Source organism: Cucurbita pepo, chromosome LG01 (assembly GCF_002806865.2).
Source record: "Cucurbita pepo subsp. pepo cultivar mu-cu-16 chromosome LG01, ASM280686v2, whole genome shotgun sequence".
Lineage (NCBI taxonomy): Eukaryota > Viridiplantae > Streptophyta > Magnoliopsida > Cucurbitales > Cucurbitaceae > Cucurbita > Cucurbita pepo.
The window spans coordinates 20,223,732-20,284,679 of record NC_036638.1 but is presented as its reverse complement, the minus strand read 5'-3'; the positions used below and the strand labels follow the sequence as shown (position 1 = coordinate 20,284,679).

Sequence of the window (60,948 nt, the reverse complement as noted above, 5' to 3'; positions counted from 1 at the left end):
AAATTTAAATTAAACTATGTTTTAATAATATAATTTCTCTTGTGGCATTTTCTTTAATTGGATAAGCACGAAGGCAGATAAAAACACACCGAGTCGATCAAATATAAACCACGTGGCATATTTTGATTCGGCGGGGATCCAATCTCACGAACTCATTACCGTACCTGAATAGGGGATTTGAACCTCCAATTTATATTATATTTCTTATTTATTTTAAATCATTCGCCAGAAATATTCGCGGAGAAAACCGAAGAAAGAGCGGGCGAGTGCTTGCTTGAGAAAAATGGAAGGAGAATGGAAAGAATCAGGGTTCTCTTTAACGTCAGGTCCTTCTATTAATTTGGATGCCGGATTTCTAATCTTCGAGCTCTAAGGAAGGTTTTTGTTCATGGCGGAGCCTGGTAGAAGCCTCATCTCTGCCGACAAAGGTTCTGTTCGGCGTTGTCAGGTTTCATTTGGGCTTAAATGTTTTCGTTTTTTGATTTGGGTCAGTGACTGATTCTCTTGTCTAAGGATCTGATAGAATGAAGTTTGGGTTCGTTTTCGTTTTGTTATTCTGTTCAATTTGAAATGGAACGATTGTTCTGGTTGATTGTTCTGTGCACTTGGTAGAGATTTTGGGAGATAGGTTTTGACATCCGAAGTTGAAAGGTGCTGTTTCGCCTGGAATTTTTGGATCTTTTGGAGTGAAGATATTGAATTCTGTTCTGCATTTAGAGTGCATAAGGGAGTTTTGTTGTGTACTTTGTGAATTAGACCATCGCCATGGATGGGATTGGGGAATCTTCTCAATCTGGGTCTGGAATTGTTGATTCTAAATCTTTGGGAAGTGGGGTTGTTCGTGAAGACAATAGGGTTGCTGAACAAGTGTCGCCCCTGGGAGGTGGGGGGAGGAATACTAGTCCATTGGGTAGGGCAGGATCCAGAAATACTAGTCCTTCGAGGCAGAAGGTTATAAAGACCAAACCTCGTGGTCTAGATGAAGAAACAGTTACAACATTTAGTAAAGCATCCCATCCAGATGTTCAAATGGAAGATGGTATATGGGCGATGCTGCCTGAAGATTTGTTAAACGAGATCTTAGCTAGAGTTCCTCCATTTTTAATCTTTAGGCTTCTTTCTGTTTGTAAAAAGTGGAATTCTATACTTCAAGACACTAGTTTTCTTAAATTTCATGCACAAGTGCCTTCACATGGGCCTTGTCTTCTCACATTTTGGAAGAATTCTCAAACCCCCCAATGCTCAGTCTTCAGCTTGCCATTAAAAACATGGTATAAGATTCCATTCACATTTTTGCCTCCTTGGGCATTCTGGTTGGTTGGTTCATCTGGCGGTCTTGTTTGCTTTTCTGGGCTTGATGGACTAACTTTCAAAACCTTGGTATGCAATCCCCTCACACAAAAGTGGAGGGCCTTGCCAAGTATGCACCATAATCAGCAGAGGCAGCTGATTTTGGTTGTTGATCGGACTGATCGGTCATTTAAAGTCGTAGCGACTAGTGATATTTATGGTGACAAGTCCCTGCCCACTGAAGTTTATGACTCAAAGCTGAACCGTTGGTCACTTCATCAAACTATGCCTGCTGTAAATCTCTGCTCCTCGAAGATGGCATATTGTGATTCCAAATTATACTTGGAAGCTCTTTCTCCGCTTGGTTTAATGATGTATCGGCTGGATACAGGCTATTGGGAACATATTCCTGCTAGGTTCCCTCGTTCTTTATTGGATGGGTATTTGGTTGCTGGTACACAGAAGCGCCTATTTCTTGTTGGAAGGATTGGTCTTTATAGCACTCTTCAAAGCATGAGAATTTGGGAACTAGATCATGCAAAAATTATGTGGGTGGAGATTAGTAGAATGCCACCTAAATATTTTCGTATTTTGTTGAGGTTATCGGCAGAGAGATTTGAGTGCTTTGGACAGGATAATCTGATCTGCTTTACATCTTGGAACCAAGGAAAGAGTCTTCTTTATGACGTCGATAAGAAAGTATGGTCTTGGATTGCTGGCTGTGCTTTGCAGTCATGTAACAGCCAGGTCTGCTTTTATGAACCAAGATTTGATGCTTCTGTATTCTGAGCTGACTTCTTTTTTTTTCCTTGATGATTCTTTATTACATCCATTCTTATCTGAGGCACAATTTTTCATGACTTCTTCATGTACACATCCTTGTATATGGTTTCCTCACTTTGTGATTACTGGCCGATCATCTAAGTTTCTTCTGCTGTTTGCTGGATTAATTCCATTCCATGGTCATAATTCTAGGAGGCCAATTTTGTTTGCAAGGTTTAGCAGTAGTAAGAATAGTTTCAACCAAGACTTTCCTTGCATGGGTTTAATGACGTGCTAGCTTGAGCATGGGATGAACTGCATTCAAGAAAATTATATGTGGTTGGTATTTGGGAAGAATGGAAGCCAAGCTTGTATTTTCAGATGTGTTGGTTTAGGTTCAGTTCGAGTTATCTCTATGGAAATTAGCTCCATTGCTCTTGCAGTTCAATCTGAGATATTATTGTGAGCTGCTGACTTCAAAGTTCAACTATGACGATCAAGAATGTCAATGCCAAATTTCAGGAACTTGCAGTGCTGGGTTTGGTTCTTGGTCACTAGCTGCTCAAGTTAAACGTAGTGCTTCAAGAGGTTCTTAACAATCTGAGCTTTCAGGCGAACTTCTATGGTTGGAGTTGAAAACCGAAATTGTTGTTTTGATCATTGCATATATATAGGCTTCAGAAATTTTCTCAAATGTAAAATGATTGATTTGTACGATCTGTTCAGGACGTTATAAAAAGGACAATTTCTTCAAGTCGAACGGGAACTCTTATACCAAACCAGATATTGTCCCTTGCTATGTTTTTAAATCTAATGTTAATTGGCTTCAAAAGTCTTAAGTCTTGATTCCCCCCCTCATCGTAATTACTAATTACTGTTAGGACTAATATTGTCAACAGATTGAAGCTTGCCTTCTGAGATGAAATCCAGTATTTCACCAGTGTGAACTACCCTGTGGTTCAAAAAGTTGAATAATTTCAGATTTCATCTCATCTTAATACACCCCATCCCTTAGGCACAGGTTCTGATGGGGTTATTTTAGAAGTTGAGCTAAAGAATAGGGTGTCGTTCACTTAATAAGGTGCCAAATGGCCTGCAAGATCAAGCTTATGTTGCCATCAAGGATACTGTTTTTTCACATTGATTCATAGTATGCTGTTACCTCAAAGTTGAAAGGAAAGCAAATGTAATTGTAGCACGGAGATAGATCAAGAAGGCAAAGTTCTCTCCAGTTTGAGTTATTATCTTGGAACCCGCAGGCCTCTTTGGAATACTCCAAACCATCTTGGGTGAAAAACTCTCGACTTTGCCGAGGATTTGGGATCGTTCAGCTTATTTTGCATCAATCCCGTTACATCATCAGACTTAGGAAGCCATTGAATTGTGAATCATTGAAGGTAAACACTGGTCCCCATCTGTACCTTTTTCTTTGCTTGCATGAAAAGAAAACAATCCATAGGGCTAGGTAATGGAAAAAAGTCTTCAAATCCTCTATATTTTACTTATTTCTAACGAGCATTTCAAGTTCTGCACGCATCAAGAATGTATATGATACAAGAGATGGGCTTCGAAATCCTAGCTTTAACTTGATTTTGAGTCTATTTATTTGAAGCTCTCATTCCCTTTTTCCAATGTGAAACGCTTATACAGGAGAATTAAGTAACTAGTGAACAGTTCTATGGGTTTTCTTTATCATCTTCGTAGTTGGGAAGTCTCTTGCACTCACTATTCGAGGCATATTTTGCAGTTTTTATGAATCTGTATGTTGCTGTTTCTTAATGTGTTCTTAAATTCTTATATAAGGTGTAAAAGCTGGCTTACAGGAACTAAAGAAAATGCTTGATTGTTACGAAGGGTATGCTTCATTTCATTATTAGCTTAAAAAATAAACTCTTTTTCGCTTCTGCTTTTCTACATATTATACTGGGGGTTTCTGATTAGGCAACAGGATCACAATTTCAGCAGAAAATTCCCCATGATATTGGTAGAATTGTTTAGGAAGAAGATCATTTGAGTACTTACTAACGAAAAGGGTGGATAGAGATTAGAGAAGAGATGCCGAATGGTGTTAAAAAGGATTCAAATAACATAGCTGAAGGAAGAGACCTTTAGATTGACTACGAGACCCTCAACGCCAACCTCCTAGACATAACTTCATGAATGCAAAGCATTGAGTTCATACCCTTTTTTCTACCTGGTGTGGTCTGTTTAGTTCATTCCATCTTTGTACTTTGAAGATTCATATATATCAATTATTAATCATCTGCTTTCAGGTAGCAACTGGCTAGAGAAGATGAAGAAAAACAAGGGAGGGAAGACTATGCGATTGGCTAAGCTTGAGAAGAAGAAGAGACGACTCGGTACTAGTTTCAAAAATATTCATAAACTTTAAAAAGTAATATTAAATAGTTTGAAAAACAATTTATGAGGTGTTGATAGATGATTTTTGTTCTTATATTGATGAATTTTTTAAAAGTTTAAAAGTGTTAATGCCGCTCTTAAGATTTCATGCATATTTAAAATATTGTACTAATTGTAGGTATTTTTGAACTTTTTTAAAAAAATTGAAAAGTATTAATAAAACTTTTTAAAAGTTGAATGGTTGCGGTCCGAAACTGGAATTAATAGTAAATGTATTATTGAAACATTTCAAGTTTAAAGTTTTTTTTTAGATAAAATATAAAATTTAAAAGTAAATTTATTCATTTAGCGTTGATTTCAATAATAAAAATAAAAAATTTAAAATTTAATTGATATCTACGATCTTAAACTTTCATTATCCCTATCCGTACCAACCTAATCAAATCGGTTGTCCAAATCAACCAAACAGCTGAAATATCAAAATTAATTTAATTAAAAACTTTAGATTAAATCATGAACCTCTATAATTTAAATTTTTTAAATTTTGATCTCAATTGTTTAATTAAATATTAATAAAAACTCTGAAGGTTGATAATTCAGAATTGATGTTGGTATGAAAGAAGATTATGAAATTCAAAATTTGAACTCAATTAATCTTAGTTTACCGATTAACATTGTTGTTTGTTATTCATTGGGAATTAAACTTCCAGTAATTAATATATTAAAAGAAATTAGAAAGAAGGATAATAATATTAATAAAAAATTCTTTCATTTGTTTTCTCCGGCGCTTCAACGTTCATATCGTCGACGGTTTTCCAAGGTCAAAGTCAAAACGGTCTTCAGAGCCGTTACCCGCCATTCTCGGATGCCAGCTGTCACGGACCCTGCGTGCGCGGTTATATATATCTCCCGCACGCACACTCTCTTCTTCAGCACATTCTCATACTACAATCAGAGCGCTCCATCAACGGCCTCTTCCCTTTTCAGTGTTCGTTGGATAGTTACAAGGCTCCATCAACGCCCTCTTCTCTTTTGAGTGTTCGCTGCCCAAACCAAACGCTACATTGTTACCAGGCAATCGGAGGAACAGAGAGCAGAATTGAAAGAAGTTTCTCGCCTCGTTTCGGTGATGAAAAATAGAGGTGAAGTACCGTGATGATGACTCTGCTCTCTCTTCCTCTGATTGCCTTCAAATTTCGTTTCAGCCTTTTAGTTTATGCGTACTTCGATCGCTGTTTTGAGTTTGAAATTTTAAGGGTACAGTAATGATTCTGCTCTCCCTTCCTCCGATTGCCTTAAAATTTCGTTCTCAGCCTTTTAGTTTTACGGGTAGTTTGGTCGCCGGTCTGAGTTTGAAATTTTAAGGGTACAGTGACAATTCTGCTCTCTTCCTCCGATTGTCTTAAAATTCTGCTCTCTTCCTCCGATTGCTTTAAAAATTTCGTTCTCAGCCTTTTTGTTTATGCGTAGGTTGGTCGCTGTTTTGGGTTTGAAATTTTAAGGGTACTGTGACTATTCTGCTCTCTCTTCCTCCGATTGCCTGAAAATTTCGTTTTCAGCCTTTTAGTTTATGCGTAGTTTGGTCGCTGTTTTGGGGTTGAAATTTTAAGGGTACTGTGATGATTCTGCTCTCTCTTCCTCCGACTGCCATAAAATTTCGTTTTCAGCCTTTTAGTTTTACGGGAAGTTTGGTCGCCGGTCTGAGTTTGAAATTTCAAGGGTATAGTGATAATTCTGCTCTCTTCCTCCGATTGCCTTAAAATTTCATTACAGCCTTTTAATTTTATGCGTAGTTTGGTCGCTGTTCTGTGTTTGAAATTCATATTTAGGAATTCACTGGAGAACTTCAGAGGTTATTCTTATTTAGGGGTACAAAAATTAATTCAAGTGAACAAAATAAAATGATCCAGGGGTCAAAAGAAGCTACAAAGGATATAAGAAGGCGTTCCAGTTAATGCAAATATCCTGTAACGAATATCGAACAAATGACTTTGAGAGAGAACACCAAGTTTAGACGAGCTTATTCGATTCTTTGATTTCTTAAAATCTATAATTTTAATCAAATAGCTTTCACTGCATTAATCCATAGTTCAATTAGGAAACACGCTGAATATTGAAAACAAAGAACCACTCTTCTAGTCTTCTATCTTAATCTCAAAGATGAAAAAGAGCTCTTTCAGTCTTCTAGCTCGTCCAACAATAAGTATAAAATTTTTTAGCTTGTTTTTGGTAGAACTTGAATTATATATTTACTATTTTATCAATGCCAAGGGAGCTTTGAGAGCTCCCACCTCTCCTCAATGCTCAACCAAGCTACAATTCAGCAAAGCGGCCTTAATATTACCCTCTAAAAAACTCATCATGTATACATTTTGGTGATTTGGGGTCTAGTTTTCTGGCACTAATATTCTTTAGGCTGTTATATGGCATGATAACATACTTTCTATGGTTTCTTTAGAAGTTTTTGTCTTGCTAGCTTGCTTCATTGGAAACTATTATATGGGTCGCCAGTCACCTGACAAGGTGCAAAAATGTTGTAAATGGGATTTGACAATTGAATAACACTATAAAATTATTCGTGTTGGATTATTTTATGCACAAGCAATAAAATAAGTTAATTCTTGATGCAAAATTTTGAAAATTGATATTTGTATCTACATTCACCAGATCACCCATTTACGCCCTCTTTCTGTGAGGAGACACTGCGTTCAGAGGTAGTAGTGCAGTTTCTTGATGCTAACTTCATCTGTTGGGGAGCACTTGCAAACAGAGGAGATGGTCTGCAGATGGCTACAACATTGGGAGCTACCAATTTTCTCTTCTGTGCTGTAATTGCTCCAGCTCCAGGTGAAAACATAACAGTCCTGCAACAGGTTGGTTTGGCTTGAGTTCCAAATTCTCTGTTTTAATTAAACTCTTTTGCAGATCCCCCTCTCATATTTCTGAGGATGTCTATAGGGCGTCAGTTGATTGGCTTAATAAACGTTCTCTCGAGGCACTCAACTCTTTCGCTTTATGGTCTTTAGATAGCATTCTTGCTGACTTTGCGACTCAACAAGCTAGTGCCAAATGCTCTAAAAAGGGAGCACAACATGCTTCCTCAAAATCTCAGGTATCAGTGGTTTGTTTATTTGAAGTTTATTAACTAGTTTTCAACCTTGTTTGTTTTCTGGAAGTTTATAAAGCAAAAATGTACTGCAGGGACTTCAAGGATGATCTAAAAGAGGCTGAAAAGCCTAGGAAATCTATTTCTTTGACGAAATTAGAGTGTTAAAGCCATCTTCGGCAAGAAATGGAATCCCACATAGATTGATACTACAATACCTAATAATGGTAATAATAATACTACAATTTTCTGTATGATTCAAGAATTAATATATTACTGCATAACAGGTTGCCCTATTTGTAGTCGTCCTAGCAATGGTATTACGAAGAAAACCTGAGATTGATATTAATAAGGGAAAACTCGGACAAGCTTCCAGTACTTGTCTGGATGATAGTTCAGGTGAATTGATATTAATGTGTTTTATAATTCATTGATGTTTAGTTTCTTTTTTTATGCTTCTTATACTGGATTTCCTTATTCCCATGTCAGGCTTGTCAAGCAGATCTTGCAATAGGGCTTTATGCATGGGCACATTACCTTTTGCCCATAGTTAGTAGTAGAAGTTGTAATCCCCAGTCTAGAGTGAAGGTCGGTATAGTCAAGGGAACTGTTGCTGTTATCTAATATGCTGAAAACAATATGCAATTTTTTTTATTTTTTTTTTTTCTTGACATTGTACTATTTGCAGGCTACTGAAAGGTTTGAGGCTATCTATCCAACCTTGAAGGAGGTTGCACTTGTTGGCTCTCCTGGTAGTAAAGCATTGAAACAAGTTTCACAGAAGATATTTAGTTTTGCTGCCAAAGCAGCAGGAGAAAGTATGATACTTTGATTTTTTTTTTTTTTTTTTTTTTTTTTTTTTTTTTTTTTTTTTTTTTTTTTTTTTNTTTTTTTTTTTTTTTTTTTTTTGTACCTTTTTGCATATCAACAGTGACTGAGAGAATATCCATTAATAGGTGTTTCAGAGCTATCTGGAGAAGCAACTAACGTTTTCATTTGGTGTTTGACGCAAAATGTTGATTGCTACAAGCAATGGGTGAGTTATTCTAGTTCTCTTCCTATACATTTAATCATTTTCATTCCAATTTTCAACTGATCTGGAATATTTTCAAATTCATCCTTTAAAATATGCAATTGTATTTTGCAGGACAAGATTTATGAGGATAACCTAACCTAGAAGCTAGTGTTTCTGTTTTGAAAAAGCTTTCTGATGACGCCGAACTAGGCACCTCTTTCGAGTATGGGAAGCCGAAAATCCCCTGGTAACGAAACTACACCAACTAGTTAGTCCTTTTAAATCCTTCTTGTAATCCTCTTGAGGATACAAAAGTAGTGGCTTTAGTAAGTTTTTAAGTTAATGCTGCTCAACAAGGCTCAATACTCATTTTAGCATCTTTTGATAAGCCTTTGTGACTTGTTATTTAATGGTGTTAACTTTAAAATTTTGTATGTTAATCATGTATGACATATATAGCATGATAACATCCTCTGATTAAGTTACATTACTTTTTTCTTAAAGGTAGAAGGAGTTTGGTCAGCTGAAGAGGAAAAGGCAGAGTCTAAGAAAGAATTTGGTGCAGAGTCTAAAAAGAGGTAAGCTTCTGAGGGGAGTGAATTTGAGAAAGTATGTTTTCTATGGTTTCTTTAGAAGTTTTTGTCTTACTAGCTTGCTTCATTGGACATTATTATATTGGTTGCCAGTCACCCGACAAGTTGAAAAAATGTTGTGAATGAGATTTGGAAATTGAATAACACTAAAAAATTATTCACGATAAACCATGTTAGATTATTTTATGCATATACAATAAAATAAGTTAATTCTTGATTCAAAATTTTCAAAGTTGATATTTGGTGCTTATTTAACTCCGTGCACTAGAGTTATAGATTGGCCTATCAAATATGGATCATGTAAATATTATTTTAGATTATTCTATTCACAAACAAGCTAGAATTAGGGTCAAACTTTAACAAAATATAATAAATGTCCACTTTTAATGGTTTTAAATTATCCATATCTCATTGGTTTGTCATTATTGCTCATATTTCCTTTGCTAATGTAGAAGATTTACTTTAGTAACTGTGTTGTAAAATTTTCAGATGGAAATGGTGGACATAGATGGATAATAAGTTGAGGTCATGTACAAGGAATCCAACTTCAATTGCTACTTTAAACACTTCACGTAAGAAATTTTCTATTTGACATCATGAACTACCATATGTCTGATTTGGTTCTCATAGGAATTACATTTTTGGCAATGTTGTGTTTCTAATAAGGTTAGATTCCTATGTTTAACTTTTATTATGTCTTTGTTTTTCTTTTTTGATGTTCTTTGTGCTTCTGATATCATGTTTTTATTTCAAGAGTAAATGATTAAACTACAATAGAGGATTGTAATGAATGTTAAAGTTGAAAGAGGTTCATGAGTAAGGAATTAAATTACATCTTTTGTTTCATGAGCTTTTTAGGTAGTTATGAATGGATCTTTTTTCATTAAAAAAATGAAAGTGAAGCTTTCATGAAGATCAAATAAAAGAATACAAGAGGAACACTAGAAAACCATCCCTAGAGGAACCCAATTGACCTATAGAGGTGCTCAAATCAGGCAAAATAAGACCTAAAGAATTGTTTAAAAGAAACGGGTGTCATATCCCCAAGAGGAGCCCAATTGACCCAAAAAGATAATCCAATCAAACAAAAAAAGATTTAATGGTAATTACAAAAAATTGTACATAGAGGTGTGATCTAATAAGGCTACACTGCACCCAAGGTCTTCCAATCATTTTGGGTACAAGGTTGATGATGTCACAACTTGTTGGTACTAGAAAGGAAATATGCTCCAACATATAAGGAAAAACATAAGGATGGCCAAGAAAGACTTTAAGTACATGGCCTTAAGGCAGGACAAAAGGCCACAAGGGCAAATTAGAAAAACATGTCTAGAAGGACAAATCGATGCAAGGACCCTCAAGGAACTTGGAAGGACATAACTAAGACCAATTACTCCCCCAATGCATGGTAAGAAAAGTGAACTTCCGAAAGTTTTTAAGAGGGGGAGAATTTGTAAGAGCCCAAGTAAGATTAAGATACTCGAGTAAGTTTAAGGTGCTCAAAAAAGGTTTGAGGGATCCGAAAAATGGATTAAGAGACCCAAGGAAGGTTAATGGACCAAACAAAGAGATTTTCAATGCCCTGGCAAGGAATTATAAAGATTCAAACCTTTGAAAAAAGTTTAAAAAGAAATACTATTACTCCAAGGAAAGACCGACTTAAGACTCGAAAACCCACCAATAAGCCTTGTATAAGAAGGAAAAAGAGAAGTCTCTAAAATACAACCTCGAAGGAACAAGGTTGATTATGTCAAAACTTGTTGGGTACAAGGAAGGAAATATGCTCCAAGATAGAAGGAAAAACACAAGGATGGCCAAGAAAGACTTAAGGACATGGCCTTAAGGCCGGACAAAAGTCCACAAGGGAAAATTAGAAAAATATGTCGGAGAAGGAAAAATCGATGCAAGGACACTCAAGGAACTTGGAAGGACATAACTAGGACCAAGTACTCCCCCAATGCATGGTAAGAAAAGTGAACTTTCGAGGACAACAATTTTTAAGAGGGGGATTATTTGTAAGAGTCCAAGTAAGATACTCGGGTAAGTTTGTGGTGCTGAAGAAATTTGTAAGGGATCCAAAAAAAGGATTAAGAGACCGAAGGAAGGTTCGAGGACAACAATGCATGGTAAGAAAAGTGAACTTTCGAGGACAACAATTTTTAAGAAGGGGATTATTTGTAAGAGTCCAAGTAAGATTAAGATAGTCGGGTAAGTTTGTGGTGCCGAAGAAATTTGTAAGGGATCCAAAAAGGAAGGTTAATGGGCCAAAGGAAGACATTTTCAATGCCCTAGCAAGGAATTATAAGGATTCAAGCCTTTGAAAAAGAAATAGTATTTACTCCAAGGAAAAACTGACGCAAGACCCGAAAACCCATCAATAAGTCTCTAAAATACAACCTTAAAGGAACAAGGTTGATTATGTCAAAACTTGTTGGGTACCCGGAAGGAAATATGCTCCAAAATATAAGGAAAAACACAAGGATGACCAAGAAAGATTAAGATACTCGGTAATTTTAAGGTGCCCAAGAAATTTATAAGGGATCCATAAAAAGAATTAAGAGACCCAAGGAAGGTTAATGGGCCGAACGAAGAGATTTTCAATGCCCTAGCAAGGACTTATAAGGATTCAAGCCTTTGAAAAAGGTTTGAAAAAGAAATAGTGTTTACTCCAATGAAAGACGGATGTAAGACCCGAAAACCCACGAATAAGCCTTGTACAAGAAGGAATGAGAGAAGTCTCTAAAATACAACATGGAAGGAACAAGGTTGATTATGTCAAAACTTGTTGGGTACAAGGAAGGAAATATGCTCCAAGATATAAGGAAAAACACAAGGATGGCTAAGAAAGACTCAAGTTCATGGCCTTAAGGTAGGACAAAAGGCCCTGCTAAGAAAGACTCAAGTTCATGGCCTTAAGGTAGGACAAAAGGCCACAAAGGGCAAAATAGAAAAATATGTCGGAGAAGGACAAATCGATGCAAGGACCCTCAAGGAACTTAGAAGGACATAACTAAGACCAAGTACTCCCCCAATGCATAGTATGAAATTCGAGGACAAAAGTTTTTAAGAGAGGGAGAATTTGTAAGAGCTCAAGTAAGATTAAGATACTAGGGTAAGTTTAAGGTGCCCAAGAAAGTTTTAAGAGATCCAAAAAAAGGATTAAGAGACCGAAGGAAGGTTAATGGGCCAAAGGAAGAGATTTTCAATGTTGGGCAAGAAATTTTAAGGATTGAAGCCTTTGAAAAAGGTTTGAAAAAGAAATAGTATTTACTCCAAGGAGACTTTGAAACCCTAAAACCCACCATTGTACAAGAAGGAACAAGAGAGGTCTCTAAAATACAACCGTGAAGGAACAAGGTTGATTATGAAGTCAAAAGTTGTTGGATACGAGGAAGGAACTATGCTCCAAGATATATGGAAAAACACAAGGATGACCAAGAAAGACTTGTGATCTCAAGAAAGGATCTGAAGAAGACTGTCAAGAATAACAAATACCGGAAGAATAAATGCATGACCTTAAGGCATGACAAAAGGCCACAAGGGAAAATTAGAAAAACATGTCGGAGAAGGAAAAACTCATGCAAGGATCCTCAAGGAACTTGGAAGGACATAACTAAGACCAAGTACTCCCCCAATGCATGGTAAGAAAAGTGAACTTTCGAGGACGCAAGTTTTTAAGAGGGGGAGAATTTGTAAGAGCCCAAGTAAGATTAAGATACTCGGGTAAGTTTAAGGTGCCCAAAAAAAGTTTGAGGGATCCGAAAAATGGATTAAGAGACCCAAGGAAGGTTAATGGATCAAAGGAAGAGATTTTCAATGCGCTAGTATGGTAAATGTAGGACTATATTTTTTAATAGACTATTAAAAAATGAAGAAAGGTTGGAATCTAAGTTCTAAGATGTCATATGACATAAGAAGTATGAAAGAATTTGAATCAAAGACAATTGAAAAGCGAAGAATTGTTGGAATCGAGTTACAAAGGATCACAAAAAGAGGTCCGGGAAGTTTTAAGGAAGGAAGCATTAGAAAAAAAGAATTTGCTTAATTTGTGATAAAGAAAAGTTGATTTGTATTTTGTCTTTTAAGTTAGGTAATGAACAATCTTTTGAATCTTTCGAGTCTCATAGTTATGTATGTAAGGAAGGAAAATAAGTTTGGATAAGAGAATTGTGGGTTAAAGTACGAAATTAGACTCAACTTTTTGATAATCGACGATCTTCTAAACTTTTTTAGTTTAATGGTTTATTATAAAAGGACGGAAGATGGATAAGTTTGGATACAAGAATTTTCTTTTTTTTTTTGGTAAAGTATGAGATTGGAATTCAATTTTTGATTGATGATTTCTTGCCATTCTTTAGATCTAAAATAATATTTGATGTAGTATTTGTCTAATGAGGTTTAATTTGTGACATGTAAATGAAGTATTGTGATGATGAAATTGGGTACTTAATTGGAATGATCTATGTGGCAAGTGAATAAAGTATTATGATGACGAAATGAGGTACTTTCTCGAAATTGATAGCTTCCTTCTCGAGTCCCCCTTAGATTATCACTAAGAAGAAGAGGAAGAGAATAGAGTAGAGTTAAAGGTTCCGGTCAGGGAATAGAGTCTTTGGTTCAAAAACACACCAACATCATTGTAATCGAAGCCTAGTTTACGAGATTCAGGTTACTAAATAAGGTAAATAGGTAAAGCTGTCTCACATCTTCAAAGTGAAGGAGCGAAACCGAGTTACATAAAAGCATAATAGAGTCTTTGGTTCAAAAACACACCAACATCATTGTAATCGAAGCCCAGTTTACGAGATTCAGATTACTAAATAAGATAAATAGGTAAAGTTGTCTCACATATTCAAAGTGGAAGAGTGAAACCGAGTTACATAAAAGCATAATAGATACATCTTGTGTGGTCGATGGAGGATATGTGTTGGACGGCAGAAATTAAGACCTAAGAATAGAGAATTCTTGGAGAAGTTTGGTATAAGATTTCTTATGCCATAAGAATCTTCGTAATTTTTGGCCTATAGATTGAATAGACTAGACCCTCAAGGGGGGATTATCCAAAAGAAAAAGGAAAAAAAAATATATAACAAGTGTTTTCAACACCATTAGACCTAGCAAGAATAACAAAACCATTGTTATGAATTATTAGATTACACTAGCAAGATGACACAATGCCTCCCTCATATGAACCAGTGAATCAATCATGCTGTATAAATTTCAAGGAAAATAGACGGGCAACATTAAAGAAGAATTAAGTTTCATTTATGGTTGGGATGATATTTTAGAGTTATGGTGTTTCTCTAATTTATTTTAAGACTTATTTACATTGGCTAATTATGGTCATAAAATATTTCCATAGTGGCTAATTATGGTCATACAATATGAAAGTTGCAACTCTTGTAATACCTCAGAGAAGGTCAAGGATTTTAATTTTGAGGCTATATAACGCCATGTATCTTATTTTTGTACAAGAGGCTTGGAAAATGCAGTAAAAATAAGCATTTGTGCTTTTTTTTTTTTTTTTTTTTTTTTTTTTTNTATTTGCAATTCTAGTTTAGTTTGCATGTTTAGAATCACTCAAGTTTGACTGCTTGCTTGTGAAGTGATTTGAATCTCAAATAAATGTTCTTTCCTTGAGATCTTACTTGTTTGAGATTCGAATCACTCCACAAGCAAATCAAGCTTGAATGATTTTAAATATACAACCTAAACTATGTATATAATTGCAACGAAATTTAGTAGTGGGTTAAAAAAAAACACAAATGCTCATTTTTACTACTCCCTTCTATAAAAATAACATAATACATGGCTTTATATAGCCTCATAATTTGTAGCTGTATATGTATATAATTAGGCACAATGTAAATAAGCCTTAAAATACATTAAAAAAACACCATAGCTCTAAATTATCATCCACCCAAAATTTGTAACCATCTAACAATAAATAAAGTTTGATTCTTCTTTAATGTGGCTTGAATGGCACCATCTTGTGATAATTTGAACAACATTTTCTTCACATTTTTCTTTAAATTTATATAGCATGATTGATGGGTTAAACATGATTTTGGGATTTTTGCCAATGGTCATACAGTCTCATATCTTTTATAGGCAGATTTAAACTCACACTGGAATGGAATCTCAACGGCTCAGGCTCAGGATCTTACCTAACCGCACTCACTTTCACCAGCGACGATTCTCATCCTTTTGCCGATTCCATGGCCATTCTCAAACGCAGGAATCGCCGTGTCGGTACTACTCCACTGTTCTGGTTCTTCAAACCTCTTTCCATCTCTCTTCCTTATCTCTGTTTACACTAGACTAGAATGTGCGCGCTATCTCGGAGAGATGCATTTGGAGTTCTGTGGTTGGAATTGAGAGATTTGAGGTTTGATCTTAATTCCGTTTCGCAGAAGGCATTGTTGGAAGTTATATAGTTTCTGATGACTTTTAGTTGCTTCTCTTTATCAACGTAGCTTAATCTCCATTTGAAATGAGCTTGTGTTTTGAGAAATCAAAATATGTGAATACAGGACTTGGTTGGACAAGAGACAAAAGAGTTTAATCTCGGGGGAAAATTTTTGCCTCCTGGGTGGCTATCTTCGTATGAATCAGATGAAGCAAGTGAAGCTTGATGGTGGAAATCATGAAGACGAGTTTGTGATAGGTATTTGGAATCCAGTGAAAAATGTTGTATCAATAAAATGTGTTCTAGTGTTGTTTCTGTTTCTGTAATATTTAGATGTTCTATGTTTCTACATAGGCTGAAGGATCGGGGCGACATATACTGGTGGTATACAGGCCTATCCTTGAAGGTGCGTGCTTGCTTATTTGCTAGAATGAAGATTCATAGCTATTAAACAACACTTGGAATCCCTCCTGAACTCCACTCACCTACTCCAGCTCTCTCGTTTTTATGTAGGTGATGGTTTCTTCTATCTACTAAATTAAAAGGGCTATCTGCCATTGGCAAGGATATCATGTGTGGCAAAGAGGTACCTCTCACTTTAGCTCTAACACAAATTTGTGCATACATTATTCTGGAATTTCTTTGACATGAACACTGTTTGGTGGTCAATAATGAATGTGAATATAGGAAGGCATATATGGCTACGCTCATAATACTTCAAGCTACTATTTTCTAGTTTCCAGCAGTACCTACTTTCTTTATTTATTTTTCATATACCCTTGAAATTTCAAATTTTTTTAAAAATATAGTTAATGGTGGTATATGAGCAATTATGATTAAATACATGCTCTGTGTTTGATACTATTTTAGTTCATATAGTCTCAAATGTCCAAAATTTAGCTTATACATTTTTAATAAATCTTGAAATTGTTTGGTACTCATCCAATCTTGGAAAAGATTATTTGAAATGAACTTAAGTTAGTTTTGTCTGTTCTGAAATAAGGCGGGATCATTGCCTACTTTGTTTGAAGGTTCAATCTTTAGAAGAAACAAGCATGGTGGTGGGTTAAAAAAAAAAAGATATGTTTTTGGAGAACATTTGGATGAATCTAGGTTTGCCCATAATACACTTTCGAACAACTCTTTTTCTTCTTAATTACATTTTATTTTTCTATTTTTTTATTTTTTTAAAAAAAATAAAATTTATGTTTTAACTCAATTATTATTTAATTAAGTAATTTTTAATATTTGTATAAGTTCTTAACTAGTTACTTCCTTTCAAATATTTTTCTAAATTATATTTTTTTTTAAAATTAAACAATATTATTTTAGTTCATATGGGAAGTAAAATAGTAAATATAAAATTTTGAAATTAGTAAAATCTTTTTTAAGATTTGATTTTGCCATATTCATATATGTATTTATATACTCTTTCTTTTACCTCAAAATCATTTTTCGTAACTTTTTCAAACAATAAATTCAAAAGAAAATTAAAGTAACTTAACAATAAGCCAAATAAATAATGATTAATTAAATAAGTCTTGATTTGATTTGACTATATTTCTTATTAATTAAATAAACATTAAATAGTGACAAATAATAAAATAATTAAAATTACTCTCTTAACCTTTAAATTTATATTTATTTAGTTTCTTAATTTTTATTAGTGTTCATTAAGTCTATATTCAATTTATGAATTTTCTATTAAAAATAAAATTAAACGAGCGCCGACGCCTTCTTCTCTTCACCAACATACCCAAATCAGTTCTTCTGATCATCACCCATCTCTTCCTCTGCCGTCCTCCGCCGCTCTTGGCGTCAGATGCCGTCCTCCCCCAAGTCTCCAGCCGCCGCCTAATCAGATGGCTGATGAAGTTGGCGATCGTAGTCGGAGTTTGGAGAATCTAAAGAGAACCCATATTATTAATCGAATATATGAATTTATATTGGAAGTTGCAAACTGTAATGAATATGTTGAATTTAAATATTACTGAATAAAGTATTATGAAAAAATTCAAACTCAAAAGGAAAAGTCAGAAGTAGTTTGCATACGATAGGAGGGTGCATACGAAGGAACAGTGATAGAAGAAGACGAGAGTAATGACGGCTGATATGTGTTGTGATTGTGACATAAATTATTGGACCAATGGGATTTGGGTTCCCACCAAATACGAATTCTCTAATATCCCATTCGCCTCCGCTTCCCTTTTCTTTTTGCAAATTGCATTCTCTAGACTGGGTCCTCTTTGCTCCTATTTAATCTTTGACCCAACTGGAAATTACCATCACAACCGAGGAAATTCATTCCGGGATCGCTGTTCTTCAGCCGACGAGGTCTAAGGAGTTCGTGTCTGTTCAGGGTTTTGCTTAATTTCATCAATTTCGTTTGTTTTCGCCCCTCTTTCGGAGTTCTGTAAGTTCTGGCTAATGGGATTTGGCTTTATCGTTGTTTCTGTACTTTTGCCTGCTTGCTATGATCGGCGATTGAGCGACTTCGCCGGAACTGTGCTGTATTGCTATTTGATTCACTAGTCTAGGTTTAGATGCTTCTTGTGTCAATATAACAGTTTTTGTGTAGTTCATTTGGAGTTTATAGGAATACCCATTTGTTCGAATAAATGGATTAGTGAGTAGCAACTTCCTCTGGCAAAGTCGTTGACATTTGATGAAAGAAACAGAGATTATTGTGATTTACATAACCTATGGAATATGAAATGAAATGATTGATCGTAAACGGATTATATGAGTCACAGAATGCGGCTAAAGATTAGGACAATGTGTGGGATGAAAAGAATGATTCTTGTCCTTCCATGTGTGATATAGCAAACTGTTGTTTATTGTTTGAGAATTTCATCATCATTCTTGAATATTGGATTTGGACGTTCCATTTTTCATTTGCCTTTTACATAAACATTTTGCAGGCTGCTGATCAGTAAACTTAACCTTCAGTTATCATTGTGCAAGATGTTTTCTCTGACTGAATATAATGAGGCTAAAGAATGAGTCATCAAGCTGATCTAGTTATCATTGGCATATCTGTTGGTTTGGCACTTGGTATTTTAATTGCTATCCTGGTATTTTATATCATCAGATGGTACCGAAAGAATGCGTATCTTCGGCGAAGTACAGATGAACGGAGTTTAGAAAATATTCAGATTCGAACGAATGGCTCGAATGCAAGTACTGAATTTAGTGCATCTCTTTCTGGTTCCATTGCTTTTCGGGGATCTGAAACGCTTCATAACGGTTCCTGGTCGCCTTGGAGGAGTCATCACCACAAAGACATAGTTGCTTCAGCATCCGGTGTTCTGAAGTACCCTTACAAGTATACACAATATTTAATATGGGCGTTGTTTTATGGTGAAATTATTTGTTCATGTGTTTATTTTTAAATACTTGACGTGAGACAAGCTGTGAAGTTATCTAATGCACTTGTTTCCCGTACTTTTCAGGGATATTCAGAAGGCTACAGAGAACTTCACTACGCTTTTGGGACAAGGGTCATATGGTCCAGTTTATAAAGCGAAGATGGCCAATGGAGCAGTTCTAGCTGTTAAGGTGCTTGCATCAGACTCCAAGCAGGGTGAAAAAGAGTTTCAAACGGAGGTTAGGGTACTAGCCATGTTTCCATTTCCGCCGTCTCGTGTAGTTATTCTATGTTCTTTTCCTACCAATCTCATGTATCAATATAGGATGGGTAATGTCTGTTGATATCACTTGTTTGTAACTAAGTTATGAGAGTTTCTGAACTTGAATGTTTTAGAGTTGGATAGTTATCCCGTGAAATTAGTCGAGGTGCATAGAAAGATATTAAGAACATAAATATCTCTAGGATGGTTTCTCATTAAAGGGAGGAGAAATTCAAGATAAAGTTAACTATTTATTACTTTAATTTTGTCCACTAATTATGTCATTAAATTACTCTTGTGGACTCTTTATATTGACTTTTATGTAGATACAGTGAACACTTTATACTAATATCCATAGTTTGGTTTGCTGTAGGTAAGTCTACTAGGAAGATTGCATCATCGTAATCTTGTGAATTTGATGGGGTACTGCATTGATAAAGGAAGCCATATGCTAATTTATGAGTTCATGAGTAATGGAAGTTTGGACGATCTTCTTTACAGTAAGTTTGAAGCTCATCAATCATTTAAAGATATCTTATGTTTTCTGAAAGTACAATCTTATGTTTTCTGGTAAATGTGGAAACCATGTTAGCATTTATAGCATGAAACTTGAAGATTTTTACTTTTTGTATATGATTTTCATGGTATACATGCATTCAGATTCAGAAAATCGTGTCTTGAGTTGGGACGAGAGGCTACAGATTGCTCTTGATATCTGTCACGGAGTCGAGTACCTTCATGAAGGGGTATTCTAAGTTTCTCATTTGTTCCTACTTTATTGGAGTAAGTGTTTGTTGGATAATTCATCTAGATTTTCTTGGATCAGGCTGTTCCGCCAGTCATACATCGTGATTTGAAGTCTGCCAATATACTGTTGGATCATACAATGAGAGCTAAGGTATGTTCTTGAGAGTATTTCTTATGGTTTGATATCTCACTCAAGGAATGCGAAGAATTTAAAGAACACTGGAGATCACCATAGATTTTAAGGGCTGGGATTTTATTTGAGAGTGAGAAATTCCATTTTTTTGTATTTACCATTCATCATTTTCATGCACATGTTATAGGTTGCTGATTTTGGGCTATCAAAGGAAGAAGTTTTTGATGGCCGGAATTCTGGTCTGAAGGGTACATACGGCTACATAGACCCAGCATACATGGCTACAAACAAGTTCACGATGAAGAGCGACGTCTATAGTTTCGGCATAATCATTTTTGAATTAATCACAGCCATTCATCCACACCAAAATTTAGTGGATTATATCAATCTCGTGAGTTTTTCCTCCATAGTACATAACTTTTTACCTTGAAGTACACATTTTCATGATTTTCAGACCAACATTTTCAGGCTGGAATGAGCCCTGATGGGATTGATGAGATAATTGATAAGCAACTAGGTGGAGAATACAACCTTGAAGAAGCAAGAAAGCTAGCTGAAATTGGTCATAGATGCTTGCATAATGTTCCGAGAAAACGACCTTTAATTAGCGAAGTTTCGCAGGCGATATTGAAGATAAAGCAGAGGCGACTTGGAAAAGTTAATAACATGTCTTTTGCTAGCATGGATCTTACAAGAGCAGTGAGCAGAATTGAGGAACAACAGGTGGAATTGGGTAGGATTGCTGGCATAGCGTGAATCATTTCTAATGATTTTAGATGTTTTTTCTTTTGGCTTTCCTCAATCTTTGTTATACGTTCTTCCATTTCCCCCTCTTAAAGAAAAAGAAATCATTGTTGTGTTGAACCTGTGGCTTTCATTTTACCCCTTTGCTTAATAACTTAGGTGGGTGATACTGGTTTTTGTATAACAAAAACCATGCAGTAATATTCACTACAATTTATGTGATATTNAGATTTTTGTTATACAAAAACCATGCAGTAATATTCACTACAATTTATGTGATATTACAATTGATGTCAGTCAAGTCAATTTGAGCATGACTTAGCAAATTGGAACTAATTACCATTCTAGAGCATAACTTAGCAAATTGGAACTAATTACCATTCTAGAAATTTGAGGATTCAATATCCACTGGAAAATTGGAACTAATTACCATTCTAGAAATTTGAGGATTCAATATCCACTAGGGAAAATTGGAACTAATTACCATTCTAGAAATTTGAAGATTCAATATCCACTGGAAAATTGTTAGGATTCGAAATAATAATAACCGACAGATAAACTAACTTGCTCAATCCCTCTCTTGAAGTGACATGGCTTAAATCTCCGATCAATAATTTAAGAAGTGACACATATACTTGCCTATTCAAATCAATAATTAAAGAAACTACTCGTCTACTCTCTACTCTATATGTCTACTCGACTCTACTCTATATGATCGTGTTTACGATCCTGATGTCTCTCGAATAATCAAAATTGGGTCACAGCAACATACCAAAAATATTGGGGAGTAAAAATGTAATATTTGATTACCAGGGGGCTGAATGTGTATGAAAATTCATAATTCAAAGAGTCCATAATGTCCACAACGTCGAACTTCCATTTCCATATATTAGTGTTGCCATGTAACAAAGCTCAGCTCCACAGCAACCCCTGGAACCCCTGGTTGGTCGGTATCACTAGCCTCTTCCGGTATTGATTGCAGCATGTACAAAGTCTTCACAGCGGCTTATTCCGCCGGACAAGACATCAGCCAAAACTCCGATTACATCAAATGCCTCCTGCAGATCGCTGGCCAAGTTCATTTCATCGAGCCATGTTAGTAACTCCTTGGAGAACCCCATCATTTCCCTTACGTTATCAAGTCGCTCTTTCATCACCACCTCCCAACCCTCAAGGTTTCGGGTTTCGCTTTCCTCTTCCGTTGTGGTGGCAGATGTTCCTTCTGTTGCAGAAGATGCAATACTTGCCGATTTTTTGACCTTGAAGAAATGTTGCAGTTGCTGAATCAGGCCAGTGTAGACGAGCATTGGCCTAATAGTAGTTAACAAATCGTTGGCTTCTTCTGCTTCCGTGTTTGGGTTACTACTACTCACCGATGAGCGACTGGTGGATTGGCTATGAGTATGCTGCATGTATGCATGGAATATTCCACGCTGTAGGAATGCACGTCGATGCAGCAACCAGGATTCATAAGACTCAGAAAGAAGTGAGTTCACCATCATAAACTGAACAGTTTCTTCAGTTGCTGCTGAAGGTTGTGGTCCTGGAGATAATGGTCGCGAATCTACAGTGGACGAGGATAAATAGGTTGAAACAGATTTAGCCATCGAAGAACGTTGAGATGGGCTCCCTTGATCCAGTAGGTGACGAGCCATTTGAATCATAAAAGGAAGGAACCGGGAATTGCTTTCTCTTCCCCCACCCCTGCTTTCAGCACTAAATGATGCTCCGGTAGCAAATCGAGCCAACATCTACATGACAAAAAACATAAATACAGATAACTCATTAGAAGGTAGAAAAGCTAATCCAGGAAAGGAAAAGTTTCTAAGTGAACTTAAAACAATTCACAAACTGACAACAGGCAATAAACATACCAGAACAATATCATATGTCAAGAGCCGAAGTCGGTTTCCATCAGCACGACCAAGAGCATTTAGGTTGTCCCAATGCTGGTCAACATATCGGATATACTGTGCCAATGGGACAGACGGACCTCTCACGGGGAACAAGGAATTGCAGAGGGATTCGTTGTTCCTGAGTGTTGCTCCTTCCCATTCTTTCTTTGGGATTTTCAAACCAGCGTCTGTTCTTTTGGCCTCTTGATGGCACTGATAATGAATTATATTGAAATAACTCACAGTCGTATAAACGCACTCCCCACGATTACTTCCAGAGGTCCCAACACCAAGGTTAACCCTCTTGCTGAAAGAATAAACCCCCAGCAAGTCAGAAGGCCTCAAACTATAGCCCTCTCTGCACACCATGCAAGCCAACCCATCTTCCTCTTCCTTTACATCTTCCAAACCTTCAAGAGCTGACTGAGAAACAATGATCCGTTCAACACCATCTGAAGCAACTTGTCGCATCCCAAGTTTCTGCATTATCGAAACCACGGAATATATAAAAGCATGAAAAACATACACTGGGAACAGGCCAAAAATAATATCCAAGCACACTTCAGACAATGCAAAGCCAGAAAAATTCATGTTGCATCAACTTCCCACTCCCAAACATGTTACCAATTCATTTTCAATGTTCAAGACATTTTGACGAGAAAAGAGTTTTAAATCTTTTGCATGCTGTGTCATTCCAATGAAAATTCTATTGGAGAAGGAAATTCGATTTGAAATTGATTTCTAAAAGTATAAAACTCTACAACAACGTGTAATCAACACAGAAACAGAAAAAATAGTGAAGCTAAACATAATGTACGTAAATGCAAGTATAAGGAAACACATTAAAAAAATACTAGGTCAACAGTTCTTAAATCATGAACTATGAGACAGTACCTCTAGTATATCTTCTCTGTTCTTCAAAGCAAGCCGCCTCATTTCATCCCTTCTGGCATGCCTTAACATCCGCACTTTATCCTCCAAGAATCCATCTCCATTTCCCTCCTTGTTAGAGAGGGTATCTAACAAGTTTTCAGCCCTTGCCCCAATCTCATTCTCACCCGGAACTCTTTCCAGTGCATGAAGCACAGGTAAGATCCTTCCTTCATCAATACACCTCTGTGTAGCCAAATGCCCCATTGACAAACCCCTTAGCATAGACAGTATAAGCGGAATGGATGGACGTTTCAAGGCGAATGCCCATTCCATACTAGATCTGAAGCCAGCCTGCCCTGCAACAGCAAAACTATCTCTCAGATGCTTAACTGCAAGGCCAGTGATGCCCTGTTCCAAAATAATATCCTTCAGTCTCTCCCCACAGGAACTTGTCTTCAGTGACTCCGAGACTCTAACGAAATTTTCCACAGTAAATCTCTGCTTGGCAGCTTGCTCAGAGATGCTTTTATCCTGAGGATTGTCTTCATACTGTTTCTGTAATCGATCAAATTCTTCCCAATCATTCAGGTATGGAGTAAAATGTTGGATAAGTGCATCCATAGCAGCAGATTCACCATAGGTCAAGTAAGGCAAGATTCTAGCAACCATTTCAGTGTTCCTCTGCTGTTTGTTTGATTTCTTGGAACCAAAAGGATGAGATAATCTCTCCAGGAACATGAGAACAATTTTTTTGGCCTGTTCACCAGTTCCGGTTTGTTCGCTGGAGACGGTAAGAGAACTCTGTCCAATGCTAATACTTTCACTTTCATTTGCTTCAATTGTTAGACTCTCCACAATCAAAAGAATGCCTTCAGCTGACTCCATGGCGTCCACAGCGAAGGCACGCCTTGCTGTTTCTAGAAGTAATCCAAGAGCTCCAAGCCTCAATAAAGCACGCCTGTTCTCTCTTATTTTGCAACAAAGCATAAGAAGATTAAGAACTGCCACCAATTGCTCTTGGTTTGACTTGAAATTATCCCATATACGCTGGTTCAAATAAAGAAGTTACAGTAAGACCAGGAAAAAAGGTTTAATCGACTTTAAATTGAAAAAGAACCGACAGCTCAACTCCAATTATCCCACATCAGAATAGCATAGAAAGACCATACAACTGAATATAGTAGACACACAATCGAACAAAGTAAGGAGCTGAACCTTGAATATACCACTAGAGTTCAGCGTCCAAATAAAAAATGGGATTTAGTAAATAGAGTTTGAAACTGAATTCTACATGAAACAAATAATTTTTCTTGCACAATTAATATGCTAATTAGCAGCATATTTTAATTACCCGTAAACATTGAAATATAAAATTCTTCCCCAACTAATATTGAAAACCATTCATTGGGTCAGTGCAAATTTCCAAGCTCACATGAAGAGGGGACGTTAGAGCTTCATAAAATATTAAATTCAATATAACCAAACTCAACAACTTCAGTCGATGGGTTAAAATTAATTTAATTATTAATTTATATTCTCAAACACTTTCCTCCACTTATGGACTTGAAAATTAATATAAAGCTGAACAAGTGGTTATTAATGATGACTGAGATGATATTATAAGAATTTAAACACAAAACTACTTGCTCTAAGACTATGTTAAATCACCACTTGGCCTAAAAGCTTCAACTCATGAGTTGCAGTAAAATTTAATTATAAAAATCATATTTTTAACATTTTTCAAAAACCTTCTTCACAAAAAAGCAAAAACAAAAAGCTTTTTTTTTCTTTTTTTTCTTGTCTCTATAAGCTTTCAAATACTATACCATTAGTTTTTCAGAAGGCACTAAAACATTCCACCAAACCAATACACTTAAGGTATTGTTATCAATAGCAGGCCACATTCATTACAGCTGCCAAGGCAAACTAAAAAGTTCCTTTAAAGAAAGCGAAGTTTGACCACCTAATACTACGATACAGCAGATCCATCATCAAATGTGTGTTCAGAAGTCATTTCCATTTTTAAATATCGTTCACTCATTTAGCACCTAGGGGATATCCTCTTTAGGGTCAGGTAAGGGAAAGGCATGAAATCTTTTTTCATTATCTTAATTTAACACATTTTCTTTAGAAATGGTTTTTCTACTAGAAAACTGAAGCATTCATCAAGTGTAAATTTCAAAGGAAATTATAGAACGGCATTCTAACTAGAAAAGGAATGATTTATACTAAAAAGAAAATTTAAAAGAAAGAGAACTCCACGAAGAAATGAGATTTTTTTGTAACAAAGATTCATGACTCTGTGTGGTTGGTGAACGAAAAGTGAACTTTACCATGCATGTACAGATAACTGAGAATTTTTCTAGTGAAACTTCAAAAAAGGATATTAAAGAAAAAAAAAATGAAAATTGCGGGTTTATTATGCCCTAGCAGTCATAAAAGAGTGAAACACAAAAAATTCTGTGATACTGTATTAGGTGGATCACCAATTGGAAGGGGAATAGAAAAGGAAAAAAGTAGATTGGGGTAAAAATCGAAGCAACATTACAATTTTAAAACCCAAATTTTAAGCCATAAGTTTAGGTTCAATGGGTTGAAATAGCAGTTATTAAATCAATAAGAACACTTATCAGGAAATTAGTACATTTAAATCTTATTTAGACACTTCAACTTTGACACTTACTCCATTGACGTTTTATTTTAATACTTTTATCTTTCAAAGATTTTATTTTAATATTCCGGAGTGAAAAACTATTTTAGCCCTTGTAGTTAACTTTATGGTAAATATTTGATCAAGACTTCGAGCTGTCTTGAAACTTGCTGTGACCCACTATTATTTTATATGTGATTAAGGACTAAAATAGAATATTGAAAACTTCAAAAGACCAAAACAGACCCTTAAAGTACATTACTACGATAGAATTTTTGGTAAAACTAGAAGACTTAATAAACAAGGTATGAAAACAAAATAAAGAGCGGATTAAGGGTCTGCTCCACACACCTGGATCATGCGCAACACTATTTCCAGTCCTCCATACTCACGCACTGCCCCTGCTATAGCAAATTCCAACTCTGGATCTTGCGATTCCTCTCTGTCCTCCTCCAATTCCTTAATCATAGGTTCCGTTGCTTCACCATCTAGCCCCTGCATATTTTATCCAATCCCCAAGAAAGTTAGTGGTATTAAAAGGGAGTTCACCTACAAACTTATCTAATCCATATTTTATGAATTCTTCAACATATAACATTAACATAAGGATTCCCATAGAGGCAATAAGAAACATGAGGTAAACATAATCCTAAAAAAGCATATTCCAACCATCTACACATCGATTATTGAAACAAACCTGAAGCCGGTAAGTCACTGTCATAGGAGGAGGGTCTCTTGCAGAGATGGTAGATATTAATGCACTATTAGATATGGCACTTGAAGATTGGTTAGACTTCTTCCACACTTGCTCATAGACTAGTGCAATGCTCAAATCAAGAGAAATTATATTTCCAGCAACTAGCAACTCCATGCCGTAATCATCTTCAAGAAAACTAAGTAGCTCCAATTGATGACAAATTTTATTTTTGACATCACGCATTAATGGACCAATCTCAGCGCTGGAATAAGGATTCTTTGTCATGGATCCCCTCATGAATTCTTCTTGCGTGTGTGCCTTGTTTAGAACCATGAGATACACTGGCTCCGGTTTTTTGGGGGAGATCAGATTGCAGAGCTGCTCTTGAATAAACTGCACATAATATTTTAAACTAAGCTGCCAATCTACATACCACTTCAAGCAAAAAAATAGATGAACTGGAAAGGGTAAGGGTATAACTTTTTTTAAAATATATAAAGATATATATCTATATATATATATATATATATATATATAAAAGGAAGTGATCTCTTCACTTTACTCCGGTAAAATTAAAATTTCCGAAGGAACAGAGCAATCTATGAGGGACTGGGACTTTATTGACTGACTAGTACTCAGAGCAAATTTATCATACCAAACAAGTCCGCCCTTTTCTTTCCTCCCCATGGATTTGCAAACCAGAAATGCAGGCTCGAATAAATTGCCTCTTGTTATCATTGCTTTCCAGCAGAAGGCTGTCCAAGAGATCTTTCAGAAGCCGGTTACAATCACTAATCAATTTTGTCTTCTGTACTACCAAGCCACGAATCACAATGAGAGCCTCAAGAACTTCAGAGAGTAGATTATCCCACATGAATCTAGCAACAAGATCAAACTAAATAAGCTTAAACAGAAGTAGCCTGAAAACAGATGCTTAAGGAAGAAGTTATACCTTGATCTAATATTAGGGATCTCTAGAAATTTCCCAAGGAGCTCTATGAGCTTGTGAAGAATAAATCCCTGGGAAATATCGATACGAAGGCTTCTCTCCAGAGACTCCACATTGCCCACTTCTTGGGAAATTAATTGACAAATTGTACGTAAACACCCTCGTACAGTCAAAAACAAGCGTGCATCTTCTGATTCTACCATCTTGAAAAGTAATTCAAAATATTCAGCAGCACTCTCGCCAGCAGAAAGAGTTGCCGGCAAAAGAGACACCAGTAAATCCAATAGTCGAAATTGTCTTGATGAACTTTGAGCACAAAGCAAACTTATCAGCATACACATTTCTGATCTTATAGATTGGGAACAGGCACATAGCACAAGTTCTGTTACCCATGACCCTAGCTCAAAAGCTGACAAGTCACTCTTAGCATTTCTACATACAACCCGCTTCCACTTAAGTGCATACTTCAGGGATAAATAGTCACTTTTTTGTGTCCGAGATCTTTGAACTGTACCTTTGAACACCTGAGACACTTTGTATTGCCTTCTAACAAAGTCAAGATATGATGCTCCCTTTTCCCATTCTGCATAACTCAGCAATTGAATATCCTGAGCCCTATGAGAAGAGTCCCAATTATGTTCAAGTGATTCAGGTGCAGACTTACTCCCACTAACAGGACCACTGAAAGATCCAGATATATTCGTAGTGGTTTCATCCTTGTTTTGTGAAACAGATGTCGGTTTTCCCATCCTCTGCTCCTTGTCTACCGTATCAGATTTAGGCGGAGTACAGGCTTGAGATATGATCCTCAGACATGGAAGAATAATGTGCTCAGAAATTGCTGGATGTTTGGCACCCGACTTAATGGATGAAAACAATAGCTGGAAGACAAGTCGCAATCTAGCTTCCCAGAACTCATCAGCCAAAGAACAGACTTCTGAGAGCAGTGATAACTCCTCTCGAGTTGCCAATGCAATGTCCATAGAACGATGGTGTTCAAGGCAATACATGACTTTCTTTTGGATGAGATTATTCAGCCCACTCACTGCATCTACATCCCCCTCAGAAAAAGAACAAAGAACTGACCTAGCTTGTATTCGAGCAGTTTTGGGCCCATGATGAATATTATTCTCAAAAAGCTCAGATAATATACCCAGACTAATGAGTTGCTTCTTGGAACAATGATGCTTTGATAACACTTGCAATATCTCAAGACACCGAGTGACAAAAGTAGTCGCACAACCATAGCAGTTATTAGGAGATCTAGAAATCACAAATCTTGAAGCTGGAAACCCATCATCAGTATGTTTCTGGTGCAAATATGTCATTAAAACCCGACGAAGACCTTGAAGCGTCTGGACACTTTTACTGACAGAATCAAAGGCTGTTTTGCATTTTTCACCATATAAAACCCCCAGGAGCGCAATTTTACGATTAATTTTGCACGACGGTCCTGGAAGTGAGACCATCATTTGCTGAACAGAATCCTTCTGTTGTGAGTCCATTTCATTCTCACCAATGCTTGAAACAATTTTTAGTAGGGGTTTCTTGAAGCCTAAGAGTTGCTGATATCTCCTGTGAGCGTTTTCTGATTCAGATTCTATTGCAGCTAAACCTCTCTTCATATCATCATCACTCTCCATATTATCAAATGTAAAACTTGGCTTTGCCATAAAATTAAATTCAAATCTTCCATATTTGCTGTATCCACACTCATTGCATAAGAAAGAGTCAAGGTTCTCATAATTTATGTTCCGGCATTGCCGACATTGATATGCATTTTCATGGCAATTGTTGCATAGTCCATACCTATCAGTGACTGGACGACTGCATCGAGGGCATTGCAAAGGTTCAAGGGACAAAGCCTGAAGATTTTCATAGAATGAATCCAGCTCAATCATGAAATTACATGCAGTGATTGGAATGGGAAACTCTACTTTTAGCTCAGTCTGATTGAATGCAAGATGGCAACTTTTTGCACGCTTCCACAAAGACCAATTATTTTTCAACTCTGACAAGTCAGCCACAGGTCGATTATTGTAGTATAGATTCAAAACTTTCACAGATTTGGACTTCCGAGCATCGTGAACATTCATTATAACAGTTTGAATTGTGTAACTCCCTGTACATTTGACAATGATGCGGTTGTCAGTGAATTTTGTTTCAGATTTAAGACTCTCAAGTTTCATCCTGCTGTAAGGCATCTCAGGAGAACTGCAAGCGGCACAAGGTTCACTCTCTAGATAGTAACCATCAAACTCAACTAAACCACTTAAAGTATTGTATATGCGTGAATTTGGATGATTAGCTAACAGCTCATTTTGTGAGTGAAGTGTCTCATAAATTGATCGAATTACATCAGAGGTCAAGCATCGGTCCAGAAGTTCAGAACTCTGCTGCTTAGAACCAACATCAGGAACTTTTCCCAGCAACCATGTGACCAGTTCTGAATATTCCGCAATGTTCAGACCATACATAGGAAGACTTTTAACTTTTTGCAAGAGAGACATCAATAGAGTTTCTTTAAATGTCTGCTTTCCATGATGCCAAATACCACAAACAACACCCTTGGCCTCTGCCCGGACAGAACTTGAATTCCATTCAAGAAGAAAGCAATCAATAAAATTGCTCAAAACATTGTTACCCTTATCAACAAAGATATTCACCATGGTCTCCATATCCAAACAGGACTTTTCCAAGGCAGAATCATTTCCATCTTCACCTTTTCTTTTCTTTCTAGAATCCACAGTTTGTGTACAAGATTTATTAATACTTGTCCCAGTATCTCCAGCTTCAGATTTTTGTACAGAATGGCCAGTATCTTTTCCTGTATAGAAGGCGAGATTCAACAGTTTGAGAGTCTGAATGACAGACTCCTCCCCAAAGTAGAAAACTCCATTCAGCAAAAATGGTAGTACATCTCCGTGTTGTAAACAGTATTTCTGCCAATTTCGAGGCCTTGCAGCAGCTACTTCAGCCATAGTTGTTAGGCATTTCACTATCTTTACGCTTCTCTCATATGACATTGGATTTTGGAAACCACCAGCCTTATTTATGTAATTGAAAAGTTTCTTTACTTCAGTTGAAAACTGCCAAGAGTCCCGAATACTGTAATAGTGACTTTTGCTGCCGCAAATGTGGAGGAAAAGCCTTCTAGCATACCTTCTAACAAAGCTAGTATTGGGGTTGTTAATATAACTGCAAAGAACATCCCGGTAGATATCCAACTTCAAATCCTTGTTGCTATAAATCTTATAAACCTTCTCCTTCTCCTTCTCCTTCTCCAATGTCTTGTCATATTTTTCTGGTCGAACCAATGTATATACAAGACGAAAAGCATTTTCTAATAAGAGCCTCTGATAGTCTACAAAAAGATCCGTACGGTGTGCTTTCGCATAAGAATCTGAAAAAAATGGAGAGAAATTTCCAGCCGGCAGATCCTTACGAACTGTTAGCAGAGCTCCACATCCAGAACCATTATTAAAACTATGTCCACAGTCAGATTCTATTGTGGATGACTTAAAGACATGCACCAGCTGCTTCAACACATCCAAAAGATAATTTACAAAAGATTGTTGTCTAATGGAACTGCAAGCACGGAGTAGTTGTGAGGTAAAGTCACTTTTTTCTTGATCATCCACAGATGGCTGTGCAGTAACTGAAGTAGATGGTGCAACCTGGGTTGAATTCTTGTCGTGTGTATCAGCAGTAGTACTGGGCTTGGCAACTGGACCATCACTACCAGGTTGGTGCCAGTTTCTTAGCATCAAGGTGAAGAACATGAAAACAAGAATTGCAACTTCCCCAAAAGAAGAACGGCTTTTTGCTTCAAAGGGTTTGTTGAGATTAATCTCATCCAAAAACCATTTAATTAATCTTTCCAAGTCCAAGTTTTCAGATTTCGAGCTGTTCATAAAAGGTCCGCCCATAGTGGACGATAATCTGTAGAAAAGCTGCATAACAGGAACAGCCTGAACACCTGATGTTGTCTCCATCCATCCTTTTAACTGTTCAAGGAGCTCAGAGAGAAGCAAGGAATTAACAGTTTGTTTAGAAGCTGATATTGAAACTGGATTAGTCACTGAGGCAGAAAAATCCCCAGAATCAGCTGGCTCCAAGACATGAATTGATGACACTGGATTCTTCACGCTAATATCTGGTCTTGCTGATGTTAAGCTTGAATCATTCATATCTTCTGTTGAAAAGTGATATTCATTTCCATCTCCCAGTGATTCCACTTCAATTGGGATGGCAGTCATAGGATGATCTCTAGAATGTGGTGAAGGAAGTCTGTCTGCATCAAGTACCTCATAACATGACTCGCATAAATCAAAATCGGGACAGATTGTACAATGCCACCGTTGCCTCAGTATAGGAACTGTGGAGCAACCATCACAACAATATTGAATAGTGGAAGCAATAGAGTCTTCTTCAATCATGACCTGGGGATTGGTACCAGTTGTTTCAGTGGATGTAGGTGCAGATAATGGAATATCAGCACAATCATCAGTAGCTAACATTGTTTGCTTTGGAAATGGGACCTGAAGCAACCTTGAAGATATAGCCAAGCTGAAAAGAAAAGGGAAGGATAGAATATTAAGTAAATACCTTAGAATAAAATTGAAGAATAAGAACAAAATTAAACAAATAAAACCTGCTTGCAGTCTGAACAGCCTCACTGGAGGAAAACAGAAGTTTCTTAAGTAACACAACAGCAGGTGCAACAGAGCGTCTGCCAGTGTCAGGACCATGCAATGCCAGGCACTCAGCATAACAATAAATAAGTTCAACAGAAGAAATAACAATGTTGTTCAATGTCTGAGCGTTGGGCTGCTCCAAATCCAAAATTCCCCACAGAATTTGCATGAGTTCATCCACCACTTGAGAACCTAAATCAGTGATACTAACAATAAGGTGACCATAAAAAATATAAAAGACAAATATTATGCTTGCTAATCAAATCAAGGAACTATTAAACAATTTAACAATGCACATAAAATATTATATCGATCTACTTTACAATATTTTCAAAGGAAGATGCAATGGAGGTCCCATGCTCTAAAAAGAAAAATAATTCAAAGCCTGCGAATAGATATGCCATTGGTTGAACATGGTTGTCAGCATGGAGCAAAGATTTGCAAAATCATGGTAAGACTGATTAGTTAGCCCCTTTCCTGGGTATAAATTTTTGCTTAAACTGCCATCTATCAGCTCACCTAGCAAGTAAGACTAACTAAAATATGTGATAACAAAATAAAGACCATTCTGATAGAATCCTAACACATTTAAATATTCAAAAAAAATTAAACCAGTCTATATATATATATTAGTCCAACAACATATTGTGGTGAGGGGATTCAAACCTTTGATCTCTTGGACAAAGGTATAACCCTAAATTAGTTGAACTATGCTAGATTGCTATTGAAAATATAGATTCATTCACCATACAAAGGACAGGTAGGAAAATAAGAGGTTAATACAGAAAACTGATATTGATAACTCAGCCATGGTATTTTATACTTTTCCATCTAAGTGACCAATGATAAACTGAACAGAAAACATGACCACGCTATGGATTTAAAGATAATGATTAAAAATAGTAGCAATTATAAGTGCAAATGGTGCTAAGAATAACTCCCATCCAGGGTTCTCGGTTTAGTTTGATTTTAAGCAGAAAATAGTGATCTAGATTGTAATCCATCTCACTTCACAACCCATCTGTGCTGATCATTGATTTGAAACTTCAAAAAAAGTTTCTACAACTCGAATTATCGAAAAATCTGAACCAAGTAAAACAAAGTACAATTACCATTCATTTCCAGAAAACAAGCCAAATTAGATCTACGATGCAGGGAAATCTTAGAAACTGCGCGCATTTGAGATGTAAATTCTTCAATAATCCATCCACTTGCAGCACCACCAACGCCAAGCCTAGAGGAAAGCACAGATGTTGATTTCACCACACCAGTAAGACGCATGGTGTCCTTCACCTAATTACGAGAGGGGGGGATTTCAGAGTAAGTTCAAAAGAATTTGTCACAATATAAGTAAAACATCGCCATTTAAATGATTACTTGATAGTATATCTCTTTTCTAGGGAAGATGGCTTGCAGGACACGACAAGCAGCAGATTGCAACAAGGGCTCCCGATCACTTTCATATATCGTTTCTAGTAATTGCTTGCACTTCAGTTTACTCAGCTCCTGATCTATAACATCAAGTTTTGGGCATCCTTGTGATCTACGAAGCAAATAATAACTAGACAAGACCTTCATACCATCTGCTAACACCTGCTGTTGAATAGGAGCACATTGCATGGATCGCCTCTTTTTTCCAGTTCTGGCAAGCAAGGAATTGGAACCAAGTGCACGTGCCTCCATGTCCAGAACAACATCCAGTTTTTCTTTCCAACCAAATTCATCTTTTGCTCGACCATACACTTCGAGATTGTCTATCCTAGGAAGTGCAGTACCATTGAATGCTGGTCCAACAGTTATAGTGAATTCTTCATCAGCAAGGAGAGACTCAGCAACAGTAAATGGTATATCGTACCAAGATCGCATTCCCTCATCTAATTTTATGACTCTTTGGAAAATAGTTATCTCTGAAGGTATATGGTTTGGGGACGTATTACCAACATTAATGCGGCATCCAACCATAACAATATCAGGATTGGAGTTAGAGACAGTGATCTGAGTAGGGAAAAGGACATAAAATGTCATCCCAAATGATTTAAAAAATTATAGAACTCTATCAAAGCAACAGGAGGGAAAAAAATAAAATTCCTATCCTAAGTTTCATTGATTAAGAATTAAAATAAGCAAGTGGACAATAAAATGCATACTTATGTGCAAGGAACAATACCTTGAAACCTGAAGAACTAGGACTCTCAAGAAAACCATCCTCAGATGCCAAACTCTGTTTAGCTCCTTCAGAATCACCATTTCGAATGGCGTCACCTCCCAATCTCACATCTGCGGAGATGCAAACAGTTTTCTCAAAAAAATCAAGCGGGAATTCTGGATTTGTACTGGCATAAGCCTTGTTATTGAGAATGCCAGAACCCAACTTTTTGATTTTTTCTGCAGTTGCATTTGCACTAGCATCCACTCCAACTGCGGTATGTGTGTATATTTGAAGGCTGCCATCATCATGCAAAACAAGACAGTGTGTTTTATCTTTGGATAAAGGCTTATATACATCTATGCCAACTAATTGCGAGGATGAACCACCCGCATGTCTCAAGTTTTGAGCATAAATCTCATGAGCCCCCATAGATACAGCCAAAGCAGAATTAGATTTGCCACTTGAAAAGCAAAAAAATAAGCCACTGTCAGCAAACAACTCCTTCCAACGGTGTAATCCAGCAGGCCGAACTTTTCCGTCTTGTTCCTCTTCATATATAACTGATATCTCAGTCAATTTTGTTGCATCAGGGCTTAACTGACCAACCAATGTGGTGCCATCTGCATATGCAAGAAATAATAATTTGTAACATGAAGAAAAGTACAATGACAATCCCTTTGCAGTCATTTCTCTGCCCTGGACGTGAATGATCTCCTTCAAGGGTGTAACTCCAACATTTCCAAGCGCTGACAACTCAAGTCTGAATATCCTACCATTTTCTGAAAGAACAATAAGAAAGACCCTTCCCTGTGAAGCTGTGAACAGTGTAGCATCAACTACCATGTCATCTGGCAACGTGAAGTAGTGCATTGGACTGATATTATCCAGGGATAGATCGTATATTTTGACAAACCTGTTTGTAACCACCATTAGTTGGACTTGAGACCCTGGAACCCATTCCATGCGTTTAATATGAGCACCTTGCAGAGCTAGTTCAATAGCAAGACGGTCAATGACTTCGCCACGATGGTTCAAAGTCAAAACTTGGCAATCTTCGTAGCCGGCCACAGCAAGATAGTTCTCTACTGTGGGATTAAAAGTAAGATGTACAATTTCAAAACGAACGACATTTTTGGAGAGTGGCTTAACATTAGTCTTGTCTGCCGTCATGAGTGCAGCTGTGGTCTGTTCTATTAACTGCCTAACATCAAAAATAGACACTTTATCACCTTCACCAACAGCAAGACGACCTCTAACGCTGACACTGAGCAAAGATTTCACAAGAGATCCACTAGCTAGATGTGATTTAAGCTCCTTGGCATTTGCATATTCTGCCTTAATCTTAAGGTCCAATGACCCACCTTTATATGCCTTTTTCAATTGCAAGAGATCAAGCCCATATGATAGCACCTTATCTTTACCCAGAATAATTTTTTTGTCTTTTGAAAGGTCTGGGTCCCTTTGGTTAGTTATACAAGGCAATAAACAAGAGCAAAGCTTGAGCATCCTTCCTTCAACATCTAGTTTCTCAAGTAAAACAGGAACTCCGTCCAGAAGCTCTCTAGGAACAGAAGCTCTGAGGCATTTATCGGTGTCTGTAACCACATCATCTTCCAGATCAGATTCACTTTCAGGAAGTTGCTCTCCCTCCTCAGAGAAGGGCAAGAAGCACTGGAAGTGACTGGCACCATGTGCAGGGGCACTACCATGTCCAGTAAACTTGCGAGGTTTTAAACATTGGCAACTGCTGCCCCTAACACCCCCAGCACCACAGTCACAAAAGAAGCGACTGGAGCGGGAATAAACAACACGATGACCATGATGACAGACTTTTGCACACACAGAACAACATCCCTTTGAGACAGTCAGATCACATGTATAACAAAAGTACCAGTGTTGTTCCATGAAATTGCTGCCACTGGATGTAAATGTGCAGACTTTTGAAGCAAGTGCCCTTTCGCTGTTTGTGTCCTCCTCCTCGTCCTTGTCTAGACTAGCTACCTCACCATCGGAAGTTCCATCATCCTCATCTTCCTCGGCAGAAGTTGCATCACATTCAAAAGATCCAGGTCCCTCTTCTTGATTGGAAGAAAGAACCAATGTCTCCGAGTTCTTCCTAGACCCAAATGACTTAGAAGAAAGAGGTCCAACTTCAGGTGCATACCTCGATAGGGGTTTTCCGGAGAGTTTCTCAATAACATTCTTACCAGATCCACTCTCAATCAAGATCATTTCAAGAAAACTAAAGAGGTACCTCAGCCCTGGAAGAAGGCGCTCTTCACCAACCAATTTCTCCGTCAATATGAGAATTCTCTCCAAAAGTAATTTCATTGATTTCTCCCCTTTCAATAGCTGAACAACAAAATGGAAATAGGCCTTGGCAACATTGATATCAAATCGTAAAAATGCCATATCAAGGGATACTAGTGCAGCCTCAAAGATGTGACTCTGCAGTTGAAGTGCCAAAGGTTCTGAGGGTGATGATATGAGACAAAATACAAAACTCATGGATGACTCTCTAAGAGAAATAGAAGATCCTTTCACATTGACTCCACTTGAATCTTCCTCCAATAAGCCAAAAATCCTCTTCTCCAACCATTTTGACAGGCAAAGCAAATCCATACTAAGGAATTTATTTTGTATTTTCTGTTTAAGCTTGGAGCCTGGATCTCCAGACAAGAGTTCAACAAAGAAACCAAGAACCTTCAAATTAACTAATTCGGAGCAGCAATTGTCTAAGGAGTCCAGAAGAACCAATAAATTACCACGTTGTAATGCATAAAGCTCCCTAACCTGCTCAGATACATCTTCAACACCAAGATAAAATTGGAATAAAGAAGACTTCGAAACATCTTTCCGGATGCTGTCCAAGACATCTATAGCCTTAACAATTACCCACTCATGAATAGTGCTATCACTCGCCCCATTTGTATTTATGTGTCTTAGGTACCCCTCAAGTTGTTTCAACAGAAACAGATCCCCATAAGCAGATCCTACCAATTCCGCATTCAAACTCTGATACATATCTTCACACAACCCATGAACACTTTCAAAGGTCTTGTCAAATTTTATAGTCATTAGTGAATCCAGAATCCCATGAATTACCTCAGTCTCCAAAACGATATTACGTTTAACATCTACCATCTTCAGAAGCCCAGCTAAAACAGAAATAATCCTCCCTATGCTAAGGACACAAGAAAGCAGAATTCCACTGGAAGTTTCCAAATGAGAGGGAAAACCATGAAACATCGATTCCCAAGAGGCCCTTGATAAGAACCCAAGGGCTCTTTTGTCCACCATTTCGTCCAACCTAGACATGAGGTTAAAAACAGACTCCAGCAAGGAAGAAGTTGTGCCATAGTTCTCAAGGATCTTGTTCTGCACAGATTTATCAAATTCAGAATGTTTAAAGAGCAAGAGAGGGGAAAACTCAGCATCATGATCCTGTCTACTACTAAGAGTAGCAACAAAAGCTTTCTGATGAACTTGTAAATACATGCACAATACAGCTGACAGCTCCCTGATTAAAATTGAAATTTGGTTATCGGTAATCACCGAGGAAAATATGCTTTCAGCAAACTTGGCATGCTCATTATCTGTCACTGTGGTATCTGTCGAGAAAGAGCCCACTGTAGAAACCATATTCTTATTGCAGTATCTCCATATTCCTACATTGAGGAAGGAAAGAATTAGAGATAGCCAAGCTCCGTTTCTTAAAAAATTCCAGCCCAGTGCTTTAAAGTCCTCCAGCATACTCCCACTATGCAAATGCCGAAGCAAACCAATCACAACTTGAGGAAACGTCATGCTCTTGACAATAACATCACTATGATCTAGAAGTAAGTTAGTGAAGTAAAAGAAGCACGTTGTATTAGAAATGTCCAGCGTCTCTGGGTCGCTCCATAATGGGCACACATGTGTCAAAGCATTCACGGAAGGAAAATCCCAGCAAAGAACAAAAATATATCTTTCAATTATAAGGTCTTCTACCGTAACAGCTTGTTTACCATTCCAGAACCCCAAAATCCATGAGAATCTAGAAAAGATATCACTGGGATTGAACCACGGATATTCTATTGTCAAATCATGCTTGTGTAGTGAATCAGGAAATGAAGAAATGTCAATCAATTGGTTGATCAAGCTATTAAAGTGGGGCTTGGAATCCACGGATGAACCAATTATATTCTTAGCAACATTTGCTCCCCAAGATGATAAATGATCATTCAACGTGTAAGGCAAACTGGAGGCAAATGCAGGAGCATCCCTCAACTTGGATCGAAAATCAAAAAGCAACGAAGAGGAACATGTATGAGGGTGAAAAACAATGTGGCGAAGTACTACAATCAACCTTGAAACCAGTAGACCCCACATTGACAATTCTGTACAGCTAGAAAATGTGGACGGAGCATCAATTGCCCTAATGGAAGAAACAACTAAGCTTGAAATTTCCATCTTTTCTCCTTCAGAAGATAAGTGAAATGCCACAAGAAGAATTTCAATATGAAAGACAGAGGGCAGAGTCCCAATAAATTCCTGGAGGCTGGAATATTTGAAGGAAATAGTTTTGGACTTCTCACTGATAAATTCCACAAATTGCCTGTATATTTGGGTCCTCAACTGTGACCCAGCAACACCAGTTCTACGGAAAAGTGTGTGGGCCAGTAAGCTTAGGGTCTGATCATTGTAAACAAAGTTACCATTTTCAGCATTCAAAATTTTCTTCACAAGGTACTCCTCAAGGGAATCAGGCAATGCATGGCATGTGAGAAGACCATGCAACAACCTGTAACAAATTTCATGGATGTGGCCGAATTTCTTCTCAGCATGTTCAGGTAGACAACTAGCAGAAGCCTTGTCATCAGAACAGCACCCCTCACAGTTTAGCAAGGAAAGTAATATATCAATATGGTTCTGATTAAGTTTGCTGCAACCATCAGCAAAAACAGATGCATTCCATTCAGAAGAGAAGATGCATAGCTTCATAAAGCTCAACAGTTCTTTAGCAGCTTGGAGAGGCAGATTACAAAAGCTGGAGGCAGAATTGACAGCAAGATTCTGCAAGTCATATCCATCTACAGAACCAACGGAGCGGCCACTCTCAGAGAAGAGGTCCCCAAATAGAGCTTCGTCTTCATGACAAATAGCAGTTTCCTGTTCAACCGTGCTACTGCTCTTCATGCAACTGGATAATGATCGCTCTATTTTTGGTCTTAATCTCACTCCTTCAGAATAAAGAAAGAAGAGGAGATGCATCAAATCATCCATCCATTGTTTTGATTGAGGGAATATCATTCCCAAAATTTCTTCAACTGTATAATTCTTATGCAAAGGAACAATCTCCAAACAAGCATAGCATTTAGGCATGTCCACTGATAAATCAGCAGTAGAGCGCGTGTGATGCATTTCAAGATCTTTAAGACTTAAGGCATGATATTTATGCCCCTTGAGATCTTGAATCAGTTTTATTATAACCATAACACTTCGAGGAAAATAAACCAGGGGAGGCTTCAGGTTTGCGATAGATGTATCATACTGCCAAACTGAAGAACTCAAATTATCCAATATGGAAGACACTATACATGTTTGGATGTTCACACAAACATAGCTGTTGCGAAATACAACCTGAAGTAGCTCCAAAAATTCTTCTAGGAGTAACAAAATGGTGCCCTCAAAACTACCTTCAACCATTGCATGACTATTTGCAAACTCAAAACATAGTCCAAACAAGCAAGGCAATGAGTTGGCAAAGAATGCAACTGCTTCCATCAGTTTAGCATCATATTCAATATATGGAAATTTCTTTGAGAGTTCAGTGAGAAGCTTTAATATCCTCAAACTACATGACAGTCTCTTTCGAAAACTTGTACTTCCTGTCTTCTCATCAAGTGCATCTGTGAGTATTACCAAATCTTTACAGATCAAAATCAAACGTTGAATGCATGCCAAATGTGCAACTGCCCAATGTTGGCAACGGAAAACCAACTTGTTCATGTCTTCAAGGGATGTAGGTTCCCTGAATCCAGATTCAGAGGTCAGCTGAGCAACTTGCACGCATTCAGCAGCTATTGTCATTAAAAGCCTACTTGCCTGTTTTTCTTCTCTGGAACAACAGACTCCTCCTAAAACAATACAAGAAAAAACAAACACAACTTTAGTGAGGAAAACCTAATATTAATGCATAAGGAAAATCATTTAAAATTTCATAGTTACCTGTAAAACCACATTCAACGTCATTGTGGAACTCAATAGTAGCATCACAGTCTCCACCAGTAGATTTTAACAAGTCGATAAGTTCGTTCTTGGCACAAAGCTGAGCATAGTCTGATACTTTATCCATCCCATCAGCCAAAATTGTTTCCATAAACAGTAACATATTATTCTGCAGAAGATGCCAAATGGTTCTTTATATAATACAAAAAATATATATACATGTAAGTTGAAATATCAAGAAGAAGAATGAAAACAAAAAAACCAAGACTAAAAATAAGAAGTTTGTTAATACGTAATATAAATCTTAAAATTAATGCACACGAATGAATATGAAGTAAGCTTTCATAAATCAAGACGGTCAATATCAAAATGAGAGTTATTATTGTGTACTATGTCATGAAAATATCAGCAAAATGTTGATTGTGATGGGAAGGAAAATGTGATCAGAAAATAAAATAAACAAAAAAGGTCAATTGTTGATACACCCTCTCAACTCTTCAACTATTGCTACGTCATCTCAAACTCGACGTGGTTTTTCTGTTCTCAAGTCACAACCTCATTGCCAAGGTACGTCAACCAACTTTTTGAAAGTAAGACTAGCTCATATTTAAACCTCAAAAATAGCTATTAAAATATATATATTTTCCCAACATTTCTCTCTATTGATATTCTCTCGCCCTATTTTTATACTTCCCTCTTTCACTCTTTTTGTAAATTTTATTTTTCTAGTTTATTTAATTTTACATTGATATAATCTCTTATTCATGGATGTTGTCAGTGTTAAAAATAACATTTTATAAAAACAACTTTTAACAGTTCCATAAATTAAGTCAAATCATACGTATCAACTTCCACAGTTCCAAAGCTTTTACTCAAAATAAACATAAACGTTGATATCTCCATTGAGATTTATGTCAACATTGCTTAGAAGCCCTTGGGAATGATAAAATTNCTGTTTTAAATCCATGTACAGATGTTTTTCTTTTGTTCCATTAGATACATTTTTTTACGAGTAATAAACTGGCAGTGAGTTTGATGCAACTATACACTTTAGTCTTAATTTTAACCCATCCAACCGAATAATCTAGCCCAATCACCAATTCAAAATTTAATTCAGCCCTAATTGAATCTAATCATTCATTTGTAATAAGTCCATCCGGATGTCAAATCAGACCATCTTCTCCAAATTTTATCTAATGGAGTCGCACTCTAACATTTTTCGGCATGTAACTGGACTTTTTGAAGTTCAAAACTAAGTAGACACAGTAACAAAAACAAAATTTAAGATTTTACCTAATAATGATGATAAAAAATAACAAGTTTCATCAAGACTGAGAAATATGACATCGGGAGGAACATTCTAATATTCTGACGCAGTCAACATGAGAGTACATAACAAATAACTTCTATAGAATAAAGAGGACTAAAAATATGATGCAAATATGACTTGACAATACATCTAAGCACAAACAAAGCAGGCTTCAAGATTTAGTTCCAGAGAGGGAGACAGAGGCCTCCTATAGAATTTGTGTGGGGGTGAGTATGAAAACGCAAAGATGTACCCCTCCCACGTAATTTAGAAACTATCAGGAAGAAACAAACCTGAATACTAAAGTCATCGCCCTTAAACTCTGATTTCTCCAAGTAACAGAAAACCAACTCGAGTGATTTTTTAATAACCGCAACAACAATAGCTTCAGCTTGATTCACTGTCGAGGTAAATGCACCAAAGACAACATGCATTAGTTGAATACCATGTCACTAACCGAAACCGTGAATCAATAAGGAAAGCCGCAAATTAATTTTTAATAAATTTCCAACTCATATAGTAGCAAATTGCTTACTCAATTTACACATTCGTAGATTTCATTAAAAAAAAAAAAAAAAAAAAAAAAAAAAAAAAAAAAAAANAAAAAAAAAAAAAAAAAAAAGTTAGAGTGAAAAGCACTTCAATTCCAATCCAACTAAGTTTCCAGTCCTCACAAAATCAAAATACTCAACACATTACGTTCATAACATTGCCCGAGTAATCCAAAAGCACATAAAAAAAAAAAAAAAAAAAAAAAAAAAAAAAAAANAAAAAAAAAAAAAAAAAAAAAACGAAAACCAGAAGGCGTCCAAAACAAAACAGAGACCGAAAACACATATTTCTCAATCGAGAAAAGCTCGGGAGTGAAGCAAAGCGTACCGGTGAGGGATCGAGAAGCAGAAGTAATTGCATGAGCAATTGAGCAAACAGCTTGGATCTGAGGATCGGTCCACGACTGAAAAGCAAGCTTCCCGTCGCCTAGGTCCCGAAGACCAGCGTTGAGAATTAAATAGAATTGACGAAGGCCAAGTTTGATCGAAGAATCATCGGAGCGAATAAGAAGCTGGAGAATATCGGAGGAAGATGAAGGGTCCTTAATATTGGCGCTGCTGCTGGAATCATCAAGGAAGAGAGTGTCTACGAGTTTGACGAGACTCTGCTCCGCCATGGGCAGTGGCGCCCAAAGGCCAGGACGATCAGAAGTAGAAACTTGGAGAAGAAGAAGAAGAAGAAGAAAAGAGAAAAAAAGGATGTGCGTTTGATTATAAATAGTAAAAGAAGAGGGGTTTTGAGAGTGTCAAGAAAACGAGAGGGGGTTTATAACAAAATGTTGCTCTTAAGGCGGTCGATTGAAAGGGAAGAGAAAATACTCCACCGGAGATTTTTTTTTTTTTTTTTTTTTTTTTTTTTTTTTTTTTTTTTTTTTNTGTTAATAATACAGATATTTATAAATAAATAAATAATATGAAACGCTGTTTTTCTAGTGGCCACTTCCACTTGTCAGTTGTCAAGATGACTTGCGTTGTCCTTCATCTGACGTGGCAACTTGTATGTAAGCCTCCAAGTTTTGTTTTATCATGCCTAATTATCAATCAAATATTAATCTCAAAATATTTTTAAATATAATGTTTTTTATAATATATTAAATACACACCTTTATTAAATACAAAATTCAATTTTATTTGTTAATTTCAAATGTTTTATGATATATTAGATAAAAAATTTAAAAAAAATAATTCATTTTAGATTTAAAAGGTTTAATTTGAAATATCTCTCAAATTGTTATAATATATTAAAATGACTAATATAATCTGATAGTGTCATTGTCCACCATAAAACGACGACATCTAACAAGCATTTTCACCGATGATAGGCAGTATAGAAAATATTTTAAATATAAATTTAAACTTGTTAATTCATAAATATTATGAGCTTTTTTTTAATAGTAATTTGACATTAAAGCAGGAAATCATAAGTGTTTTATTTCTAAATAGTTTTTATAAAAAAAAAAATGCATTTTAGAAAAATACTTGAATTGAAAAATAATCCAAACAGATGCTTAAATGCCAAATTGAAAGGTAAGGAATATGATATAGTAATTTAAATTTTTATTTTGTTGTAAATTATTTTCGGCTTCGAAGCACGATTTTCAGCCATCCAAGAAGGCAAAAATCACGGTACATCCAAACACGATGAACAACAATATCACCAGGTATCTCGGCACCAAGATCCATGGGAGGTGAGCCGAAGGTTTAAAACTATGCAATTAATAACTAGATCTTCTGCAATACGATCGACAACCCTCGGATCTGTGGATCACTAATCAAAGAAGAGACATTCGCATAAACACGATAGCTGCGAACGAATTGATAGAGGAAGAATCCAGATCCCAGTCGATACACACGAGAGAGATGAAAATTCAATCGAAAATCAGAGTCCGCGAGTTGAGAAAGCTTTGAAAGATTAAACAATTGCTCACTTACCTCAGAAGCTCGAACGCCGACTTCGTGTGCTTACAGGAATTGAACTTCGAACGCGAGCGATCGCGAAATGCCTAGAAAAGATCGAACAGAGAGGCGATGGAGTAATCCATGGAGTGGTGCAGAATCGCATGCTTACAAGAAATAATCAAAGAGAGAGCAACTGACTGGGAGTCTCAGAGTGAGAAGGATTTTGAAATTTGTTTCGCGGCGTGCTTTCTTCTCCAGCACGAATTTTATGGCGGGAGAGTGGTGGGTTTTAAATTATGTAATTATTTTTTAGGGAAACGATTCATCGCTTGGACTAAATTTTGTTTCAAATTTTATTCTATAATTTCTTTTTTGCAAAAATATTCTCTAAAATAAATCATAAAACCATTCTTGATTTTGTTGAAATTAGTTGGATATTCATCCATCCTATGAAAAAATTTAGGAGTTTACCCGATATTGTTCACTTTGAGTATAAGCTCTCTTGATTTTGTTTTGGACTTCCAAAATGCCTCATTCCGTGTTAATTGATTATAAATATCATTCCCTAAATTAGCCTATAAACTTTCATCCAACCATAATCATGGGTTATAATCAAAAAATATTTTCTCCATTGTAATGAGGCGTTTTAGGAAGCTCAAAGCTCCATTGGAATGAGGCCTCTTGGAGAAACTCAAAGCAAAGTCATGAGAGCTTATGCTCAAAGTGGACAATATCATACCATTGTTAAGAGTGTGTTCATTTAACATGGTATTAGAGTCATGCCCTAAACTTAGCCATATTAATAGAATCCTCAAATGTCGAAAGGACTCAGTCATGCCCTAAACTTAGCCATATTAATAGAATTCTCAAATGTCGAACAAAGGACTCCAAAAGAAAAAAAGAGTCGAGGCTCCTCGAAGGCATATTAAAAAAATGACGAAGACTCCAAAAGAAAGAGTCGAGCCTCAACCAAGGGGAGGCGTACGAGAGGTGTTGGATGAAAGTCCCACATCGACTAATTTAGAAGATGTTAATGGGTTTATAACGAAGTAATACTCTTTCCATTGGTACGAGGCATTTTGGGAAGCTCAAAGCAAAATCATGAGAGCTTGTGCTCAAAGTGGACAATATCATACAATTGTGAAGAGTCGTGTTCATTTAACCCACCCAACATAAAATTGTTCAAAATAAACCACACTGGGTTATCTTTTACTCAAACCTCACGTTATTATTTTTGTTGTTAACATTAGTGGTGAATTGAAAAAAAATTGAATTAGGGTATAAATTGCAATTTCATTAAAATTGCGTCCTACACTTTCAATTTCATCCAACTACACCTTAAATTTGTAAATATTGCAATTTTTAAAATAAACAAATTACTCGCAAATTTATAAAATTTATAAAATATAATAAGCTCAAATTTAAGTACTAAATATATAATATAATCTTCTTTTTTAATAAAATGATTAATAAAAATTTATGCAAATTCATACCAAAGTATATGGGGGAAAGAGACAGAAAAAATACCATGGAGTATAAAAGTGAAAGAAATAAGGAATTAAATATTTATTTTCCCTTTTTTTGTGCAGTTGAAGAGCTGTTTATTTTCACAGATAAGTCACCAAAACAGAGCCTTTTTTGGCCTTTAATCTCGTGAACCAACACTGCCCCAACTGCCCCAATCCCCCCGTTTTCACACCAATAAAGAACCAAACCAAAATCAAATACATTGACTGCTGTTTCGGTTTACAGTTCACTGGTTTCTGCATGAACCACATTATGAACCTTAAGCTATTTTTCTGCTATAAATATGTCTCCATTCCCCTCTCCTTCTTCCTCACCTCAAACAACATCAACACTGCCATCTAAAAATGATTTGCCTCCTCATTTTAATCGCTCTCAACTTCAGTCTCCTCGACCTCTCACAGGCCAGGCACCACAACAACCTCCCTTCCGCCGCAGTCGTCGGTACCGTCTTCTGCGACACGTGTTTTCAAGACACGTTTTCTAAGACAAGTCACTTCATTTCAGGTACTTTACCAACTAGCTCGTAGAGTTAATATGATGTTGGTTTGTTCATATATTGATGTGTACTATTTAGGCGCGACGGTGGCTGTCGAATGTGGCAATGGGGGATCGAACCCGAGTTTTAGAGACGAAGTAAAGACAGACAAAACAGGGGAATTCAAGATTCAGCTGCCAGTTTCAGTGAGGAAGATTGAGGAATGTTATGTGCGGTTAATAAGAAGCAGTGAACCATATTGTGCGGTGGCTGCAAGAGCCAAATCATCATCGCTTAAGCTCAAGTCAAGAAAACAAGGCATGCATGTGTTCTCGGCTGGATTCTTCACTTTCAAGCCTCTTAAACAGCCAAAACTTTGCAGCCATAACTCACATTTTAATGAATTTGATGACACGAAACAAGTCGTTGACTTCCCGGGGTTACCGGCTCCGATCCAGAACCCGACCGTGCCGAACGTTCCTCGGATTTACGATAACCTTCCGCCTCTACCTCTTCTTCCTGGACTTCCTCCATTGCCTCAACTTCCTCCTCTCCCTCCTCTTCCACCTCTCCCTGTTTTTCCATTGTTTCCACCAAAAAAGGATGATGAAAATGTACAAACTCCAAAGATAAGTCAAAACCCGGACCTGTTTCATCCACAAACTCTCCTTCCAATTCCATCTTTAAAGCCTTTCAGGCCACATTTTGTTATGCCTCCACATAAGCTGCGCCACCATCCTCTCACGCATGGTCCTACACCGCCCTCAGCCGCTGCCGCGGCGGGCGAGTTGGCTCCGTCCCCGCCGCTCCCTTTTTCACTCCCATCCATCCCTAACATGCCCGAGATCTCCTCACCTCCAAAGCAAACTTCTCCTTAAAAAATTATAACGACCCTAGTTTTCGAAGGACCATCGTCACAAAAATAAAACTTTAAATTAGTAATTTTTACTTGAACTGATGTACTTATTTTCTAGTACGAATTAATAATCGTGAAGGAAATTATCAATGAATTTGAGAGTAAATTGTGGGATTTGACGTTTTGGATAAGATTGATCATATAATTATTCAAATGTCAAATAGATTAAATTGGACGATTGATCCAATTGCTTTTGTTTGTTATAGATTTTGTTCTTTTGTGATCAATAATTTGAATACGTTATATTATTTTTCTAAATTTTGTTTAAAAAAAAAAAAAAATCGTTGTAAAAGGATATAAATTCGGACCTTAGAAAAAAAGAAGTGAAATCTTTTCCAAGCAAGAACAAAATTATTTTATCCTTTTTGGCACGAGACAAATTATACATTTGATTGGAGAGGGGATAATAAATGTTGTTATCGGTTGATGAAGATTCAAATCCCGAAAATAAATTTAGGTTGGAATTGGTACCAAATTCTAAATTGGTAGCAGTTCTTGGGGGAGTAGAACATAGTGGAGATTAAATTAGAGCGTTCTATCGAACAAAACCATCGAAGCAAAGGAGTCACCGGGAGCGCGATATAGAGATAAACAGAGGGAAAGAGGGGAAGAGGGCAGTAGCTTTATTTTCGCGGAATTCGTAGCTTTAATTTCATCGCCTTCAATTCCTTTTTCCAATCTAAACGCCCCTTCAAACGCGCAATCTTGATTTAGCTTGAAATCCCAATTATCTGCGTGCGTGATTTTTCCCAAAAAGTGCACGTATATATTTTCCGTATATTCTCCCAATTTCCGTCTTCCAGGTTTCTCTGTCCTCCACCCACCCACCCACTTTAGCCTCTCATAAAACCCCTTAATCGGGACATTATTTCTGTCTTTCTCTTGTGTCCAAATCTCAACAATTATGAAGCGATGAAAATCAAAGGTNATCTTCTCCCTCCACTTTACTGCTCTTTCAAGGTGCGCTTCTATTTTTCTCCTTTTTCGTATGAATAGTTCAAGGGCATCCCGATGATCGCCCCAAATTTTTATTGTTCTGTATTGGGATTCTCCGTTTTTTTCATGATTTGTGCGTATTCATGGTCCGATCGTCTATTTTTTGAGTTTTTTCTTGTGGGATTGTCGTGTAATTTCAATAGTTTTTGATGATCATGATCAGCTTGGTATGCTATTGATGTTGTCAAGGTATCTTGTTTCCTCCTCATCAAAGGAAAGAATATGTGTTTTCAGAGGTCACCCAGAAAAAAGATTTCAATTTCGTTAGACGAGCGGGTAATTTTGACGAAGATTATGGCATTTTATTAACCCTTTTATTGATTTCTGGCTGTTTCAACAAATTTTTGTTTCATTATTGTGATGATTGCAGCAAAGGATTGCTGCCGACAGATTTATGTTCCTTGAAATAATGCCGATTGTTGGTTTAATGAACGATCTTAGTAGAATTTTTTTGATTTGACTTGCTTTCTTGGCGATCGCATAGGCATTTATGCATCATAGTCGGTTTAAGGATAATCCCTTGGGATCCTCATTTCATTAACAGTATTACTGAACTGTGGCTGCTTATTTTACAGGTGAAAATCACAGTTTGAAAATCCAGTTTATTCAAATTGAAGAGGGAGGGTACTAGTTCGTGGAGGAAATAGTACTTCTGCGGGCTTATGTACTCTCGTATCCATTTGCCAACATAATCATTGGCCAATAATTTTGAACTTGAATGCAAGTGAATAGCTGAATTGATCTATCTGTTGACTTGGGAATCTGCTGGATTAGATAATCGAGAATTTTAAGAGATTTGTAGGCGTTGGCACAATGGGTGCTGTCTGCTGCTGTTTGAGCATGGACGATTTTGAAGACTATGTCAATCCTAATAGTTCGGTATATAGGAATTGCACCTGTCTTAGTTGCTTCATTCAGAATTTCTTAAACGCCGTAAGCCCTATTTTCGTTGCATTATTTTGCGATTGTGTCACTATGAAGGATGAAAATTTCGTTATTTCATAAATAACGTGTTTTGTTCGAATGCTCATAATGGTGAAAATTCGAAGAAAATGTTGTGAACATTAATGCTTCTCACTTCATTGTATGCCATTGTATTGTGTTATTTGTTTGCGTTTGTCTTTCCATATTTTCTTGCTTTATGATGCGCGCATAAGTAAATATATATAACCCATAACGCACATCAAACTATCATCTTCTTATGGAAAGCGCTTGTAAGTTGTTTCTCAAGCTTCACAAGTGTTTAGCTGTAGTTACGAACTCTGTTCTTATGATAATCGTATGACTCTGCTTTCCGTCTTATTTTCTCTAGTACACATTGATTTTTCGAAGAGGAGAAGTGCATCCTGTCTCTTCATCAATTCAAGGGGCGACATCCATGAGTTCTGCATCATCGACAGATAACTCTTTATCTGAAATATACCGCTCACCTCCAAGGCCATTGCCATATGATGCTGACCCCAGATACATCCGCTTGCAGCGGGATGGATTGATTTCTAGACGCGAGAAGGGCTCAAGCCATTTACATGAGGAGTCAGAACCTCTAAGAGGTGAAGTAGATACAGATTCAGATTCTTTGGGCTCGGCAGGCAAATGGAATGGATCTGCTTGTCTTGACGAATCTAAAGAAAATCTTGGCAAGTCATCTCTAAAGATCCCATCAACTAAATCTACCACTGGAGCAGGGTATGCTTATACATCTTCGGAAGACGAGGATGTCTGTCCAACATGTCTTGAAGGTTGATTTTTTTTATAACTTCATTTTATCCTTGATTTTATTTAATTGCTCATCAAAATCTATGATTTTGGCCCTCAATATTCTTGTTTTTTGAGCTTATAGGGGATAAACAAGCTACTAATCCACACGTTTTTTGACATGCCGAAATTTCATTCTGCTCGTTAAATTTTCCTTTTTTTCCCTAGCAGAATATACCTCAGAGAATCCCAAGATAGTGACAAAATGCTGTCATCACTTTCACCTTGGATGTATCTATGAGTGGATGGAGAGAAGTGATAACTGCCCAGTTTGTGGCAAGGTATGCCTCTTTTTCTCCATCATATCATATGAGCTTGTTCAATACCTATCTCAAAGCCACCCTATTACGAGTGACTCAGATTGATGTTCGGATCTTTTTATGTTTTGGAAGTTCTGTGTTTCGTAAGCGTCGACGCAATTGATTTTAAGATTAATATTTCTTGGTACTTCAGTATGGATTGAGCGTAAGGACCATTCCGGATTTGCAGAACCATCGTGGTTCGTTTAGAAATTGAAAAAATTTCTGGTTAACATAGATGATCTATATGATCCATTTATTTATGTCTATCCTATCCTATATTCGTGTCATCTTCGTTTGGAACTGACTGGTTAAGCTACGTTAGAATAACTCCTATAAAAAAAACTTGTAGAACATCAGAAGTTTAAGAGAACACATCATTTTTCTTTTTCTTATGTGCTTCTTAGAATGGGATCATTCAATTTCATTTTGTGTTTTTGTTGATAACCTGAGGGACCTCAAGCTAACCTGGGGGCACCTACACCCGCCCCTAGGATTGAAACCCCATGTGACCTCTGGGTAGGTGTCGTGCGCCTTTAGCGGAGGGGCCACCCCTTTGGGCACTAGTTGATCTCGTTTTGACGTAAATATTTATGCTTGATTGAGATACACTACACCATTTTGTGATATTCAATTGGTCGGGTAGTGCTTCGGCGCTTTTTGGTATAATAACTGATGTTCTTTTCCTCAGCTCCTTCACTATGATCTTGAAACGCGATCCTTAGATGCTCATCTCTAAGTATAAAATGGCGTATTATCTTACATAGTATAAAATCATTCCTTGTTGATGTTTTTGTGTTTAAAATCTGTGGGGTTTTCTGTTTGTTTTGAGGAGCTGATTAATAGTAGCATAAGATTATTTGATTTGTAAACTAGGAGTAGGAAGGAAACAGCCCAAGTTTGGATGGGTTTCATTGACTTTTGTTTTTCATGCCACTGTTTGAATATCTTAGGTAATGGCATTTGATGAAACGACTTGATTGTTCGTGTCGTGTCGTGGATGAAGGCAGCAGCAGCAGCAGCACCTCGGGCATAATAACCAACAGGAAGATGGTGATTTGTGAATATTGCAGGATAATATTTTTCAACCATAGTAAATATTATGAATGAAAGTCTAACCAAGGTTGGATCCATCTGTTTCCTCTCTCTCTCTCTCTCTCTCTCTCTCTCTCTCTCTTGTTCTTCATTTTTCAAAGAGATTCAAAGATTATTTCTAAGTTATACAGTGTTGTTGAAACCGATGTTTCACCAAAATATATGATGTTATAGGGGGAAGAAAAACAGGTGTTGTGAATGACTGAGAAATCTTTCCATCCCATGTTTGGTGTTTTTTCCTTTTCTTTTCTTGAAAATGGAATATGATCACCTTTCAATCATCTCATCTCATCTCATCTCATCTTCTGAATGAAACTGCTTAAATCATTCAATCATATTGAGTTCAATTCAGCTTATTCCTTGTGTTTATGTCTTTGTTTGGGATTATGCGTTGAGGTGTGTGGACAATGTCATTGATCAATGAAGATCTTCTTTTTGAAGTGAATTCCTCCGAATTTGCTTCAACTTAAACTGGGTAGACTCGATCAAATTGTCATTAAAAACCAGAATTTAATGCTATAGTCTTAGATGCTTAAGTTGGTTTCCAAGGCCAAGTTGTGTAATAAACAATTCATAGCATAATTATTTTCTCGGTATCAAATGCACTTAATGTCGTGCCATATTGATAACTCATGATATTTCGTTCAATCATAAATAAAAAGTTAAGTTCGATAAAAATAAAAACCGACAAAACTAATAGATATTCACCACATGCTAATTGAGTAAAGGGTCCACTAGTTCCACTATCAGCTTGCTTCTCCTAATGTCAACACCAAGAAGAAGGTCGTTTACACGCTTAACTTGTATTGGCAACATCGACCTATCTATATCCAACGTGAGATACCAATTGCCTTAGTTAGAAGGAAGGCGTTCTCGAGACATAGCTTTCTAAGNCCCAGTTTGTGGCAAGGTATGCCTCTTTTTCTCCATCATATCATATGAGCTTGTTCAATACCTATCTCAAAGCCACCCTATTACGAGTGACTCAGATTGATGTTCGGATCTTTTTATGTTTTGGAAGTTCTGTGTTTCGTAAGCGTCGACGCAATTGATTTTAAGATTAATATTTCTTGGTACTTCAGTATGGATTGAGCGTAAGGACCATTCCGGATTTGCAGAACCATCGTGGTTCGTTTAGAAATTGAAAAAATTTCTGGTTAACATAGATGATCTATATGATCCATTTATTTATGTCTATCCTATCCTATATTCGTGTCATCTTCGTTTGGAACTGACTGGTTAAGCTACGTTAGAATAACTCCTATAAAAAAAACTTGTAGAACATCAGAAGTTTAAGAGAACACATCATTTTTCTTTTTCTTATGTGCTTCTTAGAATGGGATCATTCAATTTCATTTTGTGTTTTTGTTGATAACCTGAGGGACCTCAAGCTAACCTGGGGGCACCTACACCCGCCCCTAGGATTGAAACCCCATGTGACCTCTGGGTAGGTGTCGTGCGCCTTTAGCGGAGGGGCCACCCCTTTGGGCACTAGTTGATCTCGTTTTGACGTAAATATTTATGCTTGATTGAGATACACTACACCATTTTGTGATATTCAATTGGTCGGGTAGTGCTTCGGCGCTTTTTGGTATAATAACTGATGTTCTTTTCCTCAGCTCCTTCACTATGATCTTGAAACGCGATCCTTAGATGCTCATCTCTAAGTATAAAATGGCGTATTATCTTACATAGTATAAAATCATTCCTTGTTGATGTTTTTGTGTTTAAAATCTGTGGGGTTTTCTGTTTGTTTTGAGGAGCTGATTAATAGTAGCATAAGATTATTTGATTTGTAAACTAGGAGTAGGAAGGAAACAGCCCAAGTTTGGATGGGTTTCATTGACTTTTGTTTTTCATGCCACTGTTTGAATATCTTAGGTAATGGCATTTGATGAAACGACTTGATTGTTCGTGTCGTGTCGTGGATGAAGGCAGCAGCAGCAGCAGCACCTCGGGCATAATAACCAACAGGAAGATGGTGATTTGTGAATATTGCAGGATAATATTTTTCAACCATAGTAAATATTATGAATGAAAGTCTAACCAAGGTTGGATCCATCTGTTTCCTCTCTCTCTCTCTCTCTCTCTCTCTCTCTCTCTCTTGTTCTTCATTTTTCAAAGAGATTCAAAGATTATTTCTAAGTTATACAGTGTTGTTGAAACCGATGTTTCACCAAAATATATGATGTTATAGGGGGAAGAAAAACAGGTGTTGTGAATGACTGAGAAATCTTTCCATCCCATGTTTGGTGTTTTTTCCTTTTCTTTTCTTGAAAATGGAATATGATCACCTTTCAATCATCTCATCTCATCTCATCTCATCTTCTGAATGAAACTGCTTAAATCATTCAATCATATTGAGTTCAATTCAGCTTATTCCTTGTGTTTATGTCTTTGTTTGGGATTATGCGTTGAGGTGTGTGGACAATGTCATTGATCAATGAAGATCTTCTTTTTGAAGTGAATTCCTCCGAATTTGCTTCAACTTAAACTGGGTAGACTCGATCAAATTGTCATTAAAAACCAGAATTTAATGCTATAGTCTTAGATGCTTAAGTTGGTTTCCAAGGCCAAGTTGTGTAATAAACAATTCATAGCATAATTATTTTCTCGGTATCAAATGCACTTAATGTCGTGCCATATTGATAACTCATGATATTTCGTTCAATCATAAATAAAAAGTTAAGTTCGATAAAAATAAAAACCGACAAAACTAATAGATATTCACCACATGCTAATTGAGTAAAGGGTCCACTAGTTCCACTATCAGCTTGCTTCTCCTAATGTCAACACCAAGAAGAAGGTCGTTTACACGCTTAACTTGTATTGGCAACATCGACCTATCTATATCCAACGTGAGATACCAATTGCCTTAGTTAGAAGGAAGGCGTTCTCGAGACATAGCTTTCTAAGTAGAATCCGAAATTCCAGCGATTACCAAGTGACCCATTAACTAATCTTTCTGACAACTGCTCAGCTTCCTAGGTGCCGGGTGTGAAGCTGCTACTAATAAAGACTAATCAATGTTTAAGAATACCTGGAATCAGATAATTGTTTCAACCAACTTTAGAAAATTAATTTTGAGGAAATATGTAATTTATTTATTTAATATATTTTTTTGTCCGAATAATATATATATTATTGATTTATTATACTTAAATCATAAACTATAATTATTTTATAAATTAGGATGAATTAATTAATTGAATTTATTCCAAATAAGAGTAAATGTTATAATAATTTTATACGAATAAATAATATTTTGTATAGCTCTAGCAATTACTACTAACAATAGTTAAGAGATTGTTGGTTTTCCAAGACGCTCATGATATCTTCACTCATCTTTTCAGAGGTTTGGTTGGAAATGAATTAAGAGGTCGTTTAAGAAACCGTGTGAAGATTTCAGGCAACATTGTCTTGGTATTCTCCGCTTGAACAAATAGCAAATTCAATCTCTCAGCAGCAACAGAATCAATGAAAATTCAACTCCTAATCACACAAAATCATAGATCCAGTAATCCTAAGACACAAACATGCCTTCAAGGCAACAAAAGAACTAGTAAGCATCCACAAATTTCCTGCACATTGATAAAAACAGATCACGGATCGCTTGATGAGCAAATGGTGGAACAGGATACGTACCCTAGTTCTACCGCCAAATTTCGCCAACAAGCGGGATCACGAATTTCTAATCTCGGTTCCTTCAAAGTTCAATTTGACAGGCGAACACAGATCCAAAAACCGATAAACACGAAAAATAATTACTCAATACAGCGCCGGCTGCCTCCATAATAAATGTCCACAAGACGTAATCCATTTGCTCTTGAAGGAAAGGAGATTTCAAGCAGTAATCCCGACTTTCGCGACAGTAGTGATCACGAGGAGGATGAATACCCGCTCTTGCTCGAAGGGATGATTCATTCCGGACGGATGAACTTCAACGAAAAAATTCTCAAATCGAAGCGGTTTATATTTTGATGAAATTTTTATGTTTGTAAATTGTAATATATATAGGAAGGGCCGAATGCAGAAGAGTTGGGCCGGGCCCAATACCAGGCTTATCCAGGCAACCCGCCCCATCTCCAAGTTTCGCGGAACAACAGAAGGCGGCGATCGTTTTCTTGCAACTATTTATTTCCTTTCCTTCTAACTTCCTTTCCATTTCAAACTTTCTTCTCTGATCCTGTTCCTCAGGTACTCTCCGCTTTCCCTCTAATCATCTCTCTCTTTAAATTTTCACATATTTTTACTGTCTGAACCATATCATACGGCTGACGACAACTCAGGAAAAGGTCCGCCCTTTTCGTGAGTAGTTACGATTTTCCTGTTTTTTTTTTTTTTTTTTTTTTTTTTTTTTTTTTTTTTTTTTTTTTTTTTNTTTTTTTTTTTTTTTTTTTTTTTTTTTTTTGTCGTCGGTCCATCGATTGGAACGAGGCTTGAGAAATTAGAACGAATAATGCGGTGGTCTTCATTTTTTCTTTTCTGCATGATATCTTTCATTTCCAATTTCTGTTTGATTTCTTCTTTGGAGCTGAACTATTTGTTGTCCATGGAATTTTTCGAATCTTTTAGGGGCAAGAAATGGATATTAACGATGTGTTTGGGATGACCCAGAATAGTAGCCTGCCAAGAAAGAGTGCAATTTATGTTTGGGGTTATAATCAATCGGGCCAGACGGGTCGAAAGGGGAAGGATCATCAATTAAGGGTTCCTAGGCAGCTCCGTCCTGATCTTTTTGGATGCCCAGTGGAAGCTAATTGTCGATGGCTGGATATTGATTGTGGTCGTGAACATACGGCTGCTGTGGCTTCTGATGGGTCACTTTTTACCTGGGGTTTGGCCTATTCCTACTTTCTGATGACCCGAGATTTCGTTTCTTTTGATATGTTTATAAGCAAGTTTATTCTTTCGTTTAAAGCTCTTGGAATACAGGCTTTTTTCTCCGATCTTTTGGGTTTATTCCAAATTTCCGGACCATTCGGAAAATTGAAATAATAACATATGGACAATGACAATAATTTTAGCAGATATCAATGAGAGTTTGATTATTTGTGGTACCCTGTGACTCATCTGACGTTACCCAAAAGTTTCAGATCGATGAATTGTAGCAATATTAAACGAAAACGATGTTGTATTTGTGTATTGGTTTCCATGGGCGTCCATCTGGCTCCTCTTTGTCTGCTTGAACCTTTTATTTGCAGAATTTGTGTGTTTTTCTTTTCCCCTGCAGTGCGCGTGAAGGTGCTCGGTTTTGATATAGGATTTTTTTTCCTTTTCAAATTATAACTATCAGGTGCAAATGATTTTGGTCAACTGGGAGATGGAACTGAGGAAAAGAGCAAAGAGCCAAAGAAAGTGAAGCAATTGCAGACGGAGTTTGTGAAATCTGTTTCCTGTGGAGCACATTGTACTGCTGCTATTGCAGAACCTCGCGAGAATGATGGCACGATTTCAACTAGTAGACTCTGGATTTGGGGACAAAATCAGGTTTTAGTTTACTTGTTTTAAATATTGATGTTCTTTTGTGAACTTTTCTGCATTTTCAGCAACTCCTCTCTTATCACAGGGATCCAATTTGCCACGCTTATTTTGGGGAGCCTTCACACCAAACACGGTATGTTTCTAATATTTAGCAAGCGAATATCATGTGTCTGTAGTGTATATATTTAAATTTTTTAAAAATCTCAGTATTTTGTCAGTTTCTTTTTCACTTTTTCTTCTCTCTTTTATTTTATTGTTCCAATAACGAGCCTAGTTCATGTACGTAATCTGTCCTCTCATTTATTGTCTACCATTCTTTCATTTTCCTCTCTATGGGAGAAGCATCCATCATTTTAATCACTTTGGGAAGACTTACCTTATTTGCTGAAATTTTCACACTATTCTAATAACCTTGGCTTCAGCTAATTCAATGTAATAACTGTTCTGTTATTTTGGTTCTCTTCTCTATTTTGAAGTTCCTCTAAGATTCGACAGTGTCGTGATAATATAGAATTGTCTTCAGCTGATACAGAATTTAGTGTTGAATCAACATGGTATAGAGTTATTAGATAATAGAATGAGAACGATAGTCGATTACTACTTTGCAGTTAATATTCCTTAAAACAATTACCTAAGGACATTCTCTTTGCTGTAGATTATTCGTCAAGTGTCCTGTGGGGCAGTTCATGTAGTGGCATTATCGGACGATGGGCAAATGCAAGCATGGGGTGAGTTCATCTGGATTTCATTAAAGTTGACCTTTTAAAGTTTAAGAAATTTTTTAGTGAAGTTGATTTCTACTTGTATACATTTAGTGGTGCTATTGTATATTGGGAATCTACCCGTAGTGAGTTGGAAGCAGGAGAGAACCTTGAATATTGGGAATCTATCCTTAGTGAGTTTTTATCTAGTTTCCTGCCACCTCAATAATAATACAATCCCTATTCTGGTTGACCAGGCTACAATGAGTATGGTCAGCTAGGCAGGGGTGTTACGTCCGAAGGTCTACAAGGAGCTCGCATTATAAGTGCTTATGCAAAGTTCCTTGATGAGGCCCCTGAGCTTGTAAAGATTACTAAAGTGTCGTGTGGGGAGTACCATTCTGCAGCTATATCTGAAAACGGCGAGGTGTAAGTGATCCAAAGGACAAACTAACTGGAAAAGAAGTTTTTATTTTTAAGTTTGTGAACTGTGGTCGTCCACAGATCACATTGGTCTCAAGGTTTGGAATTTTCTAACAGAATTCCCATATAATGGAGAATAAATTGGATGATCAATGCACTGTGATGTCGTGGACACCCGTTCCACTGATTGACTATCAAATGATGAAGTTCTTACATAGAATTTCCTTCTTCAAATTATGTGTTTAATATCAAAACATGAGTGCATGCCATTCACACATACTCTCTTTGAATTTTTTTAGTTTAGTTTGGTGCATCATTGATTTCTTGTGTCAATTTATGGTGACGAACTCATGTAGTTTCTACTTAGGAATTTGAAAGTTTATGGAGTTTCGCATGTGCAATTCTATTATGCGAGTTAGCTATCGAAAGAAATTTGTGAATTAGAGGAAAAAAGAAGGAAAGGGAACTAAGCTATTGAACTCTTATTGTCGAGGAACTAAGACACCTATTTACCAACTTGTTAGATCCAATGTGTATGACTAGTTTTAGTTTTGATCCCATAAATGCTCTATTTATCAATTTTGCTCTGTACCTTCAGCTATACATGGGGACTAGGAAGTATGGGTCAACTTGGTCACTGTTCCCCTCAGTCTGTGGACAAAGAGTTGATACCTCGGAGAGTTGTTGCTCTTGATGGAATATGGATAAAGGATATCGCATGTGGCGGAGTCCACACATGTGCCATTACTCAAAAAGGCTCTTTATATGCATGGGGTGGCGGTCAAGTTGGACAATTAGGTCTCGGGCCCCAGACTGGGTTTTTTTCATGTGTCGTGGGTGACTCAGAGAAGTTTCTTCGAAATCTACCTGTATTAGTTGTCCCAAATGGTGTTCTACATGTTGCTTGTGGACATTCACATACTCTTGTTTCAATGAAGGATGGAAGGATCCATGGGTGGGGTTACAATAGCTATGGTCAGGCAGCTAATGAGAAATCTACATATGCTTGGTATCCATCTCCTATTGATTGGTACGTATACGGTTGTTCGACATATTTGTTTACGTGTTCATAATGGTAGATTCACATTTATAAAATTTTAAATTTCCAGGTGTGTGGGAGAAGTGCGAAAACTAGCAGCTGGTGGTGGACATTCAGCTGTCTTAACAGATGCTTGTTCCTTGAAGGAGCTGTGTGAGTTCAGGCTTGCTGATACTGTTAACTTGCAGAATGCTTCCGAAATAGAAGATGTTGCATCCAGGACGGGATCGGATGCTTTAGCACGCCTTTGTGGACGACTTAAGTATTACTCTTTCATGCATATCCTCGTTTATACTTGCATTAGGCACATATCTCTTCAACTTGCTATTTTCATGCAGGGAGTCTCTACTCGATGGCCATTGTGAATACGAAGAAGGCGAAACCAGCCATGGAAAGAAATGAAATAGAGGAAACACAGAGGACAGAAGAAGAAGAATTGAATGCAGTCTGCCAATAACTTATCAGTCGGTATTCTTCTTTCATTCTTCTCCCATCAGCATAGAAATATCGAAATGATTAAATCTAGGCGGTATACTGTGTGTGATGATGAATTGTATTACTTTTTGGCATCTGATAAACATTGCCAATCATGAACTTGATCTGTATCATCAAATATACTTATTTGGTCACATTGACCATTTCTCTTCCCAGGGTTCATAATCCATCCATATTCTAATAGCAAACTTGTATTATGTCGTTGAATCTATAGTCAACATTGTTTCTTAAAAAGATAGGTTCCCCATTACAAAAGGTTGTTTGAATCTTCCCAAAGGCCACCCCATAAGTAGCTCTCTTCCGCCGCCGCAGCTGCCGCCCAAGTTGCAAAATCTTCATACACCATTGACAAGTAGCTCTGATCAGCCGCCATGGCTGCAGGCTCTGTAAAAACCATCCCTAATTCATCATTGTCTCTTTCATATGGCTTCATCATATCTTTCTCCTCTCTGTCTTGTTCAAAGCTGATTGGTGGTGATGTTTTGTTGTCTGGTTGTGGAACAACCATTTGAGCCTCTCTCTTTGGCTTCATCTTCTTGAAATGCGTTCTCCAGTAATTTTTTATTTCATTATCAGTTCTTCCCGGTAAATATCTTGCTATGGTTGACCATCTGTCAGTTAAAACATTATCCATTTGGTTAAGAGAGAGATGGGTAAAAAAAATATTGAGAGAGGAATATGTGAGATCCTACATCGATCGATTATAGAGAGAAATGAGTGCCAACGAGGATGTTGGGCTTCGAAGGTTGGCAGATTATTTGATCTCACATCAGTTAGAGAGGAGAATGAAATATTTTTTATAAGGATGTGGAAACCTCTCCTAGGAAACGCGTTTTAAAAACCTTGAGGGGAAGTCCATAAAGAAAAGCCCAAAAGTGTTATAGAATAATTACTTACTTGTTGCCCCAAAGAGCGTGAAGTTCTATGATAATGCCTTCCTCAAGAGGAGTGAGATGGCCTCTCTTAAGACCTGGTCTAAGATAATTCACCCATCTCAATCTGCAACTTTTTCCCGTTCTATTCAAACCTGAAAAAGATTGATTTTACATCTTTAACTCTAATCTTCTAGTTTAAA

The 60,948-nt window shown here is 36.9% G+C and overlaps 7 protein-coding genes and 1 long non-coding RNA gene across 15 annotated transcripts in view; 6 read left to right on the top strand and 2 right to left on the bottom strand.

Annotated features, from left to right (window-relative positions):
- Nucleotides 1-240: 240 nt before the first annotated feature.
- LOC111777928 lies at nt 241-4,491 on the top strand. The gene is made up of 2 exons (XR_002812455.1): nt 241-448; nt 4,326-4,491. It is a non-coding gene; the product is annotated as an uncharacterized LOC111777928 (long non-coding RNA).
- LOC111777912 (F-box/kelch-repeat protein At5g15710-like) lies at nt 442-2,806 on the top strand. The gene has a single exon (XM_023657641.1). It carries the CDS (start codon nt 766-768, stop codon nt 2,077-2,079), a length of 1,314 nt encoding a protein of 437 aa, XP_023513409.1. The 5' UTR covers nt 442-765; the 3' UTR covers nt 2,080-2,806.
- Nucleotides 4,492-5,347: 856 nt separating the features above from the next.
- Nucleotides 5,348-20,909, top strand: LOC111795252 (calcium/calmodulin-regulated receptor-like kinase 2). 2 transcript variants are annotated; one of them, XM_023677560.1, is made up of 22 exons: nt 5,348-5,555; nt 7,081-7,260; nt 7,339-7,525; nt 7,615-7,746; nt 7,807-7,918; nt 8,009-8,107; nt 8,208-8,337; nt 8,476-8,555; nt 8,667-8,781; nt 9,039-9,112; nt 9,617-9,699; nt 15,239-15,515; nt 15,661-15,794; nt 15,891-15,942; nt 16,050-16,122; nt 18,458-18,861; nt 18,989-19,142; nt 19,539-19,665; nt 19,826-19,911; nt 19,992-20,063; nt 20,233-20,436; nt 20,514-20,909. In XM_023677560.1, the coding sequence occupies exons 16-22, from the start codon at nt 18,536-18,538 to the stop codon at nt 20,799-20,801; spliced, it is 1,257 nt and encodes a 418-aa protein (XP_023533328.1). In that variant the 5' UTR covers nt 5,348-5,555; nt 7,081-7,260; nt 7,339-7,525; nt 7,615-7,746; nt 7,807-7,918; nt 8,009-8,107; nt 8,208-8,337; nt 8,476-8,555; nt 8,667-8,781; nt 9,039-9,112; nt 9,617-9,699; nt 15,239-15,515; nt 15,661-15,794; nt 15,891-15,942; nt 16,050-16,122; nt 18,458-18,535; the 3' UTR covers nt 20,802-20,909. The 2 variants fall into 2 exon arrangements, with proteins under 2 accessions (XP_023533328.1, XP_023533335.1); XM_023677567.1 differs by lacking the exons at nt 5,348-5,555; nt 7,081-7,260; nt 7,339-7,525; ... (10 more) ...; nt 15,891-15,942; nt 16,050-16,122 and adding an exon at nt 17,680-17,949 and having other exon boundaries at nt 20,514-20,801.
- A 416-nt stretch (nt 20,910-21,325) lies between these two features.
- On the bottom strand, nt 21,326-43,563 carry LOC111795243 (auxin transport protein BIG-like). The gene is made up of 14 exons (XM_023677548.1): nt 43,098-43,563; nt 42,512-42,618; nt 40,910-41,078; nt 34,718-40,818; nt 33,928-34,545; nt 33,663-33,843; nt 32,508-32,742; nt 27,857-32,422; nt 27,560-27,782; nt 26,905-27,297; nt 26,559-26,702; nt 23,579-24,604; nt 22,664-23,164; nt 21,326-22,540 (listed from the first exon to the last, which is right to left on the bottom strand). Exons 1-14 carry the CDS (start codon nt 43,384-43,386, stop codon nt 21,746-21,748), a joined length of 15,348 nt encoding a protein of 5,115 aa, XP_023533316.1. The 5' UTR covers nt 43,387-43,563; the 3' UTR covers nt 21,326-21,745.
- Nucleotides 43,564-46,513: 2,950 nt separating this feature from the next.
- LOC111791493 (proline-rich protein 4-like) lies at nt 46,514-47,786 on the top strand. Its single transcript, XM_023672868.1, has 2 exons — nt 46,514-46,699; nt 46,770-47,786. Exons 1-2 carry the CDS (start codon nt 46,540-46,542, stop codon nt 47,546-47,548), a joined length of 939 nt encoding a protein of 312 aa, XP_023528636.1. The 5' UTR covers nt 46,514-46,539; the 3' UTR covers nt 47,549-47,786.
- A 728-nt stretch (nt 47,787-48,514) lies between these two features.
- LOC111807371 (E3 ubiquitin-protein ligase At3g02290) lies at nt 48,515-51,952 on the top strand. Of its 4 annotated transcripts, none has more exons than XM_023693093.1 (5): nt 48,515-48,546; nt 49,158-49,515; nt 49,895-50,321; nt 50,509-50,618; nt 51,590-51,952. In XM_023693093.1, exons 2-5 carry the CDS (start codon nt 49,396-49,398, stop codon nt 51,614-51,616), a joined length of 684 nt encoding a protein of 227 aa, XP_023548861.1. In that variant the 5' UTR covers nt 48,515-48,546; nt 49,158-49,395; the 3' UTR covers nt 51,617-51,952. The 4 variants fall into 4 exon arrangements, with proteins under 4 accessions (XP_023548861.1, XP_023548852.1, XP_023548844.1 ...); XM_023693084.1 differs by lacking the exon at nt 48,515-48,546 and adding an exon at nt 48,553-48,771; XM_023693076.1 differs by lacking the exon at nt 48,515-48,546 and adding an exon at nt 48,553-48,858.
- Nucleotides 51,953-55,794: 3,842 nt separating this feature from the next.
- On the top strand, nt 55,795-60,024 carry LOC111811564 (ultraviolet-B receptor UVR8). 4 transcript variants are annotated; one of them, XM_023698477.1, is made up of 9 exons: nt 55,795-55,928; nt 56,307-56,568; nt 57,028-57,221; nt 57,301-57,348; nt 57,871-57,943; nt 58,174-58,345; nt 58,938-59,369; nt 59,449-59,640; nt 59,717-60,024. In XM_023698477.1, the coding sequence occupies exons 2-9, from the start codon at nt 56,316-56,318 to the stop codon at nt 59,778-59,780; spliced, it is 1,428 nt and encodes a 475-aa protein (XP_023554245.1). In that variant the 5' UTR covers nt 55,795-55,928; nt 56,307-56,315; the 3' UTR covers nt 59,781-60,024. The 4 variants fall into 4 exon arrangements, with proteins under 4 accessions (XP_023554245.1, XP_023554270.1, XP_023554254.1 ...); XM_023698502.1 differs by lacking the exon at nt 55,795-55,928 and adding an exon at nt 56,005-56,026; XM_023698486.1 differs by lacking the exon at nt 55,795-55,928 and adding an exon at nt 56,018-56,039.
- Nucleotides 60,025-60,107: 83 nt separating this feature from the next.
- The window catches only part of LOC111811587 (transcription factor MYB59-like), a 1,014-nt gene continuing 173 nt past the window's right edge, over nt 60,108-60,948 (bottom strand). The window contains exons 2-3 of the mRNA XM_023698516.1: nt 60,771-60,900; nt 60,108-60,484 (exon numbers count right to left, since the gene is read on the bottom strand). Of these exons, the coding sequence (XP_023554284.1) occupies nt 60,121-60,484; nt 60,771-60,900 (494 nt within the window). The 3' untranslated portion in view covers nt 60,108-60,120. The remainder of the gene's footprint in view (nt 60,485-60,770; nt 60,901-60,948) is intronic.

What these genes read in the sequence shown, in the direction of transcription:
- LOC111791493 (XM_023672868.1), top strand. Translation starts at nt 46,540, where the DNA reads ATGATTTGCCTCCTCATTTTAATCGCTCTCAACTTCAGTCTCCTCGAC. An exon ending in GACAAGTCACTTCATTTCAG is followed by an intron (nt 46,700 to 46,769) that starts GTACTTTACCAA and finishes TGTACTATTTAG; the next exon opens with GCGCGACGGTGGCTGTCGAA.
- LOC111795252 (XM_023677560.1), top strand. Translation starts at nt 18,536, where the DNA reads ATGAGTCATCAAGCTGATCTAGTTATCATTGGCATATCTGTTGGTTTG. An exon ending in GTTCTGAAGTACCCTTACAA is followed by an intron (nt 18,862 to 18,988) that starts GTATACACAATA and finishes CGTACTTTTCAG; the next exon opens with GGATATTCAGAAGGCTACAG. An exon ending in TAGTGGATTATATCAATCTC is followed by an intron (nt 20,437 to 20,513) that starts GTGAGTTTTTCC and finishes CAACATTTTCAG; the next exon opens with GCTGGAATGAGCCCTGATGG.
- LOC111777912 (XM_023657641.1), top strand. Translation starts at nt 766, where the DNA reads ATGGATGGGATTGGGGAATCTTCTCAATCTGGGTCTGGAATTGTTGAT.
- LOC111807371 (XM_023693093.1), top strand. Translation starts at nt 49,396, where the DNA reads ATGGGTGCTGTCTGCTGCTGTTTGAGCATGGACGATTTTGAAGACTAT. An exon ending in CTGTCCAACATGTCTTGAAG is followed by an intron (nt 50,322 to 50,508) that starts GTTGATTTTTTT and finishes TTTCCCTAGCAG; the next exon opens with AATATACCTCAGAGAATCCC. An exon ending in ACTGCCCAGTTTGTGGCAAG is followed by an intron (nt 50,619 to 51,589) that starts GTATGCCTCTTT and finishes TGAATATCTTAG; the next exon opens with GTAATGGCATTTGATGAAAC.
- LOC111795243 (XM_023677548.1), bottom strand. Translation starts at nt 43,386, where the DNA reads ATGGCGGAGCAGAGTCTCGTCAAACTCGTAGACACTCTCTTCCTTGAT. An exon ending in TTGTTTTCTGGAAATGAATG is followed by an intron (nt 32,743 to 33,662) that starts GTAATTGTACTT and finishes TCACTGATTTAG; the next exon opens with GTTCTCAAGTGGTGGATGAA. An exon ending in GAAAAGGGCGGACTTGTTTG is followed by an intron (nt 27,298 to 27,559) that starts GTATGATAAATT and finishes TATTATGTGCAG; the next exon opens with TTTATTCAAGAGCAGCTCTG.
- LOC111811564 (XM_023698477.1), top strand. Translation starts at nt 56,316, where the DNA reads ATGGATATTAACGATGTGTTTGGGATGACCCAGAATAGTAGCCTGCCA. An exon ending in TGGGCAAATGCAAGCATGGG is followed by an intron (nt 57,944 to 58,173) that starts GTGAGTTCATCT and finishes CTGGTTGACCAG; the next exon opens with GCTACAATGAGTATGGTCAG. An exon ending in ATATCTGAAAACGGCGAGGT is followed by an intron (nt 58,346 to 58,937) that starts GTAAGTGATCCA and finishes CTGTACCTTCAG; the next exon opens with CTATACATGGGGACTAGGAA.